The 59,481-nt window shown below is 32.0% G+C and overlaps 2 protein-coding genes across 2 annotated transcripts; one reads left to right on the top strand and one right to left on the bottom strand.

The window, feature by feature from the left end:
• Nucleotides 1-7,325: 7,325 nt before the first annotated feature.
• On the bottom strand, nucleotides 7,326-18,665 carry LOC129222746 (elongation factor 1-beta-like). Its single transcript, XM_054857277.1, has 7 exons — nucleotides 18,503-18,665; nucleotides 18,211-18,333; nucleotides 15,227-15,341; nucleotides 12,875-12,941; nucleotides 11,703-11,828; nucleotides 9,640-9,707; nucleotides 7,326-7,452 (listed from the first exon to the last, which is right to left on the bottom strand). Exons 1-7 carry the CDS (start codon nucleotides 18,580-18,582, stop codon nucleotides 7,366-7,368), a joined length of 666 nt encoding a protein of 221 aa, XP_054713252.1. The 5' UTR covers nucleotides 18,583-18,665; the 3' UTR covers nucleotides 7,326-7,365.
• Nucleotides 18,666-19,612: 947 nt separating this feature from the next.
• LOC129222745 (uncharacterized) lies at nucleotides 19,613-38,395 on the top strand. Its single transcript, XM_054857276.1, has 5 exons — nucleotides 19,613-19,752; nucleotides 24,354-24,574; nucleotides 32,096-32,325; nucleotides 34,384-34,550; nucleotides 37,361-38,395. The coding sequence occupies exons 2-5, from the start codon at nucleotides 24,371-24,373 to the stop codon at nucleotides 38,008-38,010; spliced, it is 1,251 nt and encodes a 416-aa protein (XP_054713251.1). The 5' UTR covers nucleotides 19,613-19,752; nucleotides 24,354-24,370; the 3' UTR covers nucleotides 38,011-38,395.
• Nucleotides 38,396-59,481: the final 21,086 nt, after the last annotated feature.

The raw sequence follows: 59,481 nt of genomic DNA, 5'->3' as shown, positions 1-59,481 counted from the left end.
CACAACTACCGACCAGTGGCGGCGCAGCCGGCGGGAATCTAATAATATGAAAAAACACCTCGCCCAGAAGATAATTTCTGGTTCCTTTAAGAAGAGTAAATTTTCATGAAAGTGAAAGATATAGGAAAAAGTAAGAGCGGAATTCCAATAAAATAGAAGGGGAGGAAAAAACAGAATTTTATATTTAAAAAAAAAAAAAGCACTTTTCACAATGCACTAAAAAGGACAAAACTTTTCTGGGTCAGACATAGGCGGATTTAGGACTGAGTTCCTGGGGGGGGGGGGGGGCAGGATTTTTTTTTAGCAACATTTTTATTGCCCCCCACTCTCATGTTTTTGTCTGTTTCCTGTGATGCATAAGTCCATGCTTTACTTTTTTGTGTGTCGTTTTCATTAATGCGTGTTTTCATGCTGTCCTTTTTGAATTGACCTAAAGAGAGGGAGCTGGTATCAAGAGAGTGACGCAGGGCTCCAATTTTAGGGAGCAGGGGGTTTCTCCCCCGGAGGAAATTTTGTAAAATGGATAGATAATTCTGCATTTTGAAGCCTTATAAAGGTTAATTGTATAGACATAGAAATTGATAACCAGATTATACAGTACTGTTCAAATTTTGTAAGAAACATCTATTTTAAGTTTGAAAGAAAAAATAAACTATAGATTTCTCATTACAGCAACTTTTTTTTTAATTATAAGTAGTGCAGAAAACGAAAAGGAATAGAGGTAGTGTATATTTTTTTTCCTGGCTAAACATATTAACAATATGCAGTAGAAGTAATTGGAGCCCACTTTGCTTAGGATTTTCAAACACTTATCTAATTATTTTCAAGGACTGTAGAATTAATAAAATTATTTAACGCACTTCATTTGTACTTTCCAGTCCGATATTTTAATACTTGAGTGTAAAGTTTTACAGTCCTATTCTAACTTTGTGAGAAATAGCTATTTTAAATTTAAAAGAAAAAAAAACTATAGATTTCTCATTACAACAACTTCTATTCAGTTGCAAGTGGGACAGAAAACAAAGAGGAATAGAAGTAGAGTGTAATTTTATTTTTGGGCTAAACAGACTGACAATATGCAGAAGTAAGATAAAAGCAAGCAACAACAAAAGAATTTCCAAAATTTTGCATTTGGGATTGAATAAATATCAAGATATGAAACATGTGAGTCACAAAAATTTATTTCAGATAATATGTTACAAACGTGAGAACCATGATTTTTACATTTTTGATACAGGATGTGGCAAGGAACTGAATTTGACATATTTTGGCATTCCTCCCCCTCTACCATTTGTTCGAAATTTTAAAATTTAAGGTTTGTAGCCACATTTTTCCAAATACTCAAGGTTTTCAAGCACTTAAAAATGAAATTAGTTTTTCAAGCAATTTCCATTTTTTAAGGAACGAATCATGAATTTTTTTGGGGGAAGTTAGGGACCCACTTCAAAGCAGGGGCCCTAAGCAATAGCTTGTTTACCTTATAGGCAAATTCGGCCCTGTTTGTAATTCACTCTTACCTGCAAATTTTTGCTTGATTTGTTTGTAATTTTTACGAAAATTGGCCAGTTTTTACTGTTAAAGGATTTTACGATTTTACCAATCTTTGTTAGGTTTTTATAGACTTTTATAAAATTTCAGCAAATTTTTCCAAAACTTTTGATGACTCAATTATTTAGATTTCAATAATGACAAGGTCTGACTCAATTAGACTTAGATGATTATGACTTACCTTACTTTTTAAACAGTATTTATAAAGTATGTAAAATTGTACTCTCCCTCTAGGTTAAAAAATTCATTTAATCAGAATACTCAGATAACTGAAATTTATTCAGTTTCCGGTAGTATTTATTTTCTCTTTCTCTCTCTTAAAAAGAGAGAGAGAGAAGGGAAAAACTATGCTTTTTGTTTTTTAGAATTTCTCAAAAGGCCAATTAATCTACTAAGAACATAAATATTATGCATAAATATACTTGACATGTGGACACAAATCATGACGAGTAGATCGTTCTGTTAACGCTAATGGGGGGGGGGAGTTTTTCCCCTTTTGCTTTAGGTTCTAATTTGTTAAAATAATCGTCAATTATTATAAGTGTTGCAGCTTAATGTATAGCTTGTTTAGCCTATATTTTCATTCATATACTTGCCCAAAAGGTGGTTTTTCAGTCCAAAATAGTGAATTTTGACACATTTTCAACACCCCAGTGATGACCCCACCTATTTTTAGTTAATGTTCGTTTCCCTCCCCCCCTTTTCTTTTCTCTCATCAGAAAAGGACATACACCTTTCTCTTTATTTTCATTCAACTATTCAAAAAAGAAAAAGCCATGATTTTTTTGTTTTATGATTTTGGAAGATGTGTTGTTACTATGGAAAAGTCCTCCCAAAACTGGGGGGCATTGCCCCTATGCCCCCCTCTAAATCCACCCATGCCCTTCTGAACTATTTAAAAAGAAAAAATAATAATTTTTTTTTAAATATTTGGAAGATGTGTTGTTACTACACAAAGTCCTCCAAAAACTGGGGGGGGGGGCATTGCCCCTCTCTGCCCCACCATAAATCCGCCCATGGGGTCAGAAAGGACAATTTAAGCACTCCTGTAGTTTTCAATTAATATACCAAGAAAATGCACCTCAAACGAAGAAAAGTACGGCTCAAGTCAAGTACAGAATTCCTCTCTTATCACTATCTAGCTTTCAATCATAAATTTCAGAATTGAAACATGCATATTTTTTTTAATGGGAAAAGTTTGGTTTGAAATGACTTGAGACGCACTTTCCTCCGTTTGTGGTGTCATTTCCTCAGAATAAACGAAAACTACAGGAATACTTAAACTGTCCTTTCTGACCCCGATTTTGTCCCTCTGATTGCATTATAATAAGTACTTAGTATTTTTTTTTTTTATTCTGTTATTTTATTCTTTTTAGTGTAAAAGTATTTCAGGAATAAAATAAGGTTACCATCACGAAACTTCACCTTATTTTTTTTATATAAATGCTCTACTAAAAGGGGAAAAAACCCTGTTTCGTTTTCGTGTGTAAATCATTAAGCAATTGGCACAAAAAATTAACCCTTGTTCCTTCTCTCTAGGATTTTTTTGTGTGCTAATTTAATAAGAACCATCTAAATATTAAAGGCTTGCTAAAATAATTTATGTTTCACAACATACAAGCTGCTCGTGTCGTGATAAAGATTCTAACATGTCTCTTTATTTAGATCCGTTTATGGATTACTGGCATAGATGAGAGCAGTGATAGTTAGCTGCATTTTATGCTTGCTCCAGCGAAGCCTTCATTCAAAATTTTCATTGTGATTATTATTAATATTCCTGTTGTAAGGCAACGAATTTTGGTAACAATGGGTTTTATATTTTATCATTAATGGGAAAAATTACACGAAAAGTAATTTTTTCCATCCTTTCCGGGGTAATAATTTTAAATTAACTTTTTAGCGTTAAGTTGTCCCTTAAGATAAAACAAATCATTCGGTGAAATCCCGAAGAGGGCTCATAAATCCTGTCGAAAGACGAATACCGTTCCCAACGGTTTAAACAATTGGTATTTTTTGTGTACTAATAGGCATTTTATAGGACCAAATAATAGTAATAGTAAATTAAACCTTTTAATTTCGTGCGAAAATAAAAAAATCCAATATTAAATATAACTTGTGCTTTCATTAAGTTATTTCGCTGCTAAATCTAGGTGAACAGAAATAAACATCTCTAAAACCAGGGGTGCACCCCCTCAATTGTTAGCTCACTCAAAAGAGAAAAACACCTCTTAACCCCTCCCCCCCCAAGTGGGCACCCCTGCTAAAACGAATGCAAAAAATAATTTTGCTGGGTAAATTACTTGAAGAAAGCGAACGCTTGTCAAGTGCGGACATGGCCGATTAGAGTGGAGCTGTGGTGCTGCCATCTACATTTTAAGCATGTAACGATGTTTTTCATCTGGAGAAAACAATATTATTACGAGTTCTTCCTCTCCTACACTCAATGTCGAATGGGGACACCAAATACGACTGTAAATAAATAAATGCGTGTAAATAAATTAAAAAAAAAATCGCGCACTCATGACACACGTACTGAGTAAACACCTGAAAAAAAAAAAAAAAATTAAACAAAAGTAGATTAGTAAACTAAGAAATAACAACGTCAGAAAAGCACAAATTCGCAGATTACTGCAGACGCGTGTTTCGGCGTTACAAGGAACGCCTTTTTCAATGCAAAAAGTAATAAGCTTGTGGATGAAAAGACATCCGGCTTTTGTCGGATGTTATTGCGTATCTAGCTTTCAATCATAAATTTGATTGTTGAAACTAGCAAACTTTTTCTGGAAAAGTTTGCTTTGAAATGACTTGAGCCGTATTTTTCTTCATTTGTGTTTTTTTTTCTGGAATAATTGAAAACTACAGGAATATTTAAATTGTCCATTCTGCCCCCAAGAAAGTTATTTTGTCCTCTTGCATTATGAAAAGTGCTTAGTATTTAAAAAAAAAAATTCTGTTATCGTTCTTTGATGTGACCCTGACCAGATTAAGAGTCCGAACAATGTTTCTCTCGGTGGTGTATTTAAGACGCAATTTTTATTTATTTTTCTTTTACTATGTTTGTCTCTTTCCTCTGATACATACAGCAATACTTTACTTGTGTTTGTATTTTAATGTATTTTTCCGCAGTCCTTTTTGGATTGACCTTAAGAGGGGGAATGGTATCAAGAGAGTGACAGAAGACTCCCATTTAAATGGTGTATAGAATACACCCCCAAGGGTTTGAAATAGAGCGCGGGATTGCGCGAAACGCGCACAAAATCGTTAAATCCCGCGCAATCCAAAGGTCCGTGCGGGATCCCCCCCCCCCCCCGTAAATTCGATAAAGAACCCCATACCGGGAATGCGGAGAAGATAAAAATTTTAAAAATCCATTTTCATTCTGGAGAGATGGAAAAAATTTAATAACGCGTCCGTCAATTCAAAGCAATTCAAGTTACATTGACGAATTCCGATTCGCTGGCATCAATGAAATCCGGTCCGCCGACATTAACAGATTCCGATCCACCGACATTAACCGATTCCGATCCACCGACATCAACTGATTCCGATCCGCCGGTCGAAATGCGATCCGAAAGCTGCTGGAAACGACACTCCGTTTTCGAAAGGTATAGGCAATCTTTTACTTTAACTTTTTGATCGTCAGAAAAAAAAAGTCTTTGTGCAGTAGAAATATTATTCTAAACAATGGGAACTGAACCCCATTCGGATAATTAGATCCAGAAAATGGTCTATTTAAAAAATTGAGTGTATGTGTAGTTGTAAAATATTTTATTAAAAATGAAATAATAAAATTGCAAAATTACTGAATAATTATTTGAAAATGGGGTTGATATCACACTAAAAAAATTTATAATTTAAAAATGAATAAATAGAAAAATGAAATAAAAATGAATTATAAAAAAATTCTAAACAAATTTTCAGAACTTATAAAAATCCCCCCCTGGAATATGAAGTAAAGGGGGACATTCCCCCCTAGAAATTGAACCCTATTTCAAACCCTGCCCCCCCCCCGTTGTAGGGAGTCAGGGCGGTTTCTCCCTTGGAGGAAATTTTGAAAAATCTGATATAAAATTCTGCACTTTGAAGCCTTATAAGTTGTAGTTGGAACTACAAAAAAGAACAGGACAGGTAAACGAAACTTTAAAAAAGTTATATACTCTTTTGCAAATTAAGATAATACACAGTAAGAATTGTTTTTGATGCAACAAATCAATGTCAGCAGTTAACAGGGGAAGGAGAAAAGACAATGCATTCCTTGCTCACATTGACTTTCAATACCATCAGTTTTTAATCCACCCCTAGAACCCACCAACAAATAGAACAATGAATTCAATATAAAAAGACGGATGGTAAAAAATGCTTTAAAAGAAATTGTGTATAAATTTGAAAAATAGGTAACAAGAGTGTAACTGCCCAATTCCTAATTTATACACTTTCTAAGAAATAAAATTGGAGCACACTTTCCTTAGGATTTTCAGACATTCAATTATTTTCGAAGAACTCTAGAACAATTAAAATCATTTACGGCACTTCATTTGTACTTAATTGTAAATTTTTAGTTTTGTTCTAACTTTGTTAGAAACAGCTATTTTAAGTTTAAAAGGAAAAAATAAACTACAGATTTCTCATGACAACTTTTTTTCAATTACAAGTGGGGCAGAAAATGAAAACGAATCGTGGTACGATAATATTATTTTCCTACTAAACAGATAGACAATAAGCAGTAGAAGCCAGATAAAAGCAAGGAATAACAAAACAATTTTAAAATTACTGCATTCGGGATTAAATAAATAGCAAGATACGAACACGCAAGTCAGAAAAATTTGTAATATTTTTCAGAAACTTGAGAACCATGATTTTTACATATTTTGGCATTCCTTCCTCCTCCCATTTGTGGTTACTTTTCCAAACACTAGAAAACGAAATTATTTAAGTATTGGGGATGTTCTTCTGCCACGCTGTAGCGATAGGGTCGATACTAGTTCTACACTGCGTTACAGTACAACCATACACATTCAAACATTTGTCGGAACACTAAAAAGGTTAAAACTTTGTAAAGAACATAAAAAGGTAAAACACGGATACGAGGCGCTCACACATCCATCGCCTAAGTTAAAGTGAGGATCTCCACTTTGTCCTTTTCACCTTGTGAAAACTACTCGCTTCACTTGATTTCGCGATCCATGAGTTTGCTTATTTGCTTGGCCTTTTAATCATGCTTTAAACTTTAAAAACTAGACAACCCTTAATAATAAATGCAATTCACTCAAACCTAACCTATTTTTGAGTGGTGGATGGGGACCGCATAAAAAAAATCATTTGCTGAATAAATAATTTCATCAATTGAGTTGGAATCCAATGAAAATTTTCATATTCCATACATAAAATTAAAAAAAAAAAAATTCGCACAAAAACAGGTTTGAGTATTAAAAATATATATATTGGTGATTAAATGCACCCTTAAAAATAAGTCTTGCTTATTTATACATTAGCCGCATGAAAAAATTCAAATCCGTCAAATTGGATATATCAAATATTCAAATTGGCGCAGTATAGCCTATTGAGGCTCTTGCGCCAAAAAACCCAATCAAACCAACCAATGAAATCCATAAACCTAACTAAAAACTATAATTTCTACACAAATGTTGCTAAACAATTCACATTCATGTATTTCAAGTGTAAACTTAATCCAAATTTTTTAACTTTGCAACTTTTGTTTGAGTATAAGTTACATACAATTTATGAAAGTAGAAATGCAGTTGAAAAGATAAACAAAATTCACAAAATTATTAATTTTTATTGAATAATTAAACAAGCTTATATTTTTTGGAAAGCAGCAATATCGACAGATTGAACATAATCTTCAAAATTTTGGATTTCTTCTGTTAGCCAGTCTATGCTAACCTGCAAATACATATACAAAATATTGATAATTAATCTGAATGTTAAACACACTTTCATTGAACTAAATAATACCACAGAAAGCAAAACTACAAAAGTATTTTAATTTATATGAAACATCAATATAGATCAATAATTTTGAATTATAATATTCAAAAAATCTGGACTTAACACAGCGCCTATAACACACCTTTCTCTATATCAGTGTCTCTGAGACACTGTTAAAGAGAAAAGTTTAAGTTATTTACTTTGTAATCAGGGTGGGTATTTTTGCCAGAACAGTGGAAAAAAACAACAAAAATCTAATCACAAACTATGTTGCATTGAAATCTGCTAAGTAATAGAAATGATACAAAAAATATATATATCATTATCTACTGTATTTCATGTAAATTTAGAAATTGGAGAGGAAACACATTTAATTAGAATACAAAATTTTAAATCTGTGCTAAAGCGTTTGAATATTATTTATTAAATATTTTACTGTTTAAATCCTTTATAAAAAAAAGCATCTTTGAGATTTTTGTAAAGTTATTAAAATTTGTAAAATTACTTAATTTTTTTCTAGTTCCACTTGGATTTTTAAGCTACTTAACTTCGACAGAAAGCTGTTGGATAATATTAAGCCTTTTTTCCCCCATTAAGAAACAAATACATTTCTCTTTTGCTAGGGAAAGGGACATTCAATCTGGGGAGAGTAATTGAACAAGACTGAAAAACTACCTTGATATCCTAGTTGAATGTACATATTTTTATATTATTTCCACTTTTAGCAACATTAGCTTATTATATAGAAATTAAAAAAGTCAACTATTAGAAGTCACTCTTGGGGGGTCAATGTTCCTGAACGAACTGTAGGGAGTGAGGGAAGAAGGAAACCCTTTCAAGATTTGTGTGTGAAGAGAGAAACATTTTCAAAATACAGTAAGCCCTTGTTATATCATGCTTTTCAGGGGACAAAGAAAACGTGCAATAATATATCCGAGGACATTCAAAACAGTGTTACTATCCATCCAACATACAAGTAAATTAGCAGTTGTTCTTTTTGACTCGATTTTCAAATGGGTTTGATTAACTCATAAAACTAACACACTTACCAGTTTCATTGTATTTCAAGCTTATTTTCACAATGGTAAATATTATGCACAGATATCAAAACTTCATACTATTGAAACAAAAAAGAAAACCAAAATCTATCCTTTTAAGCAGCAGTTGCAAGAGGATCATGCTTTTCAAAATCTAGGCTGCAGCAAAATAAAAACAGCTAGTCATGAAAATTCAGAATTTTATTTCTTTAATGCTACAATATTGAATGTAGTGATGAAAATGCTTCTCAGATACATTTTTAGGATGTGCATAAACTCATGAAAAAAATTTAAAATGCATTATAAAATGAATTGATGGGAAATATTATGACGTTAAAAATAAAATGAACAGATTAAAAGGTAAAGGTAAAAAAAAATTCTACAAAAATTGAAAATTTAAACTTTTACAAAAAGCTTGAAATCTCAAACATAACATACACTTTTCAGTAACACACATGGATTGATGTCAGCATGCTTACAAAGCAAATTTGTGCTGAATTTATGTGTTAGAAATTATGAAAACTCATTTAAATTACTAGAAATCTGTTTTCCAGAGCATAAACAGCTTTTTTTTTCCCCCATAGAGTATTATATCAGTAGATGGTTAAAAATGTAATTGCAGAAAAATCGAGAAGCTTCAGGTTTAAAAAAAATGGTTTTCTTCAATCTACAGAGTTTAAATTATAACAGTACTCTACCCTCTCCCCATTTTTAGCCATAATTTCTTGATAGATTCAAGAAAAAAAAAGCAGAATGTTGAAAAAAGTGAAAGTTGCTGGCAAACTACTTCGTATTTATACCATTTTCAGAAATAACTGTTACCTCACCCTCCGCTTCCTAGCAAAAAATAACTTACACTATACCTACATTAATTTAATGAAGAAAAAAAAAGCCAGTTTTTCAGAAAAAAAAAAATCATACCCTAAGGTTTTAAAGAGCCTCTAAATCTGTTGCATAATTGAAGATCTTAGGCCTTTTTAAGCCTTTGAGAATCATATTCAACATGCGCACAATTCAGAGTCTGTCACTATGTACTGAAGAGTAAAACCGTTTATTCACGGAAGAAGGGCACATGATAATAAATTAAATTTTTGAAGGATCTTACCTTTTCATCTTCAACAACACACATGATTTGCAATTTCTTAATGCCATAAGCAAGAGGAATGAGTTTAGCTGAAATAGTAAAAGATTCTTAAGTAATCAAGTAACAACCTATTTCATTTAAAACTTGGAATACAGTAAGTATATAAGTTCCTTACTTCTTATATACTTACTGTTTATAGCTACTTCAGTAATTTTTATGCATTATGCTACTGAGGAGCAATTTTAAAGTCAGTTAGTAAAAAATGTCAAACATGATTTATAGTGTTAACTACGGCTAGAATATTGATAAGTACATTTTTTTGCATTTTCAGTTTTTTTTTTTCCTTTTAAAGGGATTTATGAATTTTTAAGTAATTTTATTTTATGTTTTTGGATTTGTTGCACATTTTTAGCTCTCAGATTTTTTTTTCCCCTCTGGGATTTTAAGACTCTTTTCAAAAAAAAAAAAAAAAAAAAAAATTAAAAGCATTTTCCTGGTAAAAAGAATCAAAAAAGCAATTATTTCAAGCAAACTTCAGGCATTGTAGCAGGGGAAATAGTAAAATTTGGAATAGAAGAAGTTGCAGTAAGAGATACTAGTGGTTTTAAATGTGCTCGAAGAACGAATGTTGAACGGAGTTGTTCAGGATGAAAGAAATTGTTTTAGCACAAAAGGTTTTCTTTTGATTTTGAGAAAGCCAAAACAACTTTGGAAAATACAATTTTATTCTGATGCTCTGGAAGATAGAAACTAAAAATTTATAAATTGTCATTTATTTCATCAATTGTCATTACTTCTTTAAAATTTAAGAGATTATATAGGTGTACCTATTTTTACATTTACGAAACACAAGTTACAATTTATAAAAAAAATTTTGTGACCTTATATGGCATTCTTCGTTTTGAGGTTATTTTTGGTTAATTATTAGCGTTTTGCTTCGACTTTTTTTTTTTGAAGACTTTCTTTAGGTCTTCGACATCCTATTCTTGGTGATAACTTTTATCATGTAAATAAATTCAAGTAATTTACTGGATTTTATTCCCTTACTTTAAAGTTAGCAGCAATTTGCCAATAGCATCATAAATACTACAAACCTTGGACTGACGTATCACTGTAACTACACACTAAATACTTTTTTTTTGGTACAGAAATAAATGAATGAATGAATGCATTCTTTTACAATACACTCTTGATAACCTTGACATGATGAAAAATTATTTTCCTCCTTTAATTTTGCGTATTTATCTAACTTGCATTTTCATTCTTATGTCAAAGAGTTTTTAATCAAAACCTTGTTATGTTGAATATTTTTCGAAGTCAAATATAATTTTTCCAGAAAAACTGCACTTTATTGTCACAAAGCAACTCAAGGAATGTTTCCAAAAATTTCTCTTGGGGTTAGGAATGATTCGGAGAAGCTTATCTACTGCCACTTTCATTCTATACACCTGGGGTGTCAGAAAATGTGAGAACTGAGAAAGCCAAAAAACCTACCTAACACTTTTCGGCCCTGTCTCACGCCATTTCGTTGGACCTTTTGACTATTTCCACCTCTGTAAAAAGGGGAGATGAACGGGCATCCCCTTTTTATTTTTCAACTTTGGGTCTTGAGTCATGATTAAAGTTTAAATTTCCTCTGAAACAGAATGGAGAAGACCTGTGTTAAGAGACACAGGGAATGGTGTAATTTGCCCAACTTCTTTTGTTCCGGGGTGCTCGAAACTCATTTGAAACAATTCTGCAACTTGATAGTTTAAATTTTTGATAAGTTTAGTCATGGTAAATCACTACATTTTGCTATTTCACTGGAGCATTCTTTTTTCTCTATTATTTTTGGCTCATTTTAACAATTAAAATTTTTGTTATTTTATTAAGGCTTATTTTTCAACTTTCATTTCATGTTTATACTTATTTTTAACTGTTGTGACTAATTTTTAGAATATCTTTTTATTATAATTACGACCTTATTATCGCAAAAACTCAATATCTCAAAAAAATTTTACCGTCCCTTCGACTTTGTAATATCGAGAGTGTACTGCATTTTGAAAATTTCACGAGTAATGCAATTCAGGTAAGATACTTACATGCACCCCATTTTAAACCATCACATTCAACTGTTCGAACTTTCTTTTCCATTTCTGCCATATCAGTTTCATCATCCCATGGTTTGACATCTAATACCACACTTGATTTTGCAACAACTGCAGCCTCTAAAAAAAATTAAAATAAAATTGAGAGAAATGAAGCTTTAATTCTTCATTAATAATTCTAAAAAGTAAGCTGAATATAATATTATTTAACTGCTCAAATGAAAATAAAAAGTGAATTTTCTAGTAAATGATTAGTAAATGCATATGCTGTTGCATGTTTATAAGTTATATATATCACTCAATCTGAGAGTTCAGTTAATAGACAAAATAGTAAACAAAAACAATTTTTAAAGACTTTTTCTATGCATGTTGTTTAAAAAACTTAAGCAATCAAGATATTTCTTTATGAACTCAAGCATTAAAAAATATACAAAATATATACTAACAGAACAGACAATAAACTTTTATTGGTTTTACTAAAGTAACACACAAAACCCGAGTAAAACAATTATTCCAAGCATACCAGATTATAAATTTACGATAAGTTCATTCAATAGCTTCCCTAAACACACATTTGCATTCCAGAAGCAGACTACTTTTTTTTTACTTAGAACAAACAAGTTAATATGGTCCACGCCTGAAGAAATATCTTTGAGAAAAAAAGAGCAACTTTTTTTTAACAATAGTCTGTAAAATAGAACAAGAAACCTTATTTCACAGCAGCTTATGAAATTTTACAATCAAAGGGGGGAAAAGCACTTGTAAGCTCAAAGTGTAATAATAGAATAAAGCATTAATATTTCTGTAACTTAAAGATACATTAGAACCTGTAAAGTTTTATGAAAGGAGGGGATTTTTTTTTCTATTAAGTTCTACATTCCAGTTTTGTAATACAAGTTTCAGAACTTAAAAGCAGGAAATAAAAGCTTTTTCTTTGTTTTTAAAATCTCGCTCCATAATTAAACAAGTGCAAACAACATCAAAAAGTACATAATTACAAAAAATCAAACAATGGGTATGTTCTCCACATAGAAAGATTTACCCTAAACTCAAGATCAAAAAATATAAAATTCTCGACATAAAGAAACAAAACACTTACATAAACAAATGAATAAATAACTATTTAGTTATAAATTACATCATTAATAAGTAATAAATCAACATACTTTTAGATTTTTTTGCTTGATACTGTTTTACTCTTTCTTCTTTAAGCTTTTCCGCTTCTGCATCAGGCTAAACAAAAAACATGTTAAAATAATGAATATAAATGGTAAAAACAAGCACGGTACTATAAGGATGTTTAAGCTTTTGTTTTTCAAGTTTTATGCTTAGAAATATACTTTAAGCAAAATGTTTTTCATGTTAATTGAATAAAATTATTGCCATAAGAAAACTCAAAACAGGAAAAAGTGAATTCAGCCTAACACGTATTAACACTACAATATAAAACCCTACTTTTACTTCTTTTTGGGGAGGAAAATTTATGGAAAAAGACGCTGATAGAGTCAGTATCTTGCTTCTGCTCTCTTCTCTCTGGACCTAGATAAAATTCTCTGTGAACTCAAATATTTTTATAAAAATTTTCCCTAAAAAGCCACTGCACTTCTCTAAGTCTTATATTGTGGCCAACAGCAAAAATGCCAAGTTGAAAGAGTAATGAACCACAATAAAGACAGTTTGATTTTTCAATTGCATTTGCTCCTTATTTAATACTAACAATTAGAGATGGCACGAAGCATCGAGGGCCTGGCCGAATCATGAGCCGAGATTTTGCCCCTTTGACCTGAAACAATTTAGGTTGCGAATTTTCTTTTACAATTATTAAATAAGATATTGTCTTTTAAATTCAAAATTTTACTTTATGATAAATAATAACTGAAATGTATATTTAATTTAAAAATTCGTGTATTGAACACTTGGAGCTAGAATTCATTCAACAATTAATAAAATGTTTATTAACAATATATACTGATCAAAGTTACTTTAGGCTATATTTAGTTTATAATTTTATTAAAAGACTTAGTTTTTGAAATGATGTTATATAAATATGCTGCCTTAAAATTTTTCAAATATTTCTAGCTCTGAAATTTATGTTAGTTTATTACTGCAAACAATTTCTAGATTAATATTTGAAATAATAGATTTATATTTGATCATATCAATTTGTTATTATAAATACTGATTTAGTTGTAGCATGCCTTTAATATTGCAAATAATACTTTATATTACTTACTAGTGCTACCCACACAGCTTTGCCTGTGGTAGAAAATGGGACCTAATCCACCCATAAGGATAAGACCTAAACCGTCCACTGCCGACTTTTTCTACCCAAGTCAGAAAACTCTATACAAGTCAAGCTCCCCCTTCCCCCCAATTAATTCAACATGTTTTCGTTATCCCTTGGGGTGATGAGTTATCAAGGTTTTACTGTAGTTAACATTTAGAGTTACTTAATTAAATCAAAATTATGCAAATAAATAATTATTAGCTTTACATGACAAAAGACATTGGAGTGAGGTCTTAAGCGGGGTTCCTCAAGGATCAGTGTTAGGGCCTGTTTTGTTCATTGTCTTTATAAACGATATTCACAAAAATATTTCTGGGAACATGAATTGTTTTGCTGATGATGTCAAAGTTATGGGGACTGTAGAAAATGAAGAACAAGCAAATCAGCTGCAAGAGGATCTAGATCATATTACGGAGTGGGCTGATAAATGGGGTATGGCTGTTAATGTTGGGAAATGTCAAGTGCTACATTTAGGGCATGGAAATAAGTGTACAAGTTATTATTTGCAAGGTTCAGTCATTAGTCAGGCAGACAAAGTTACTGATCTGAGGGTCCTAATAAGTCAGGATTTAAAGTTTAGCCAACAGTGCAGCATTGCTAGCAACAAAGCCAATAAGATGCTTGGGTTTATCAATAGATCTATTTCAAATAAATCTAAAGAAGTTCTTCTGCCCTTATATAGAAGTTTGGTAAGACCCCATTTGGAGTATGCAGTTCAGTTTTGGTCTCCTTATCTTAAGAAAGACATTAATGTATTGGAAAGGGTTCAAAGGCGGGCTACAAGGCTAATAAGTGGACTTTCCCACTTAGATTATGATTCCAGGCTTAGAAGGCTAAAAATGTACAGTCTTGAGCAAAGAAGAGACCGAGGGGACATGATTCAGCTGTTTAAATTTATTAAAACGAAAGATGTTACGGGGCTAAAGTTTAGCACTGAAAACAGGACAAGGAATCATTGTTTTAAGTTATTTAAATCTCAGGCTAACATGGATATTAGGAAAAATTATTATTTTAGCAGGGTAGTGGAACCTTGGAACAGCTTACCGGAAGAGGTGGTAATGAGCAAAGGAGTAGACAGTTTTAAGAGGGCCATTGATCTTCACTGGGAATTGTAAATTGACTAGGACCAGTCTAGCTGGGCCCAGAGCCTGTTGCTGGTCGTCACTTTTGTATTTGTATTTGTATTTAAAAAACACTATGAAGTAGTTCAAATCATAAAAAAAGAACTCACCTCATCATCTGATCCAAAGAGGTCCAAATCGTCATCATCACCTCCAGACTTGCCTTTAGAAGGAGCAGAACCAGCTGCAGCAAAAGCGCTGATGTCTTTTTTCACACCAGGGAAACTAAAACATATCACATCATGAAATATGATAACAGGGGTCTGTCCAGGATTTTTCACAGGGTCCGTTTTTTGTGAAAAATCAAATAATTTTGTGAAAAATGAATTAATTTTGTGAAAAATCAAAAATTTTCGCAAAAAAATTTTTTTTTTGTTAAAACAAAATTTTGGAACTTAGAGATGGCACAAACTGTATCAATTAAACTTAAAGTTGAGTGTTTTCCTCTTCTATTTCGAGAAAATCATTCTGGAGTGTTTTTCTGATATTTGGTGTGTGTGGAGGGGGGCATTGCTCTCTCAAGTATCAATATTTATATACCATTTTTTTGTTACAATTACTTTAAATACTGTACAGAAATATATTATACTAGAAATATTTCTGTACAATATTTAAAATAATTGTAACAAAAAAATAAATAAAATAAAATTTAGAATAGGGGGTTCAGCATTTAACTTTTTGACCCAAGACACTCTTAAAAAGCACAGAATTTCGTTTGAAACTTATAAATTCCGTGATTTTAACAAAAATAAAAAGGTGTTTTAATTGTTTACCTCTTAACAAAGTGTAAATATCATCAAAAATTCGAAAAATCATATTCCCATAGCGGATGCAAAGAGATCGCAATTCTCAAAGTGAAGACATCAAAAGTATAAAAACGGCTTGTAAAAGAAATAGTTTTGATAAAATTATTTTAAAATTGCATTTTAGAGTCCTATGATAAACATATCATTAATATCTGTGGACACAGTTGACCCAAAAAATAAAATAAAATAAACCATCTATTTAGCATTTTAATTTTTGACTCATAACAGAAAATGGAATTTTGCTTTAAAAACTTGAAATGATAGTTCTAACAGAAATAAAGACACTTTTCATTTATTTGAATCCTAATAAAGCGAAATTAGCTTGAAAAAAGAACAAAATATGATTCTCATATCGGATGTTAAAAGATTGCATTTTTCAAAATGTAGACATCTAAAGAAAAAAAAAACGCTAATTAAAAGAGTTAATTTAAAGTAATCATCCTTGTTAGTATCGAAAAATCAAAACCCATATAATTTTCTCCCAAAATAACAATTAAACATCGCACCGCACCACACCGCTCCGTAAAAACAATGACCATCTGGTAAAATGAGAATATTTTCTAATCAAGTCATTATAAAGGTTCAATGCCAGATGCTAAGTGGTGATAATTTTAAAGTTGGTAACCCTATCTGAAGCGATCATATTTTTCCCCCACCCTTACTATCACTTTGTAGTTCTAAGTTCATTTCGAAAATATATATTATTATTGTTTATTAAATCATGAGTGGAGAAAAGTGCTTACCAATGCCTTTTCAGAAAAGTTTACAGCAACACCGCTGCTAATTAGGTGTGATAAAACAAACAACCATTATATTTATTTGGCAGTAGCAATTTTTTATCGCTTGCAGGAACATCACTTGCAGGAACATCGCAAGAGTGCCAATTTTTTTTTTTTTTTTTTTCAAAATTAGCCGATTTTGTATAAGCTGATCCCTCTAATTTGACTTTTAAAAAAATCCAAAAATTATCGGTTTATATCCAGAAATATGCGTTATTTTGCTTTTAGATTTGTTCTTTCAATAAACAATTTGTGAAAGATCCGATCTTGTTTATCAGAATTTTGTGAAGGGTCCGTTTTGTTTGATCGGGATTTTGTGAAAGGTCCGTTTTGTTTGATCGGGATTTTGTGAAAGGTCCGTTTTGGTTGATCGGATTTTTGTGAAGGGTCCGTTAACGGACCCAAATATCCTCTGGCCAGATCCCTGGATAATGATATATTTTAAACATTTATTAAAAATAAGAGTAATTTGATCCACTCCCACTCAATCATTCAATTTATTATAATTTCTGCAGTTTTCATAATTTACTAGTTACTAAATTAATGTTAAGATTTAAAAAATATTACATAAGCAATCAATGTATATATATTATATATATATCCACCTTATCGTGCCTTATTAAAAAAAAACGAGAAACTTGAAAATAAGGATAAATTTACTAGATTTTTCCATCTTTAAAAATACTCCCCTCCTCCCATAAAATAATATACCGCATAAAAAAGCGGAACATTTTTCTGAAAATTCTAAAATTATATACCTTTTGGTAAAAAAACTAAAAGTTTAACGTAAATATGACGCAAATTTAAAAAAAAAAAAAATCCAGAATGAAAGTTGTACCACCACAATCTAAAGCGCAGTCTGTAATTAATACCTCATTTTGGTTCAATAATTTGACCCCCTCCCTCCCCCAGGGTCACACTTTGTCTTACCCCCCCCCTGTCACTCTAATTATTGATATTAAATTGCCAAAATTTTTGTCAAGAGCAAATCAAAATTGTAACAAATAATAATGTAATTTTTTATGTATTTAAATAAAGAGACCCACTTGCTCAGATTTATCCGAGCATTTAAAACCGATAAACCGAGCAATTGGTAGAGTAGAATTGGTAGGTGCGGGTGGTCTCTGAAGGTGTCAAGTGTCACTCTATGTCAGTGATGTCACAAAGACTAATGTGCTTTCCATAGTTGATTCTGTACCAACTTAGGCTTTAATGACTAAAACAATAAATTCTTTCAACAGCAATATGACTGATAAATATGTTGATATACACAAAATATTTGTTGTGATTCTGCTATCTACATTGACACCACAAGTTATTTTTCAACTGAATATGTTAAGGGGAAAGAGATCAGATTCCAAGGTAAGAGGTATAGAGCTTGAAAAAACATTAAATAAAAAACGGCAAGACTCGAGTAAAATAGAAGATAAGATAATTAGCTACAGATTAAATTCATTTGGGAAAAGATTTGATAAAAGCTTTGGATGTCCAATTTAAACGAAATATTACCTGGAAATCCCTTTCCCGTAAGATTTGATGTGATTGTACCACCTAAGAGCGTGAGGAAACTTGGAATTTGGTGGGCTTGATAACGCCTGGAAAACTGTAGTATCTGCTTGAGAAGGCTGGAATCTGAAATAATGCAGTGAATTGGTTTTAGAACACAAATACCGATTACATTGCAACAAAAACAAAGTACGCTAACAAACATTATTAAGTAAATCAAAATGCTTGATCGGTTCGACGCTACCGGTATTTAAATTTCTATCTTAAATCATCTATTTGACAAATGATTATTTACCCTTCTATATAGCTGTTGTCAGCTAAATATTCATCAAGGGACTTCAGTCCAGCATCAGTTTTTAAATCTCCAAATCCCATTATGATATTTTTATTTTATATTGCTTGAATAATTAAATGGATTTTTAGATAGCAGACAACACCGCTGGACGAGGAAAGAAAAGTAACGTAAAGAAAGTGGAGTGTTGCCCATTACACAAAATATATGAAGTGGTAGCCTGATCGGTAGGGCATTGGACTCGGGGCCGGAGGGGCTCGGGTTCGATCCCCGCAGGTCGAAGACCCACCGTCGTCATTAAAGGGGACTGGGCGACGTTAAATATGCTCGTGGTCTCAATGTCCTCCAAGTGAAACGATACCTCTGGGGGTGCTAGTACCAGGTAGCTATTAGCTCTTGGACTAGTTCTAAATTCTCATTAACCTGTCCGATCCGGTGATGGTGCTGCCATCTATCGGTATATAAAAATAATAGGAGGCAAGGCACATAGTATGCAGATCCCCTCGACATAATACAGTTGTAGTCAGTTGTGACTCTTGAATAGAAATAGAAAAATAAAAAAATATATGAAAAATCTTGATTTTTGAGAATTTTACATATAACAAGGAAAATATAAATAACTCATGTTGCTCTTGATTTATAGAAAATATTTTGTTTTCTAAAATGTATAAACCCTCAAATTTTTTTTTCAAAAAAGCACATTAATATCCAAAATTACTCTTTTTACTGTTGCACTTCTAAATTTCGTTACTTTAAACGTCCGTTAGTGCTTAAAACACTATCATTTTTCTGTGGCCTAATGAATTAGGCTTTATTTAATAATATATTGCCTGAATACCAAAATGAATTTAAGGAAGAAACCGAAACTAATATATTTTACATCATCAAAGCATTGTTTCGAACCTATTCTCTAGTGATATGAACTTTTTGAATGAAATACCGCAAAGAAATGCTAGAAAAAACATTTAATTAAAGTGTTTTCTTCAACTAAATTAATAATAGCTAAAGGGAGCGTTTTTTGTTCCTTCAAAAAATATTTTATTGATTGCTTACATCTCGCATCATGAACGGCAATAATCTTTTGGCAACATTAGCGATTTGGAGGTCGTCCGGTGTATTTCCGTATTTCTTCGTACTTCGTATTATCTTTAATTATTAAAGCTGAGCTTTTTATCATTTGCTAGACCTCCAGATTCAATGTAAACCCAGATCGGAGCATGAATTTCAACAAATACTGTGATAACATATTACTCGTAAGTTCATTATGATTTTTTATTTATAGAATTTAATTGAACTAGGATTCTCCGCGGGAGAGGAAAGCTGTTGTCTACACAATATTATTTTACTAGTTTCTGTCCCAAATTGACGGCTGCGCTTGTATTACTTCGTGGTTTAGAGCAATTTTAATTTTAATTTCTATTTTTTTCCCTTGCATTTGCTTACACCCAACGCTTGGAAATTGATCGATTTTTTTTTCTGCTGTTATGAATGGGTATTTAATTAGTTTAAACTTCTGTGCAGAGCTGTCAATTTACTTTTAAAGTACTGCGTTCGATTGCACACGTATTAGATTTCATATTACTTTGTTATTTTTATGATAATCGAGGTGTAAAAGACTGAAAAATCTTTTCTTACCCTATTTGTGATGTGTTTCTAATATTTCAGCTAAGATTTCAGATTTATCATAAAGTACAATAAAATAATATTTATTATTTTGAAAGCATTGAGCTTTTCGCTGATCGTATCTTTTGTATTTTGTTGTGTATTATCGTATATATTTGGATGTATCGTGTAAATTTTATCTGCAATTTAATTCCTTTTCTTGCTTGAATTTAATGACATCTTCACATTAATTCTAAAGTTGAATAGAATTCTTTCAAATCTTAGAGTAATACAGATAATATTTTGTAGCTATTAAACTTATAAATGTAAACATTTTACTGGTAGGCTCTAGATCCATATCTGACCTAAATGTTTTGCAGCTTATCTGTTACCACTTTGATGAATATTATCTTATTTTTTTAGTTAAACTGGACGGAGCTTTAGTATCTTTGAAACTAGCTACTAGGTTACAGTTTTAAATAAATGGTGTGTGTAATGTGTTTATTTATTCACTTTTTGTGATCAATAAGCCTCCAAAATTAATTTAGAGCTTTGCTTTTTGTGCCAAAAATTTAGCGACAGACATCGACTAATGGTGCAAGTACTGTTGAAAGGGAAAAAACGTTAAAGCTAGAAAAGTTATGGCACTCGTATTATGCACACTCAAGAGTTTTAACTTTTTTCTGCCATTACTTTGATAAAAACTTTTCAAATCCATAGTACCCTTTAACTTTTAGACCTGATTCTTGATAGCCTAATCCATCTTGGATGTCATTAAGAGGTTGAAAAATATTGAAGTTGCAGCTTATTGCTTAACAATTCTATCAAATCTTTACAGGGCCGGATCCAGACGGAATTCTCGAAGGGGACCATTTGAAAAATTTACAATGCTTTGGAAAATTTTTGAATTTTTACAAATGTCAATTTAGCCCACCTTTAACTAGAGCATTTTTAAGGAATTTTCACTAGGCGATGCAAGTTTAACAAAAAAGCTGTTTCCAATAATATTCCTCTTTTCTTAACAAACGTGTGCATATATCGTGGCCTCAAAGTGGTATTTCTGTAATCACTACTGTGTTCTGAGGCGACTGTATAGGACTTCTGATTTAAGAGGGAGCCGATATGAACCAACCGTAATTGTTATTTTAACTCCGAAGTAAAGGGGGTTTCTCCCCTGGAAAATTTTTGAATTAGATGTCTTAAAAACATATTTTAGACAATCTTTTTTAATATTAGGGGAGAGGAGGTCCAGTGACGCTCCCTTCTATTTTTCAAAATAGTAGCTCTGAGAATGCAGTTTCAGACGATCTTTGATGATGTTAGCCAAAGAAGAGATTTGAGGCCCCATCTAAGGAAATTTTTTTTAATTTGTAATCTTAGAAATACATTTTAACTGTCTTTTGTAACATTAAGGGCTCAAGTGCACCCCCCCCCCCCCCCCGCCGATTTTTGAAATTGAAATCTTTAAAATGCAAACATTATCTCCAATAATGTTAGGAGAAAGAGGGGTTAAATAAAAGAGGTTCGGGGTTTCTTCGGCAGATTTTTTTTTTTTTTTTGCCATTGTAGAGCCAAAAACGCAGTTTAATACGATCTTTTCATAATGATACGTGGAGGAGAAATTCGAGGGCCCACACTAAGAAATTTTTTCTAATTTGCAGTCTTAAAGATGCATTCTACTTATCTTTGGGAATGGCAGGGAAGAACAGGTTTGGAGTACTCTCTTTGAAATTGTAGCTCTAAAAAGGCTGCTTTAGACAATTTTTGATGATGTTGAGGAGGAGAGAATAAAAGGACCATCCCAGGAAATTTTACTAATTTATAGACTTAAACACATTCTAGGCTATCTTTGGTTTGGTTATGGGTTGAAGAGATTCTGAGGTTCACTCCCAAAATTTTTCAAAATTGAATTTTTTAAATTGCAAATGTAGGCAATCCGTTATTCATGAGTAACTTTTAGAGGACCAGCAATTTTTCGAAATTGTAGCTCCAGAAACGTAATTTTTGAAGATATTCAATGATGTTAGGAAGGGAAGAGTTCTCCCCTGGAAACATTTAGAAACTCAAGTGCTTAAAACACAATTTTATGTCGATCTTGAACAATGTTTCAAAAAATGAGAGGTGGAGGACACTCCCCTGAAAACTTTTACAAGTTATTTTTTAAAATGTGGTTTGTAAACGATCTTTGGTAATATTAACAAAAGTAAGAGGAGTGGTTTGGAGGGTCTCATATTAAAAAAGGAATGAAGAATAATTACGTAGCGTTGCATAAAACCAGGTTAAAACTTAAATCTAACTTAACGTGCAATCATTAAATGTATAACTTTTTATCGGACTCTTACTAACACTTATCCCTTTTCTTTCCCCCATGGGAGAAGTAAACACATCTAACAAGACGAGCCCATTATGCTAAACGAACCAAAATATTTGGTTCATTCACATGATATTTTTGAAATTTTCGTGGGGTGGCCGTGCCCTCCTGGCATTGTTTACATTCTCCAGACTTCATACGAATTACAATGAAGTTTTTTTTTTTTCAATTTAAGCTACGAAAGAGGGTTCAAAAAACTATACTTGAAACTTCTTCAGTGTGGTTTTATGGCTCCCCGGCTTTGTTTTTATATTCTTGTTAGACCCCATGGCCCCCTCCCTGGATCCACCCATGAATCTTTATTAATATTGGTAGATTTATCAAACTGCTGATTAATTAATTGCCATTTTAAAAGTCTTTAATGTGCATGCTTTTCTCTGAACTAACTTGTCTTGTATAAACAGTTTGTAAGGAGAAAAATCAAATAGTCTGCATCTTTATCGATACTTTTCCATTATACTGCAATTGACCCAGTTTTAGTCTTGGCAATTATTTTTCATTTTACTTATTACCGCCATGTTTGGTTAAAGTTATATAGAAACTGCTTGTTTATAGCTATACTGTTTTTTAATGAACTTAAAAAAAAAAGCCATTGTACACAAGATGAAAAGTTCTAGTAAAATAAAAAATAATCAGTCAAATAATTTAATTAAGCCATTAAAAATAAAATTATTTGCCAAATAAAACAAAAAAAGTCATAACTGACATGAAGGGTTCTATTAAAATAATCTGTTGCCTAAATAAAAAAAAGGTAAGCATTTTATTAAAATAATAATCAGCCTGATAATATATCATTTCATTGATACAGAATTAACGTTCCATTAAAATATAAAACTAAAACAGGAGAGACAAGTGTGACATATACAATATTTTTGTTTTTGCCAGTTTAGAAAGGAAAATGGTCGTCAAAAACCATAACTGAAAAATGCCTCTATGTTACTAGTCAAGATTTCTGTAATCCCAACTATAGTTTATTTTTTTAGAGAAATATGCTTTTTACTTGAACATTTTCTACTCTGTACTATGCCCAAAATACTTTTTGTTAATCTGCCCTGATTCTATTAGACCTCCATTAATGAAGCTATTGTCTTTATTTGAAACTACCTGTATTTTTATTTTCATATGTCTTTTTTTTAAAGGTAAAAGCTTAACTTAAGTAACAGAGTAGAGTTTTAAGATGGGGAGAATGTGTGTTTAGCCAGCCTGTTCGTCTAGCTATCTGACCCCCCCCACCCCCTTTGCCATTATATACTGTGTTAATGGAAAAGATAGACTAGGGTTATATTTTAATAGAGTTAGCAGTTAACCCCGGCGGTTGATTTCATGATGTTTGATAAGTTAAGGCAGTGAGTGTCCATAGAATGTTTTCACATAGGATTAGCCAACAGTTAATGCTATAGAATGTTTCTGATTTGTCTCCATTGAGTTCAACTTAACTCGGGGTGCCCATCCTCCTTCCAAATTCAATGGCCCAAATCCTCCCTCCTCTACCTTTTTTTTTCTACCCTCTTTCGCTTTTTAATTTTGTAGCTCTCTTTTTTATATAATTAAAAAGAAATAAAAGTCTCCCCTCCCCCCCCCCCAAAAAAATTAGATGGCACCAACTTGTGCCAATTATCCCCCCCCCCCCCCCGTGGACATCTCTGACTTAACTGATGCATCTTTGATCTTGGAGTAAACTAGGAAACACACTGTTGGACCCCGTCAACCATGTTGTGTAGTCAATAACTAATCGATGCCAAACTACAGGGGGATATTAGTTTACTTTTTTCTTATTGTTGAAAAAGTCCCCAAAAGTAGCGAACCTTTCTGGCAACTCATATATTTGCTTTTTGTCTATCTTTTTGCGGAATTGTTTTTTATTGTTTTTGTATTTTTTAGATCTTGCATAATCCATCATGATGACTTCAGAGCAAGATACTAATCAGAAAGAATCTCGTCCCGAATCTGTAACACTAAAGAAAGGTACATTATGGCAACAGAGAGACAAGTTTTTCAGTCGATGGAAAGAAAGGTTTTTCATTCTAACTAGTGATTACCTGGCTTGCTTCAAGAAAGCTTCCAAGATCGGTATATCTGAAATGGGAGGCTTCCTGTATAAGGTATTTGTTGCATCATTTAATTTCATTTACACAATATATATATCTTATCTCTGCTAAAGTGAAATCCAAGGAACTGATCAAAATGTTTGCTATGTTCCTTTTGACTAGGAAACTATGAAAAAAATTTGTTCCTACTGAAAGTTGCAGTATTGCATTTGAAAATTAGCTCTTACTTTTCAAAAAATAAATTGAAAGAATGCTTAAGTTGATAAAATTCTGTTTTGTGACCTTTCATATTAAAGTTTTTTTAAAACTGCAGTCTGTTCAGTTTATTTTTCATGGTCCGTTCTATTGAGGTTTTTTGGTGTAAGGGACCTTATTTATTTATTTTTCTTGGCTCATCTTCAGCTGGCCGATTTTTACGTATAAATTTATAGCTATTGTCGGCGTAATCGGGTAACGGATAAACGAATACCCCGCTTGTACGAATAAACCTTCCAGAACAGAATATTTTTCGATACACGCAATATTCAAGATCCCCTCTTACTCGAATAATTTCCTCGGTTAATCGAATAGTATTTGTCAGCTTTCACCAGGGTTCGCCAATATATATCATGATATATATCACGATATATGTCCGATATTCATTTTGAAAATATCATGATATGTATTTTGATATTTTCGATACAGTAGGAGACCGTTATAACGCACACTTTGGGACCAGAGCTTTTGTGTTATACAGGTTTCGGCATAATATAGGTCATTTCAAATTTTGAAACTAATATTCAGAATCTATCTATATATTAGCACTTCAGAATTAGTTCTATCTGCTATGAGTACTAAAGCACTAATTATACACAATTAGTCAATCACATATAAATATGTTTCACATTCAAAAGTAAGTGAATCATCCTGCACTTCTGCTAGCTTCTTGATTTGCATAACAGTTGCATTTCCAAGAGTCATCTGGTATTTTCTTTTTACTGTGAAACTAATTTTCATTTAAAAGCTTTAAATTAAGATGGAAAGATGAAAAACAGTTTCAAAATTAAATTTACCCATCATTTTTTATGTTTACAAGGCAAAACAGATTTTTCAAACTTAAAAACGTATTGTTTAATGTTGAAAAGTTGTGTAGTTTATAGAGAATTGCGTTATATAGGTCGGCGTCATAAAGGTATTCTACTTTATGACTCCGTATTATTTTCAATACAAAAAATATATTAATCATTGTAATATTGTTCTTTTATTATTGAAAATAACCAAAAAGTTATGAACTATATTTTTTATGATGTATTTAAACATTATTGATGTAACAAAGTAATATATTATTCCTTTTTTATTTTATATATGTTACCATTAAAGTATGAAATCAGTTATTTTATAGAATACCTAGAGCCAGGTGGGGTGAAATGGGTCATGGGGTGAAATGGGTCATGCTGTGTATTTTTATTAATAAAAATTTTCGGTCTGGCTGAATTTCTCTCAAACTTTACACAAGTTATGAGGGGCTTTTTGGCTACAATTCTAATTTCTAAAAAGTTTATGTGTAAATTGCCGGGAGCACTACACAGACATTTTGTTTCTCAAGTCTCATGTGAATTTTTAGGAAGCCTGACAAACTTCTTAAAATCTCTACAAAGTGTGGTTTCCATTTGATAGAAAGATACAATCATTGTTGCTAAGGATTTCATAAAGACCAATTCTGAAAAATGCATTTGTGGCACTCTTGGCATAGGGTGGGCCAGGGATTTTGAAAAAAGGTCGGCATACCACTTATGTAAGAGGAAGCCAGAATCGCTCACGAAAGCAAGAGCCAGGACATCTTCTAAGAAGCAGAAACCGAATGAAACCCAACTCTTGGATGAAGAAATGTCTGAGTTACTTCTGCAAGAACAAACACCTGGGAAGTGGGCTCTTGTCTAATACAAGGGCAAGAAATCATCAAAAGAATTTGTTGATCACTTGACAGAAATCAATGACCAGGATTACAACACCGTAAATTTTCTATGAAAAGCCAACTCAGGTAAATACTACATCTTTCCTGAGTAGGAAGATACAGACATTGTTTCTAGATGTCAAATTCTGAAGATATTGAACGAGCAGAATTCGATTGTTGTGGACATTATATTTTTGAGTTTTAGTTCAAAACATTTTGGTTTAGAATAAGTTAAATAAATGGTTCATTGGAAACAATTTCTTTCAGCTATTGTATGTGTTTTGGTAATAATTTTTTAGTTATTGTATGTTTCTATTGCTATGACCCATTTCATCCCATTAAAACCCATTTCACCCCACCATGGGGTGAAATGGGTCAGGTACTTTAATTGCGATTTTTAGATTGTCAATGACAACAAATTTCAATGAGAAGCAGCTTAAATTAAATGGGAAGAATCAGATGTAAAGAAGAAATTTTAAAAAAAGTACAAAAAAAAAAAAAAAAAATATGGGTTTGCAAATGGCATCATTTTAAAAAATAGACAAAATCCGCCCTGTTTCACCCCACCTGACCCTAGTTATTTCATGGAATAACTGATCATGTCCATTAAAGTGTAAAACTTTCTTGTATTTCATGGTTTAACTAGTTATTTCATCGAATAACAATCTGCAGCTCGTTAAGGTGTAAAATAATCTATATCGTATATCTTGCCTGACAAATACATTTACCTTCCACCCCTACTGTATTTATGAACTATTCCAGGTCATAGGGAGAGAACTTGTTTAGCGTGTTGGTTTAGAAATAATGTTCTTTGTAATTCCAAGTGTCATTTGGTAATCCTTGTTGTAACAAATGATTTTATGGTACGTTTCCATAAATAGCATTTATACGCTGCATAAATTAGATAAATCGCTTCTTTTTCATTTTAGTTGTCTGTCATTAGTTTATTTATAGAATACCTAGTTATTTCATTTTAGATAAATTGTTTATTTTACACTTTAACTGTCGCTTATTAGTTAATTTATAGAATACCTAGTTATTTCATAGAATGACTAGTTAAAGTGTCAAATTAATAATATATTACACACTTTAACAGACACAGTCAGTTATTTCATGGAATAACTAGGTATTCTATAAAATAACTGCATTATATACTTTAACGGTAACATATACATAAAATGATTAGTTATGTAACTATTTTAATTCGTATTATAAGTGCCTCATTAAATATTAAATGATGGTCAGAAAAAAAAAAGAAAATGTCTTATGACTGTGCACCAACTAAAGCATATTTTTTATTTCTGAATCATATAACTGTGTAAATGCGGCTAACAGAAGAAAAATGAGTACAACAGATAATACTAAATGAACTCCATTAAAATTGATAAAAAATTTAAATGAAATATTAGACATAAATAATGAAAGAAATGTTAATTTTAAGTCTACAATAACAATTTAAGAAAATAAAGAATGATTTGAAGATTCATTTACTATTTTGAAGATTTTAGTTTGTGCTGACCGTAAATATCGGATAGATATCAAAATATGCTATATATATCAAAATATCGATATTTTTGATATTTTCAAAAATATCATGATATTTTCAAACCCTGGCTTTCACAAATATTTTTACTGAGAATATTTTTGAATAAAATAAACACAAATTAAATAAGAACAGTTTCTGACATTAAAATATAAAATAATATTTTCCGCCAACGAAGGGCGAGAAAAACAACACTCACACTGCATCAAAGCATTTCCACTACTATGGCCAAAAAAAAAAAAAAAAAAAGCAATAAATGGTGCCGAGGATAATAAAATTAAATAACAAAGAATTATAAACACTGCAGATGATAACAAATTGATAAATATTAAATATAAAACACAAAAGACTAAGAGGGAAAAAAGAGGTTAGAAAAGTTTTCAAAAGACCATCAGCAATCAATCCACTATTATAGACCTTTTCAAAAAAAAAAAAAACATAATGAAAAAAGGTACCAAATATACAAAGATTTTCTAACTCAAATTGTAGGTTACTTTTTTACAATTTTCATATGTATTTATAAGATGTATATTTAATGAATATACTATTGTATATTGTTGTGTACTGAACTTATTTCAAAATTTTTTACCAATAACATTAATTATTTCCTTCATATAACTATTGATTTATTGCGTTTTCAGACTAATGCTGTCAATTAGAAAAGCTAAAGAAAATATCCCTGCTTAATCGAATAATATTTCTTAGACCAACAATATTCTTTTAAATGGGGCCGACATTACTTTCAAAACCAGAATTTTTTTATTTTCTGTTGTTGTTTTGTAACTCAGAGGTCTGGCCAGAGGATATTTGGGTCCGTTAACGGATCCTTCACAAAAATCCGATCAACCAAAACGGACCTTTCACAAAATCCAGATCAACCAAAACGGACCCTTCACAAAATTCTGATAAACATGACCGGATCTTTCACAAATTGTTTGTTGAAAGAACAAATCTGAAAGCAAAATAACGCATATTTCCATGTTTAAAAAACCGATAATTTTTGGAACCTATTTTGAAGTCAAATTAGAGGGATCAGCTTATACAAAATCTGCTAATTTTGCAAAAAAAAAAAAAAAAATCGGCACTCTTGCAATGCTCCTGCAAGGGATAAATAATTGCTACTGCCAAATAAATATAATGTTTGTTGTTTGTTTCTTGGAAAGAAATTAACAGCTGAAAATAAATTTGGTTTTAAATAAGTTTCTTTGTTTGTAGCTAATTAGCAGCGGCGTTGTCGTAAACTTTTCTGAAAAGGCATTAGTAAGCACTTTTTCTCACCCCCCCCCCTGCTCATGATTTAATAAGCAATAATAATAATATATATCAGCGAAATGAACTTCGAACTGCAAAGGGATAGTAAAGGTGGGGAAAAAATATGATAATTTCAGATAAGGTTACCAACTTCAAAATTAACACCACTTAGCATCTGGCGTTGAACCTTTATGATGACTTGATTAGAAAATATTCTCATCATTTTACCAGCTTGACAATATTTGCGTTTTTACGTGAGGTGCGATGTTTAACTGTTATTTTGGGAGAAAATTATATGGGTTTGATTTTTCGATGCTAACAAGGATGATTAACTTTGAATAAACTCTTTTAATTACCTTTTTTTTCCTTTAGATGTCTACATTTTGAAAAATGCAATTTTTTTATATCGGATATGGAATCATATTTTGTTCTTTTTTCAAGCTAACTTTGCTTTATTAGGATGCAAATAAATGAAAAGTCTTTATTTTCGTTAGAATTCTCATTTCAAGTTTTTAAAGCAAAATTCCATTTTCTTTTATGAGTCAAAAATTAAAATGCTGAATCGGTGGTTTATTTTTATTTTATTTTATTTTTTTGCTTCAACTGTGTCCACAGATATTAATGATATGTTTATCATAAGATCTAAAATGCAATTTTAAAATAATTTTATCAAAAATATTTCTTGTTACAAGCCGTTTTTATACTTTTGATGCCTTCACTTTGAGAATTGATCTCTTTGCATCCGCTATGGGAATCCGATTTTTCAAATTTTTGATGTTTAGTACGCTTTGTTAAGAGGTAAACAAATAAAATTTCTTATTTTTGTTAAAATCACGGAATTTATAAGCTTTAAACAAAATTCTATGCTTTTTAAGAGTGTCTTGGGTCAAAAAGTTAAATGCTGAACCCTTGTCTGAATTTTATTTTATTTTATTTTTTGTTACAATTATTTTAAATACTGTACAGAAATATTTGTAGTATAATTTAACATAATGTAGAATGGTAGATAAATATTGATATTTATCTACCATTCTACGCCCCCCCCCCCCCCCCCCGCCAAATACTAAAATACTAGAAAAACGCTCCAGAATGATATTCTCGACATAGAAGAGGAAAATACTCAACTCTAAGTTTAAATGATGCAGTTTGTGCCATCTCTAAATTCTAAAATTTCGTTTTAACAATTTTTTTTATACAAAATTATTTGATTTTTCACAAAAAACGGACGCTGTGAAAAATCTTGGACAGATCCCGGTAACTTGTTAAGGGGACTGCTCGAAATTGGTTTGGGACAGGATAGGTGGTTTTTACCGTCCAAAAGTATCCTAAACTGTTCAAAAGTATGATAAAGCTAAGGGGATGTAATCTAATCAATTTGAACATTCTGCAATATTTATAATGCATAATTATAAATATTAATAAGTTTTAATTAATGGGTATTTGATAATATTTTTCTCCGAAATGTTCATTTAGAAAATATTTTACTTAAAAAAAGTCAATAACTCTATAACATAAAAACTTCCTTATGTAACAGTTGGTAGAGTTATGAAAGGAAATTCACAACACTACCAAGCAGTGCTCTCTGATACATATCAGTTGATAAAAATGTCAAATGGCAGCTACTGAAATTTTCAGATTTTGAAGTGACCACTGCTTGATCAAATTTGAGGTTTGAGAAAAAATTGAACAAATTGAAATTCTGGCATTTTTAGAACTTGAGAAGATTTAGAAAGCATTGGGCTATAAAATGCTCTTTCAATTTCAAGAGGTGTAATTAATATTGTAGACCTACAGTTTAAAAATGTACTTCACTGGCCACTACCAATGCGCTAGTGCAGCGGTTCCCAACCAATGGGCCGCGGCCCACAAGTGGGCCGCGAACAGTGTGTGACTGGGCCGTGGACACTGGTCGAGAATCAGAACCAAAATAAATCTTGGGGTCTCAATTTCCGTCCTTTGCGAAAATTTCACTTTTTAAATGTATCGTCACTCAAAAGCCAATAACTAATAGCCAATAAGGAACTTGAAGATTAAGATTTTTCATATTTCTTAGGAACTTTCCCCTACAATAGAAGATGAAATCTAATGAATCAGAGACTCCTTCAAAGAAAATTGCCCAAAGAAACTAGTATTAGCTTCAAACTTCAAGTTAGAAATGGTCTTCCTTTGTTGAACTATGGCATGACTAACCAGTGTATTGAGACACTTGAGGGGCTTTTCGACAACATACCTATTTGATTGAGACTTTTGATTGCAGTTTAAAACTAAAAAAATCATATAGAAATGCATTGAATGTTACGAGTTATTTGAGACTAAAAACTATCCATGTTCAAACCAGATATCAACTCTCTGGTGGAGAAAAAGCAGCGTCTTCGATGGAGCTTTAACTTAGATGACTTGTTTTCGAGTTTTCTTACAGCTATGCCAACTAAGTGAATGTTAAAAAGTTATTTTCTTTCTTAAAAAATATTTTGAAAAATTGTTCTTTACAGTATATTTACATCAGTGGTGCAACATGAGGGGAAAAGGACTCTTCAGAACTCCTTCTTTTTAACTCACTTTTAATCCTAATACGGTATATTATTTACACTTCAGGACAGTTATGAGCAGATGCCCCCCCCCCCCCTCAGAAGGTAAATTATGGCTGCGCAAATAATATATAGTACTTAGTGGGCCTCAATGGCGTTTTCTACGAAATTGGTGGGCCGCACAACTAAAAAGGTTGGGAACCGCTGCGCTAGTGCGTTTTAAAACTTGAAGTGGCCACTACTGTTATTTTACCATAATTAGTTATGAGTTATTTTTTCAATTAGGTATTTTTAAAATATCTGTTCCTTCTGTCTTACAGGTTAATCTTGCTGATGTAGATGACCTTCAGTGGATCGACAAAAAGCAAGACGGAGTGATAGCGGTTCGAGTCGGCCAGGAAGATCAGTTGCTGCTTTGGTCGTCGAAAGGTTTGGATAACTGGATGTTTGCACTCAGGGATGCTGTGAATCTCAGTAAGGGTCGCCGAGAAGCTCTGCGAAGATCTCAGACACTGATGCCACAACTGTCGGATGGAGGACTCATAGGGCGGTAAGCAATTGAAATGAATGTTAAGTATTTTACATTTTTATTCGGCCATATTTTTTTTTATATTCAAAAGCGTAAGAATTTGTTTTTCGGGTGTGTTTGGTTCACAAATAGTTCTCTCTTTTTATATGTACAGGGTGTTCAGGTTTAACCTGCTTGACCTCTATTTTTGCAACCGTTAGTCATAGATGCATACTTCCAATTGCAAAAATGTTCAAAATCAGATACAGAGTAAAGACATTGAAAATTTGATGCAAAATAAAAATGAGTCAAAAAATATAACATTGAACTTTTTATACGGGCCTTAGGTCCCCTAACTTATATTTAGGGAAATTATCTCCCAATGAAAGATAATTCCAATACGAAAAGTTCGACAATAATAATACAGTAGAGTCTCGAAAATCCGAGGTAATTGGGGCTCACGCCACCTCAGATTACTGAAAACTCGGATTATCCGAAAACTTCTATGGACTGCATAAGGACATGCGCTGTTTACTTCTTCCGCTATGAAAAGGAAATATTTTCTCCTCGAAAAAATTATAACTCAAATTTCAAGATAAATTTATGTTTTAATTGACCCTAAACAAGTCTCGATTGTTTTTTCTTTCTTAAGTGCTTATGTGTAAATTCGCAGGAAACCAAAAAATGCCTGTTGATTGTTCTTAAATAACATTTGATGAGTTTTGTCGTGACATTTGTGTCTATGTGTGAGCGTGCGTAGGTATCTCACATAACATAGAAACGTTAGTTATAGAATGAGAAAATTTCGTATATACGAATCGTACAGCCCCAAGTTTTGCACTTCCCTTTTTAATTGCAATCGGATATTCTGAAAAAGATGTTTGTCTGTTCTTTGAGGCAAAACAATGTTTCGATTTCAAGTTATTTTTTGAATCAGCCAACTTCTTACTTTCTCCAAGGCATCTCTTTATCCATCTCTAACAATCAATGAATATTTCTTGGCGACTGTTATTGACATAAACCTTTCAATATCATGTTCTTACCTTATTGTATGTTGTTAAGAAAGTTCTACATCGCAAAATATTTCGATTTTCAGATTAAAGTATTTTTTGTCTGTAAAAAGTATACCCTAAAAAATTGTTAACCAAACGCCTCAAATTAAGCGAAACCTCGGACTTTTACGACTCGAATTTTCGAGACTCTACTGTACAACCAATATTCACTGAGATATGAAACACAGCGTTTTGTGACTTACACCACTTTACATTCTCCGTAAATTACACCTCTTGCAGGAAAATATAGCTGTCAACAAGGGTTTAAAATTATATGTGGGCATAGAATGTGGTTTTTCAAATTGTTTGAGGTTTTGTAGTGTGTTTTTGTGTATCATGGCATAACATTTGCATTTATTTTTGAAAAGCTATGAAAAATACAAATGCTTTTTTTATTTTAACAACCTGTCATTCTTCTGAAAGAGCGATAAGTTCCAATCTCATCTTCTGTATGGTCCCTTAAAATTTGAACTCCAATATCTCCTTGAGTTTTGGTCGCACAAATGTCAAGCTTTTTGTGTTAGTAATATTTATATACTCCTTATAAGCGAGTTTGACTATATTAGGGTTCTTAATGATATTAATTATTAAATTATTGTAGCATAAAAAAATGTGTTTTTTTCTGCTGAAAAAATTATTTGCCCCTTTTCCTTCTGTTTTATTGGAATTCTATTCTTCATATTTCTTTTACCTTTTATAATAATTTCTTAAAAATCTTTCTTGAAACACTTTCTTGAAAGCTATCCTTTGCTCCTAGCTGAACTATCTTTCGGCAAAGTGGTGAAGACAATAGTTTGTGCAAACCTAATCTGATAGCATCGTAATGCTGTGATCAGGATCTAAATGGCCTTCACAGTGCTGCCTGGTTAGGATTGCCCTACTTATATATACACGTGTAGGTGATCTCCGTATCAAAACCCACAGCAACGTCATCACTCTCCATGTCAGATTGATCTCTCAAACTGTAACAACCTCTTTTCTTTGGTAATGCACATTCAAGTATGTACAATATTTATACAATATTTATTCATTGATCTTTTCGTTTTAGGCATCGTGTCAATTCTCATCATTCATTATCAGCTAGTCCTGGCCCACCTTCTCTGGTTCATTCGGGATCTAATTTAGAGCTCTGCAGCAATGCGGGACCATTTATGCGATCTCTAGTAGATAAACATTTCATGCCTTCAATTAATGAATATTCTAGAAGAATGTCTGGTAAGTTAATAAAACTAGTTGCTGTTTTGGAGTTCACTTTTTTTTTTTTTGGCAAGTTTACTTTCTGCTGTTGTCAGGTTTGGCTTTTGGATGTGACAAGAGAATCGATTATTTCAGAAAGGACGCACGTCCAATGGATATCTGTAGGACTTATGCCCTTTCTGAAGTAATCGATTAAAGTGTCAATCATTGGTTTAAAAAACTTCAAAAAAACCTGATGCTGAAAAGCTCATAAAAAGCAAATTTTACATGTAAAATAATTTTCAGTATATTTTAAAATTCACATTAGTTTATCCTTTTTTTTTTTAAAAATTAAAACTTAAATAGTGCTTTGACTCGTGTATTTTTAATTGATTTCATTATTATTAATTAGCTTCATGCTTTACAAATTGCTATTGTATAATTTCAATTAAGCTAATTCAATTATGTAAAAAACATTTGAATTTTTTATGCTTGCTTGATAAAACCTAATTTTGATGCTTAAAATTTAAAATCTTATTGAACTATTTCTTTTCCATCTTGATTGCAATTCACAATTGCCGATAGAAGAAATAGAAAGAAATGTTTCTTCAAGCTTTTGCATTTTATAAACAGTTTTATGGTGTGTCCCCTAAATGTGTATTATTTCTATTTAATGAATTTCTTTATAATCTCATACATGTACATATTTATATGATTTGCTAAAAATGACTCCTTAAGTTTCAATTTTGATATCTGGAAATCTTATCTGAGCCACCATCGCAAGTTATGACTAGTGATGTGCAGGAAATCTGCCGAGGGATAATAAATATCTGTATTCGTATCCGTATCACATTTGGTGGATCTTAAACGGACCTATTAGACTTGAAATTTTTTGTTCATTTGAAATTCTAATATGAGTAACTATAAAACCATTAAGTTCAAATTATAAGTTATCGTCTCAGCAGTTCAACAGTCTATTTTTATGGATTTGGGGATTGTATTATTTCTCATTTTGGCTTTTCTAGGCATTCTTTAGGAAAAAAAAAAGAGTAAATTCTCTATTTGCTGCTTGAAAAAATATTCCCAGCTGTGACATATCGTCAGTAGGAATCGGTCAATGCTGCATTTATGCCGAAATAAAATGAAAAATTTCTTCTAGCTTGACCAGTAGATGTTGCAGCTTTAGACTCTTGCTTGAATCTAATCTGCTATATCTAGTGGACAAGCTACAAATAATTTTTCGCATTTTATTTCGGCATATGTGCAGTTCTGTTCCCATTCTTACTGACACTCTCCTATTCTTTGTAGAATTTCGTTTATGAATAAATCATATTCTTGATGATTTTTCCTTGTATATGAATTTTTTAAAATAGATAATGCTTTACCCCTACACAGTGGCGCACACAGGAATTTTGCAAGGGGAGGGTTCAAGATCGAAAGCCTCCATTCTCATATCATAACCCCAATACGCCGTCAAACATATTGACTCTTTATCATCGAGAACAAAATACAGTAAAAAATAACCTTTTGAACAAATAATTAGCATTATTGAATGAAATATACTTAAATAAATTACCAAAAGGCGAAATAATATACGCATTAACTTTTCTCATGATTAAAAAATGGATTCAAGATATTAAATTCATTGTTGCAGAAGCACCATATGATAATAGAAGTTCATCGAATCTCATTTGATGTAATCTGTAATTACAAAACTAAAAACATGTTTTTTTAGTACATTCAATTTATAATCACCATTCTGCTTGTTATAGGCAATTCGTTATAGGAAAAGTGCACAATATTTTAAAAAATCTTTTATCATGAGGATTTTTTTTTCCACTTATTGGAACTGAGACTTCGACTATGACCTTTGGGAGGGGTCTGGACCCCCTGGACCCCCCCCCCCCCTTGTGTGCGCCACTGCCCCTACAGGAGTACCTTCAGTCACAAATTTTACACTTATATTGGGTGAAAAAGTTGAGATCTGTGTCTGCTCTCGCAGTTCTGGACAGGAATGATCTGGATCTGCATTATTAACGATCCGGCACATCACTGGTCATGTTCACCTGTGTTTAAATTCTCACTTTAAACCATAGACTAATAATAAGAGTAGACCGAGCTATGGCAACCCTTTTGCTGCTCATAAACCAAACCATGTGACTGGTGGATTTCCTAGCAACAGCGGGCGCTGATCGTAGCAGACGATCAACAATAAATAAAATAAATTGAATTGATGGAACACGGAAGAATGATCTTTAATTGAGTCCGATTTGTCAATTTGTTATTCTAAGTTGTAAAAATTTTGTCAATATAGTGAGTTTTTCGTTTAGATAGTACTGTGCATTTTCTTTATTCAATTTCAATAACTCTCTAAGTAATTAAAGATACAAGCGCCCAAAAAGAATCGGCAAACGATGAGATTTTTACCTACAATTTCAATTTAAGATACCGATTAGTACATTTTTACCTTGACGCAAAACGTTTACGCCAACGCTGACGTAGCAGTTCCAAATGAAATAAAAGTTACCGAAAACTGATCAAAAACTATTACTAATGTCAAAATAATGCATAACTAAAAGCAAAACAGTTCAATCTCTGCACCTGGAAGTTTTTTTTAATGAAAACACATTGTCTTAAAATACATGTCGAGTGCCAAACTGTAGATAATGCTGCCATCTAGCAACCATGCTGCCAAAGTCTTCGCCAAGCCCTTCCACTAGTCACATGATACATCTATGAACCAATTTTCTTCATCAGCAAGAATGAGAAAGCTCGGTCTACTCTTATTATTAGTCTATGCTTTAAACACAAGCTTTTACCCAAATTAAAGTGTTGAATCTCGATTCCAGTCTTGACGGAAGGTGATTCCAACGGCGATACCGACTGTGATGCTGCTTCATCCTGTGATTATTACCCCGTGACACGCCACACCTTCGGTCCCCGCCTGGCGCCCCAGTGCTCTTCCGGCTCACACAGTTCCTTGGTGTCTCTGGGTCGACGGTCCGAGAACGGGCACCTGTACAAGCCCTCTCCCCGCTCCCTGCAGGTGTCTCCGGCCCTCACCCAGAGGTCCCTCTACGCGCAGCATATCCTGTCTTCTCCCGAGATATCCCAGCCTCCCGACACCAGACGCACAAAGTCTTCAGCTACCTCCGCGACTTCGGAATTCTCCTTCGTGCACCCGGACTCGCCCGTCGCCGTGTCCTCTCTGCGTCTCAAACACAACCGTCCAGGTGAGAGCAAAAAGACTCAACCGCCGCCACCGCAGGGGCTTCCCGGGAACGGTTATCGGCCTTCCAGCGTCTACGGGCAACCGTCGCTCCCGGGGAACAACAAGATGCCTCCCCCGGACGTGGTCCCCTTCGGCCCCGACGAAGCCCGTTCGTCGATGCCCGAGAGGTCCGCCAAGTGTTACGGTCACTCCAAGTCGGATTCTAACTACGTCGACGAGCGGCTGGAGCGTTTGCAGTCTAGTACGCAAAAGTCTGTCTTGTCCTAGAGTTTGTGTTCGGTGTCGTCCGTTCGAGGGCGGTTCCGTTTCGGCGGACGTATCGGTTGTTGCCAGAAACGTGCTACAAAAATACGTTAGGTTCTCGTTTCGTCGCATGTCGGCCGGGTGGTGGGTGGCAAGTTGCGTATGCCTTCGGACCCGGGTTCTGAACACGTGGTCCAAGTGTTTGGTCGGTGGTTTTTCGAGACGCAGAAAATCGTCTGTTTCCATGTCGCATGATCATGCGACATGTAAAAGATCCCTTCGGGGTATTTGTTTGGCTTTGAGTGTTCTAGGCAAAATTAAATCCCTGATGCAGTTTTGCATTAAAAAGTGCCCATGTGCCTCCTTTTGGTGGGAAACTGGGTATTAAAATGCCGTAAGCAGGTAAACAGCAGTAATTACAAATATTTTATTTTTCATTTTTTTTGCATTTTTGTCATCTATTGTACGTTAGCTTTATTGTACAAGCTGGCTCTTTTGGTTTCTGCTAAAAAAAGGATAAAAAAAAAGTCTAATTCCGACATTTCCCTATCTTTATTGAGTATTGAATCCAGCGCACATTTCTTCAAATATCTCAAAAACTCATTTCTGCTGATACTGTAGTTTACCCAGCCCACGGCATCAAAATTCTCTCTGCCATTTACATCTATTCCTTAATGTTGGCACATGAAACCTTGGATGCCATTTTGGGGATTGCACTAGGTCTGCAAAAAGAGACTTGCTAAAACAGCCCCATTAGAAAGAAAAAAAAAAAAATTCACTGCTTGAACCTAATGAAGAACTTGGGCTCTACTTCTATGTAATGCAATTAAATATTGAAGATTTCTAGAAGGTATTTTAATGTCTTTCTCAGACGTATCTCATGAGATATGCCAAAAAAAATTATTTGAACATTTTTTCTGGAAATCTGCAAAATTTAATTGCACTACATGTTGTGGTTAAAATGAGAGTAGCATAAGTCATCCTAACATAGTTTGAAGTATTTGAAGTTTTTTCAGAAACATTCAGTATTAGTTTCAGCTAGCTAACACATTTTTCATGTGCTTTTAGAGACCAATATGTTTTTTTTTTTCGCTATTGGTATACTAAGTAGAAAATCTAAAGAGCAACCCACAAATCCATGCTTAGCTCAGCTTATAAAATTTTTAACTTTGCCACTGGTTTTTTTTATCAGTTCATGTGCAAGTAAACTCCATGTTCTTCATAAAGTTAATGCCACAAAACAAGGATCTAACACATTCAGTGTCTTTGTAAGGCGTTTTTGAAGCAACTGATACGTCTGTTGCAGTGGAATTGCCTTTATGTTGTTTAGAATGCTTATTCTAAAACGTTTTAATGTGTTTTGTTATTCTGTGACATTACAGGTTCCCCTTTTTTAAACTCAGCCCTTTAATTTCTTTTAAAAATTGTTGATATGAATCCTAAGAATTTTATCATATCCATTTTCCGGTAAATTTATTATCTTTTAAACTTTTTCTATTTGTTATTGGTAGCTTTAAGCATTGATTCTTCATCCACTAAAATCATGAATCTACAGTAACCTAATTCTACATGTTGTCTTTCAAACATGTTATAAACATGTTGCGATTATATCAGACATTGTTGCTAAGCTGGATAGGATAGATCACATTTTCTAGTTACCCACTCATGTTTTGCTGTTATGTTTTTCTTTCTTTCAAAATTACCTTAGTTTTCATATTAACCACAGCTTGCAATAACTTCTCCGGAATGTTTTTTCCCCTCAACAAAAATTGTTAACTCTTGCAAATTGAAAGAAGTGCATCAAACTTGTCAAAATGAATAAGTATTGTAAAAGTTATATTTATTTTGCAATGTTAGCAATATTTGTTTTAAATTTACATCACATCTTTTGCTATCAACGTCATGAAAATCATCTTTAAAAAAACAATTTCAATTCAATCGTAACATTTTTCTGTTCATCCGAATAGGTCAAAAATATTTGTAGGTGAACTGTTGTATCTTCTGACAAAGTGTGTTTAAACTAATAATTTTATCTAAAATCATATTAAATAAAATTGCTCAAAATACAGTAGCTAATGACCTAAATGTCTACTTATGAAAAATTTTCTCTCTAAAAAAAATCATAGTTTTTTTTTAAACTTTTGTTTGTTAATTGCACATATGGTCAATTCAAATTTAATGAAAAAGTATCTATAAGTGCATTACATTTCTATTGAAAATTAGTTTAAGGTTATGTTTGTTTCCAAGAAATTTTCAAATGGGCAAGACATGATTGCATTTTTTCCTGAAATAAGTATCTACAAATATGTGTGCTACAAATGCATGATTTAAATTCTCAATACAAAAAAATTAAAAAATCGACGTTTTTCTGCAGACTAATCGAAACAAAAAAAAAAAGAGGTGTTATATTGTGTGGCTAGACAAATTTTAGTTTAAAATCTCAAAACCATTTTTTTAAATTGTTATTTTTAAAGAAGAGTTGAAAGTTAAAATCTTTGTCTTGTAAGAAATTGGTTTAAGATTTTGCTTCATAAAAAGATCCCTTCCCCCCTCCTCCACCTATTGAATGGAGAAATTGAATTTCCCCTCATTCAAGTGCAATATGTTGTAAATATTTCATGTATCTATACGAAGTAGAAAAAAATATTTATAAATGTTTCTTTTGAAGCATAAAATAATAATGTAAAAACCATAAGTGGACTATTTAAATCTTAATGACAATTTTTAAAATTATTTTTTAAAAATGTGATTTAGTAAATGGATAAATTAAGTTTGTTGAGTCCTATAATTTGTGCATTTACAGTAGATGGTTAATGAAGGTTTAATCAGATAATTTCTGCTTTATTACTTTTTTTTTCGCGATCTCATAGTTTTAGTATTTTTTTTAAATCAAACAAGTTTTGAAGTGTTGAGCATTAAGCATTAACATATCAATGTTGTTAAATTATGTTTATAAATGTCTCCAAAATTTAATGAATCTCATTTAATCTAAGTTTTTATGCTTACAAATTGTTTTTATTTTTTATTTTTTTAAAGTTTTCTTTTTTTTGTACAGCATTTTACAAGAAATTACTCTCAAATTTTATTTTTTTAAAAAATTGTCTTTGTTAATTTGATTGCATTTATTTTAACTTTGAAATATTGCTGTTATGATGTACTTACAACACACTGTGTACTTACTTGAAACACTATATTTACCTTTGATAAGTATAATTAGAAGGCTGTAAGAAAAAAAAAAAGAAAAAAAAACTGCATGAACAGTAATTATCAAGACATGTGCATTTTAAATTTGAGCAAATTTGTTTTTGCAACCATGTTGTTGTATGGTCAATTTTCATTGTGTGGATTCTTATATATACAGAATGGTCCGAAAGTGGGCATACCCCCCCCCCCCCAACTTAATTTTAACATTATGTCAGTTACGGTTGAATGTTTGTTTTTCACATGCTCTCGCCAATGTTTTGTGGCAAAACATCTCTGAATCCCCCAAAAGTCCGCGAAGCATCTGCCAGAACATAGTGCAGAACTCACCTGTGTTATGACATGGATGGTGTTCTTGTGATGTTTATGACTCTTCCGACTTCAAGGTAACTGTGTATAGTGAACATTCAACCGTAACTGAACTAATGTTGTAAAAAAAAAAAAGAATCTAAAATTAAATAAATGCTTTGAAACAGTTTACTGTAAAAAGTAAAATAAGTCTTGTAAAAACACAAAAAAATTCAAAATTGCTGCAATGCATACGCATGTTTTTTACCGATGAACGACAATGCAGAAAAACTCTTGAACTTATGATGCTAAGCAAGTCGCCAAAGGAGCTTGCTTGTTTTGGGACATTAAAAAAAGTTTATTTCATTACTTACCCAGCAAAAAAAGTGACTACAAATAAATTGAATCCAACTTTTTTTACACGTTAGTATTCTAAGGAAGAACTTAAGTACTTTTGCATTCCCATACAACCCATAAGGGAGCTAGTTCGAACCTTGAAATGAAATGTGAGAATGCCCCCTGCAAGTTTAAACCAACATTTATGCAACAACTTGTGTGTATATATATCTTACCCTTAAAGTGAAATTCGTTATTTCATAGAACAAGTTATTTTAGGAATTTACTAGCCAGGTAGGTTAAAGTACATAATAAATAAAAAATTTTATACTTTACCTAGTTATTTTGTAAAATAACTAAAGATAGACTGTTAAAAGGAATAATAAACAATTTCAAAGTAATTTTATAAATCGATCATCATATTGAAAAATTACTTAAATTCCTGCATAAGTCATTGCTTGAAAACAAGTTACAAAAATATTTGTAAATAATAAAAAATGTAAAATGCTAACATACATTCCGTCTAAGTTCTACATCTAAAAGCAACACATAAAGGTCATTACAAAGCAGCTATAAGCAGTTCAAAACTGACTAAAAGCAGCTAGAACCGGTTCAAAAAACTTTAAGAGTGCCATATTTTATAAGTCAACAACCAAGCAATCGTTATTCTATAGACACTTATACTCGACTGCAAGCTTACTTGACAGTGGAGAAATGAGCTGCAGCCAAGCTAAGGAAATACAGTCGGACCTCCATATATCGAACTTCCACGTATCGAAATTTTCTATATATCGAAACTCCAGCATGTTTCCATGTTCATTACACAGAAAAATTGTTTCTATATATCGAAAAGATCTCTATATATCGAATTTTTTCTCGAGACATTCGTAGATTTTTTTTTTCCACTTTAGACTGTTTGTCTCATGAAAAATGAAAATTAGGGGACAATATTATGTTCACTAAAGGTTGCTATGAAACTCATATGGAATCTGGGGCTGAGATGTGTGTAGATATGTCGTTGTTCCGTTCTGGAGTTCTTAAATTCCGTCAAGTTCATTTCAAATCTTATTACTAGTAACACTGTAAAATCAGTTTCAAGTTATCCCTTTTGTCTGTTGATTATCATTTTTAGTCTTTTAACTTCAGTAAAAATCATTCAGGTCAAGTAGATTGTGTTTTTTTTTCTTTTTCTCTCGATCACATTGTCAAAACGAAAATACCCTAATATTGCGGATCAAGTTGAATTGACAAAAAATGAAGATGTGTGAAGACGCAAAAGTGTAATTTCTGTTAATTTTTAAATTCTTAACTTTTAATCTGATGCTCGTATAAATTAGAAATTGGGTTTCATGCACGACAATGAGCTTTAATTTTAATATTTTAGGAGATTTTTATGATAAAATAAGATTGTTTCTCTATATCGAAATTTCTATATATCGAATTTTTTTCCGGCAATTTGCTACTTCGATATATGGAGGTCCGACTGTAGTTCCTAGCGCCTTGTCCGATATTTGGGTGAAAATTACGCTCTTTGTTTTTGAAATCGGATTAGTTAGTTAAATCCATGCATAGGTAACATTTTTCTGTCATAATTTCTGTCAATCACTAGATATTTTCAATTTTACCAGCGAAGCAGCGCAGAGTATTTTATCCACTTGAATCAAACGGGCCAGCCAATAGCAGCTGACAGACAGGTGGCGACCTCCTCTTATTCGCTACTAAAAGTGTGACGTTTTTTCTGTTAACTTGTTTTTTCTTCCTCGCCTCTTGACGTCATAGTCAACTTAAGTTGCTAGCGAGTATAGTTCAATCATGAAATTCACTTTAACTAAGTTGTCTGTTTATTTCTTGAGAATTGCCTAGTTATTCTATAAAATAAAGAATTTCACATTTTAACAGTAACATATACTATACATAAATACACACACACAGTAAGTACATGCATACAAATATTGGTGTATGAAAATTTTTTTCCAGATCTGATTTTGGATGTATCGGTTTTGTCTTTCATGACTAAATAAGTTATAGCTCTAAAATTGTCATATAATAATAAAAAATGCCACTGTTAAGAGTTTCTAAATTTGTTAACGCTGAATGGATAATTATGTCATTGTCTTGAATAATTAGTGTATGAGTGTTTATAATTAAAGTTGTAAATATTTGAGGTTTTGAATTGTGTTACTAGTAATTAATTTCTGGAAAAAAAAAACTTTATGTGTGTGTGATGTGTAGCTTTGGATGTGTAGTCAGTCGATAATTTTTCTTACTGAAATTGATGCAAAGTATGAAAACGTAAATGTGTGTATGTACAGTTTTTTGATGGGAGAAGGCTATTAATGCTGTGTGTTTTGTTTTCCATTTCTTGAGCAAATTTATTGTAAAATAAGTTTTAAAAGTCATTCTAAAGTGTGATTGTTATAAAAGAGCATTTTATTTCTTAAGTTTATTTTTATAATAATTGCATTCAATGGCATTTACCATTGTAATGTGAAATTACAAAACATTGTATTTATTTTATTTTATATTATTTTTTGACATCTATCATTCTTTTTTTTTTTTTTTAAGTCAAAACACTTTTAGTCCTGACTATTTTCAAACAGTATAATTTTTTTTTTTAATTTACAAGCTTGTTTCATGTTAGATTGAGAAATACTTTCCCCCATATTATATATACGTAAAGCTTTTATTTTCTTGTCAAGAAATACTTCTTTAATTACTTCCAGTATAGAACTCAACCAATTTTTCATGTGTGTGATGAATAACAAAGTGTTATTGTTGTAATTATTTGCATTTTGTGTTTTGAATGCATGTGAGTATGAGTGCTGAAGAGCTGTATTTTGAATAACATTTCTGTGATTTTTAAGTTATGCTTGCTTTGAAATCAAAATACAATTTTTAGCACAATTCCCTGACTGATTATTTACAAGCATGAAACCTATATTTTTCATAGGTCAAAATCCCGCCTTGGACTATGTATGCATGTTTTTTTTTTATTGGCCATTTTTTTGTTTTTGAAATTCTATTTATTAATTCATCTTGTTTGCAGAATGTTGACCGCAGTCTATTTTCAGTACACTTTCGATTACAGTTTGCTGTGCTGATATAAATTATGAGAAAATTATTTATTACTTTGCTTTGTGGTTTCCATCTTTATGTTAAATTGATTCTGAAGACTGATATTTTTAGTTAAGGCAGATATATATATTATATACAGAGTTGTCTGAAAGTGGCATACCTCCTTTTATTTTCAACATCATGTCAGTCATGGTTGAATGTTTTCGCTATTATATATATGTAGATACAGTGAAACCTGTGTAAGTTGACCACTTGCGGTGCAGTACTTTGGTGGTCAACTTAGACAGGTGATCAACTTATAGAGGGTAGTAATGAAAACTTTTTTTTTTGTCATTTCTTGCCCCATGCATTCATTTTTCAACTAATTGGAATATTTTAAACTCACTTTCATTGTTTAATATTACTTTAAAACAATAAGAAAAAATGGTGTTTAAATATTTTTAGAGTTTATTTACCAGAATGACGTGTAAGGTATCATACAAATTTAAAATTTCTGTAAATCAACCATAAAAAAAATCTCATTGCTTATGAAAAACTACTTGCTTGAAATTAATAATTCCTAAAAATTCATAACAAGTCAAAAGAGACTCAAATTCTTCATTTGACTTTTTCTTGAACGTTTGTAACTGTGGTAATCTACTTATCAACAAAATAACTCCTTATTAAAGTTAGGCGCATTTTCTGGGACTTAACATTAGCCTAATGTTTTTTGATGGAAACATAAATATTCATAGATTTTTTCTTAAATGTCTGGTTGCTTATTTGAGGCATAACTGATTAAACTTTTAGTACAATCTAATGCTTTTGCCAAGTGGTCAACTTACAAAGGGTTTTTACAATACTCCAAACCAAAGCTGGTGTATATTAGTGGTCAAGATAGACAGGTGGTCAAGATAGAGAGGTGATCAAGTTACAGAGGTTTTCCTTCATTATATAATATAGGACTAATTCCGTTCCTGACAAAAGCGGTCAATTTAGACAGGTGGTCAACTTACAAAGGTGGTCAACTTTACAGGTTTTACTGTATATATATATATACACACACACACACCATGAAGTCTTAAAGAGCCATAAGCATTGATAGACACCATTTATATCATGAAACAGGTGAATTCTGCTCTATATTCCCACAGATGTTTTGTGGAGTTTCGTAGAGTCAGAGACGTTTTGCCACAAAACTTATGCGAAAATATTTTGCAGAATTCAGCTCTGTTATTTGGATGATCTTATCGATGTTTATCATTCTTACAACTTCAAAATAGCTGTGTATAATAAACATTCAATATTAACCAACTTAATATTGAAAATAAAGGGGCTATGCCCTTTTTCAGACCACTCTAAAAAATTACCGAGTAGCAGAATTTTCTGCAGCTGTCTGCAACACAGATTAAAAATAAAGTAGTCTGCAAGCTAAATCAACATTTGATTAACCATAAAATCTAATTTCGCATCAAGAAATGCTTAATAAAATATTCTAATGCCAGTAAATACTACCTGTGGATTATATCCCAGGGACACAGTACTTTTCTTCATTAGCTGAAACTTGTTTTTTTTTTCCTTTTAAAAATTCCACCTCCACCCCCCCCCCTCCTCGCCCCCACTAAGATATAATCTGCAAACTTTGTCAAGAATGTGTGACTTCCATTGCAGCGTTGCACTGTTTCTGCTACCGGGTGTATATATTATACATATATATAATATATACACACAGTTGGCTCTCTGTTTAACGATGCTCTATTTAACGACGGCTTTTCATGGTCCCTGATGGTCTACTATAGTGTGAAAGGCATTCTATTTAAGGACGCTTTCTACGTAAGGACAATTTTTGTGGTCCCTTGAAAGTTGTTAAACAGAGAGCCAACTGTGTGTGTATGTATGTATATATATATATATATATATATATATATATAAAATAATAATAAAAGTGAAAAATATTGAAAAGACCACACCAAGAGCCCATAGATGCGCAACGCAGCAAAAAATTTTGGTCTTTTGACCATAATTAATGAATCCTCCACGGCTGATGAGCTCTGGATTCACTCTTTTTCTATTCCTACTTAATTGCTGTTTGCATTTTTCCTTTTTATCATCATTTGTTATTTATAATTTGTTTAATATTTGTAATTCTGTTTGCTTAATTTTATATTTACTTGGCTTTTTAGTTTTGCTGCGTTGCGCATCTATGGGCTCTTGGTGTGGTCTTTTCAATATTTTTCACTTTTATTATTATTTTATATATATATATATATATATATATATATATATATGTATGCCATATGATTTAGTTTTCTTCCTCCTATGTGAAAGTAGCAATGTGTATAAAGTGTATATAAACAGAATTTTTGGAACTATTTAAAAACTATTTTGGACTCATTCTTTTAATCGCAGTTCATATCCCCCCTTCCTCCCCCATTAATTCAGAATTTTGCTTTTTTTCATTAAGTTTTTATTTATTTATTGAACCTTTTTTTTTGTCAATTTGTGTTGTATGAAAATATTTGTAAAATATTGCTATAATATTTATAGTTACACATGTAGATTTTGTATTACGATTTATAATGTAACCTGTGATTTTTTGCTGTTTTTTTTTTAGTTCTAGAGTCTTTGTATGTAAAATCTTTTTATGAGGTTTGTCTTAGTTACCACTAATTTACTCTTCCAGTGATTTGATGTGTATACAATATATTTTAACTTGCACATAATGATCAAGTGTGCTCATTTTTTCTAGCAATAATCCTATTTAAATAGAGCTTTTAAAATAATTTATTTTAAAGAATCAATAAATATATATATATTTGTTTTGTTTGATGTGCTAGGTAGTAAGTAATGCATTTATGTGATATTCTGTTTCGAAAAAAGAAGTATTCTGTAAGCAAACAGAGAGGATTTTTTTAAATACTTTAGTCATGAAAAAATCTCTACTATCAAAGTTTTAATTCAATCTCGTTTTATATTGGTGTGCATTTGTTATTGTCATTTAAGTGTTTTGTTTTAATGATCTGTTCCTCATTAATGTTTCAAAATTTAATCATTTTTTATTAAAAGAAAAAGAAAAATATGCCTTTATGCTACTGTTTTGAGTTGTTTCATTTTTTCAAGTAGGAGAAAATAACCTGTGAATATTTACTGCATTCTTCTTCTGAAGAAAAAAGATCCGCATTTATTATCTTTTACACTAAGATATGTTTCCTGTTATATCCAATATGCATTTAATTTTTTCAGTTCCTTATTAATACACTGTTAGTGCTAGTCATTATGCCTATTGATCCTTCATGTTCATTTTGAAAACTGAAAAATTTGCTCGTAAAATGATTCTAAAAATCTAAAAAATATGTAAATAAAAATTTACATTTAAAACAACCTGTAAGACTATGTTTTTTACCCTTATGCTCAAAAAATGAAAAAAATATTCAAATCCATGTGCTGTAATCTCTTTTAATGGAAAAGCATTTTTCACCAAATTTCCTACTTGTGAATGGTGACATTGACAGAAAAACCGTTTAAAATGTTGATGTGACATTTATATTTTGCTGCTACCTTATGTTTCATTCATTTATACTCCATATCACTGAAGTCTTTTTTTTTTTTCTAATATAAGCGTAAAATTTTATTAAAAATGAGCTGCATACATATACATTTTTGTTCTAAAACAGCTATAAATGGGTAGGAGAATGCAGTCTTTACAATGGTTGGAGGTCTGGTAACTAAATACTGGTTTGATAGAGAGGAATCAAAATTGATTCTATCAGATATGCAAGTTTATAAAAATATGCATGCATTTTTATTCTATGCAAGAATTTTTTCCTCTTATTTGGAATTAATTCTTTTTAATTAAAAAAGAAACTAGAATTAAAGAGATGTGAGTTTTAAAGATGCAATATTTTATTTATATTGCAATGTAAAACAAAAATTTTTTTAAAGGCTTAACCTTCAAAAAATTAGAATAAAAAATAATAAATAAATAAATAAATAAAAATAATAATTTAAATTTAGTTCCTCTATATAAAAAATACAGACTTCAGATTGTGCATCTGAAATTTGATTTTATTTTTAATAAAATTAGAAAATAGGAGAAAATCTTGATGAATATCATTTTTAAACTAAAAATAATTTTTTTACTAATGTTTTCATAAATTTATCTCAGTAGTCTATTAACTTGTATTCCTAAAACCAGTGTTGATCACATTTTACATAAATCATTCTTGCAGTTTTTTTTTTTTTGCCAACTTTTTAGTTTTTTATCATGATCTACTTTAATAAATCTTGAATTACAGCTGTAGTAAATGCAGTTATTCAGTTTATGTGTAGGTTTACAAAACTAACTACAGATCTCTAAACCAATTTAATGCTTGGTATTTTTTAACAGACTGTTAATAGAAGCTATGAAAGGTAATTTTGAGTTATTGATCATATTTTGCTACTGAATAATTTTAGTTAAAAAAGAAATGATAACAGAATTTGATTCAATGTGTAATTAAATGTTTATTTCTATTAACTATGTATTAATTTTGCTATTTACGCATGATAAGTAAAGGAGATATACTGGATATATTGGAGTGCTAGGTTAATTTAATTTTAAAGGAACATTTTAAATGAAATTGCTACAGTATATTAAAATACAAATAATTTTGATTGATTGAAGGATTTATCTGCTCTAGTTAATTACTAACACATCTTTAAAACTGATTTTGAAAATTCAATATAGATTTATAAACTAATTTATATTTTATCTACTTCTATACTAAAATTTAAATAATTTCAATTTGTTTTCTCACTAATTTCATGTTTATTGGCACAATTCCGGAATAAGTGAGGAATAAGTTCTCAAATGCATTTTTCTCAAAATTTGAAACATGTTTGAGTATGAAACTAGAGCAGCAATTTGTGGTTCAATAATTCAGTTTTATGTAAAACATCTTTTCAGTGTAGAAAGAATGAAAGTACAATGTTTAGATTTTTAAAACTTAATGTGTGATTCAAATTTTGATTATTTATTTTATTAGTATTATTATTTGCTATGAATTCAGTAACAATTAGTACTTTTGTAAAATTAATAAGATCTGAGTTGGATTTAACTTGTACTTACAAAGGTATGTTTACGTTTTGTTCATTTTTTATTTGTTTATATCTTTTCTTGAAACTATTAAGATGACATGTTGTTGCATTTAACTATGATAGAAATGTAAAATCTGTGCCTGATAACTCTATCAGTTTATTCAGGGGAAAGTGAAGTCTCAGAAATCAATTTTCCAGTTAAATCAAATACACAAATATGACGACCAACAACAGGCTCTGGGCCCAGCTGAACTCGTCCTAGTCAGTTTATTAGTCCCCAATGAAGATCAATGGCCCTCTTTAGGCTATCTACCGCATTACTCATTACAGCCTCTTCCGGTATACTCATAGACTAATAATAAGAGTAGACCGAGCTTTCTCATTCTCGCTGATGAAGAAAATTGGTTCATAGATGTATCATGTGACTAGCGGAAGGGCTTGGCGAAGACTTTGGCAGCATGGTTGCTAGATGGCAGCATTATCTATAGTTTGGCACTCGACATGTATTTTAAGACAATGTGTTTTCATTAAAAAAAACTTCCAGGTGCAGAGATTGAACTATTTTTCTTTTACTTATGCATTATTTTGACAGTAGTAATAGTTTTTGATCAGTTTTCAGTAACTTTTATTTCATTTGGAGCCGTCAGCGTTGGCGTGAACGAAATGGCGTAAACGTTTTGTGTTAACGCAAAAATGTACTAATCGGTATCTTAAGTCAAAATGGTAGGTAAAAATCTTACCGTTTGCTGATTCTTCTTGGTCGCTTGCATCTTTTATTGCTTAGAGAGTTATTGAAATTGACTAAAGAAAATGCACAATACTATCTAAACAAAAAACTCACTATATTAACAAAATATTTACAACTTAGAATAACAAATTTACAAATCGGACTCCATAAAAGATCATTCTTCCGTGTTCCATCAATTCTATTTATTTTATTTCGCGCTGGCGTTGATCGTCTGCTACGATTAACGCCCGCTGTTGCTAGGATATCCACCAGTCACATGGTTTGGTTTATGAGCAGCAAAAGGGTTGCCATAGCTCGGTCTACTCTTATTATTAGTCTATGGGTATACTATGTCCCCTTGTCCTGCTTTCCGTGCAAAAATTTAACCCATTAACATCTTTCATTTTAACAAATTTAAGCAACTGAATCATGTCCCCTCTGACTCTGCTTTGCTCAAGGCTGTACATATTAAGCATTTTAAGTCTTGCATCATAATCTAAATCCGAAAGTCCCCTTACTAGCCTAGTAGTACTAAATCATTAGTGAATGGAGTTTTTTGGAAGCTTGAATTAAATTTTGCTTTTTCTTTCTTTTCTATTTTTCTAATATTTTTTCCTGAAATACTGGTTCTACTGTTTTTTCGTGACTGGAGCTATTTTCTTTCCTTCTTAATTTTCTCTTCCCCTTTCTCTAGAGATCCAGCTTCCGGCCCCAGGCATTGATTTGAATTTTTGACGTCTTCAATTCAAACTATGTTTTTCACAATTATAATTGTTATAGGAGCCATTTGTAGAATCAAGAAACCCAATGAAGTACAGGCTCCCTCGTATAACACGGTACTTTTACAAAACGGTTTCGAATTTACACGGTACCAAATTTGTGATTATTATAACACGGTTTCGATATTACACGGTACGAAACTTGAATTGAATACTTCATGGTTTTGATACAACACGAATGTTATCTTTAAAAAAGATGGAATTTCATTTCTGTTTTAATACATTCTGTTAATGTTTGATAACTCTAATAAGTTTTTACTTTGTTTTTATGAAACTTGGTTTAGATATAGCACGGTACATATCCCTTGATTTTCATTATTTCCAAGTCTCGTATAAACCGGTTTCGATATAACACGAAACAGGGTTTCGATACAAGACAATACATATTGACATGATTTTTACAATGAGCATGATTAATTAGTGTGAAAAATAAGTTAGAAAGTTGTTTTTAAAAAATTCTCGTATAACGCAGTTTCGATATTACATGGAACGAATTAACTGGGTTATACGAGCGACGCCTGTAGGGTCCTATCGCAGTTCATGATTGTGAAAAACATGATTTGAGTTCAAAACTCGCAAAACTCAAATGAATGCTGGATGATGTTCTTTTATTTTTTAATTCTATTTATTTCTTTTAAATTCGTTATTGTACACTGTGACTTGGTAAATTCATTGCTGTTGACTTCACTGAAGAGCTATAAACTGCATAAGTATGGCAGACAAAAAGATGGACGCACACTTTTTGGACACTTAGTGAAATGTTCTTGGAAAACATCTAAAATATGTAAAGCTATTAAAGATCCAAAATCTATTTTTACATCGTCATAGTACTTCTTGGAAGTTTGAGCCAAGAAGGAAGTAATATCACTTTTATAGGTTTTTACTTTGAAATTTAAATGGTGTGTGTCTTCTGTTAGTTGTAATAGAGCTTAAAAAAATAAATAGGCATAGATCAGTGTGTGTATGTACAATGTGTAATCTTAGATGTTGTTATTCCATTGTATGTTGTTTTACATTTGAAATCAAATAATGAAGTACAAACAATTTTAAAGTTAGCATACGTTTGCTGAAAGTTCTAGACTTCTTGAATTTTTTACGAGAATAGATTACAAAAGGAAAATGGTAAAACTTTCTACCCTAGAATTTCTAAATCTTTCAGGCTTAGAATCGAAATGTGGCATATCAAATTTTTTTTGCCATTTAGCATTGAATAGAAGACTAGTAATATATTTCGAAATATTTGTTCCCAGCTCGTTTTCTAAAACTATTATTAAATTAAGAAACATTGGAAAACAAGTGTCCAATTAAAATATAAACTCAATTTTATATTTTAATTGGATTAAAAATGTATGATTATCTCTAAATATGCTTAACATACTTTAAAGTGCTTGTTATTTATGTATGCTCGATAGAGATCAAATTAAAAACATTTGAAAAGATGTGTGTTAAATAATGGAATATACTAAATTTATATGTATTTAGTTTAATGTTGATAATTTTGTTATTCTTAACTTTTAATTTTCCATTACATGCTTTGTATTTCATTGGAAATTTGAATAAGCAAAATATTTTAAGTTTCACTCCCTAATAGTACCGAAGCATTAGATATAACTTGTTTTTCTATTATACTAGGATTGATCCAAAAGTAAGGTTCCCATCAATTTTCCAAATATACAGCACTGTTTATCCTCATTGAAATTTACATCGTTGGAAAGGAAAAAATGTTTCTCTATTTTTATACATAATTGCCATCTTTTTCTGTGCATTATTGTCGATGGTGCCCTAACCGGAAATGGTGGCCATTAAAGAGTTCCTTAAACTTGGTAAACATGTGGTAATCACTAGACTCAAGCTCCGGACTGCAATCAAGAATGGAGTGGTTTGTTGACTCATGTCCCACTCTGACGGTGGAATCCTGTGACACTCAAATACAAATACAAAAGTGACGACCAGCTACAGGCTCTGGACCCAGCTAGACTGGTCCTAGTCGGTTTACAATCCCCAGTGAAGATCAATGGCCCTCTTAAAACTATCTACTCCCTTGCTCATTACCACCTCTTCCGGTAAGCTGTTCCAAGGTTCCACTACCCTGCTAAAATAATATTTTTTCCTAATATCCATGTTAGCCTGAGATTTAAATAGCTTAAAACAATGACCCCTTGTCCTGTTTTCAGTGCTAAACTTCAGCCCCGTAACATCTTTCGTTTTAATGAATTTAAACAGCTGAATCATGTCCCCTCGGTCTCTTCTTTTTGTTCTTCATATTCTACAGTTCCCATAACTTTGACATCATCAGCAAAAGAATTCATGTTCCCAGAAATATTTTTGTGAATATCGTTAGTTTAGGCACTGTCAACAATAATGCACAGAAAAAGATGGCAATTATGTATAAAAATAGCAAAATGGTTTTTCTTTCCAACAATTTAAATTTCAATGAGAATATACAGTGATGTATATTTGTAAAATTAATGGGAACCTTATTTTTGGATCGACCCTCGTATTTAATTTAGATACTTGAAAACAAGTTCTTTTTTCGTGTTCTATTGTTGTTGAACATGATGTCTGTAGCAGAACATATGGAAAAGCAATAAGTTTCCATTATAAGCAATATGTTCAAATTGTAGTGGTTGAAACTTTGTGTCGTAAAATTTTTGTGTCATTAAGATTTTTTTTAAAAAAATCTTTTTTGAGATAATATGTGATTGAATAGTGATTTGATAATTGGACATTTTTTCTCAAAAATATTTTATGCTAATCTTTATGTTTAAAATCATAGAAAACAATGGCATAGTCTATGTGTGATTTGCTCATATTTTTTCTCCCTACTCAATCAAAAGCAAAAAAATCAAAAATATTTTTTTTTCTTCCCTTTCAAAAACAGTTAAATCTTCAGTGAATCATTGCTCGGGAAACTAAACAAATCTTTGGTCCATGATTTTGCAAACTGTATGTTAAGGAATAAATCCTATTTTAAGTTTCTCAAGAGATATTTTTTTTCCCAATCATTTTTTTTGTGTTTCTCTTCTGTTCAATTGTCATTATTTTCTTTCAAAGGTAAAATTATAAGATTTTTAAATTATAATCTTTACTAATAATAAAGCTGAAAGTCTGTGTCTTTGGATGTCTGGATGTCTGTTACGCGCCTAGCATCTAGACCGTTCGACAGATTTTCATGAAATTTGGCACAGAATTAGTTCGTGTGGCATAGGTGTGAGCATCTCAAAGTGATTTTTCGAAAATTCGATTTTCTTCTTTTTCTATTCTAATTTTAAGAACATTTTACTGGGCAAATTATCATAACGTGGATGACTAAATTACCAAATTATCATAACGTGGAACTGTAACATGGGCGGCTCATTTAACATAGCTATATTGGTGAGAAATTCATCATCCATTATTTGTAAATATACAAGCAAACCAAATGACCTTTTAATTTTCTACTACGGGCAAAGCCGTGCGGGTATAGCTAATGCTAAATATTTTGGATGTTTTAAAAATTAGATCATGCATATCTAAATTGATTTGTTTTGCTACATAGTGATTCACTGAAGCATTTCTTATACTTTTGAATGACAACTGATAAAGTGTAGATATGTGGTTTTTTTCCCTCTATATTGAAGATTACTCTAGCCAGGTATCGTTTTCCTATTAATTTAATCTTATTTTGCTTTGCTCTAAATCGTTAAGCTTCTTTGCATAAGAAATAATTTTTACTGAAGACTAATTTCGAACTTTAAACACCATAATGTGTTCATTAAAAGTAAAAGTTCATAAATTGGAGCGGAGATATATATTGTTCATATATGTAGGTATGGATAATTTTCTGAGTTGTTGTGTAAACAGAGAACATTAACTCGAGTTCAACTTGTTTCACAAGTTTAGAACATTTTAACCCTTTAAACGTGTTTCTTTCATAAGAGAAATGTCCGTTATATTGCAACAGAACTGGTACTGAGCTTTTTCATGCTAGCTGTTCACAATAGTTTTTTTTTTTTTTTTTTTGAGGAGAAAGGATGGGGGGGGGGGATCATATGTGATTTGCAGAATGTGGAATATAATTATTGATGATCTAAAGTAAAGGTTACCCCCATTTTTTCAATCGTTTGTTTTGAAGCAACTACCACTCATTATAGATTCCATTTTAAAAAGGGTGATAGGTTGAGGATGAGCACTTTCCGCTCGCACTTGCTATCTCTGCTTTTTTCGATGCTGCTTTAGAAGAACTGCTGAACACTTTATTTTGCACCTTTTACTTCTGGGTTTCCCTCCCTAATTTGATAAAACAAGATGCATGCGCGCAAATTGGCGTTAGGGCTCAGCTAAGGAAAACAGACAGTATATGTTCTTCTGTTGTATTGATCTTTATTACTTGTGGATGACCAGCAGTTTTCTTTATCAGTAGTATGTAAGTTAAGACAAGTCGGTTTATTCTCTTAATTTCGGGTCCTCCCATTGCAAATGAGTTCATTTAACACAACTCAACAGCTTAGAAAAATTTTCCATAACTAACCCGTACTGATCGTAAAACTGTTGAATTACACATTGTATTCAAGAAACAGATTCTTATTCTTCCTTCACCCTTACAAATGTTAGAGGTTGAAATGAATATCTTGTTGAACTGTCACAAATTTTATACAGAAGTACAACAAAAAAGAATTCATCTACTTACCGTCCTACAAACAAACAAATCTCGACACTTTTTTTTTTAATTTATTTATTTGCCGACACTGTGCCAAAGTTTTTATAATTGTTCTCTGCATGATGCTGTTAGCGAGTACCGAGTGTAGTTATTCGTTTGTAAAATTTTTGATGCGTTGATAAACACTGCTTGATTGTGGACACCGTGTTTTGTTTTGCTGTTAATAGATCGCTTTTGCATATTTATATGTGTATATACATTTTTATTCCAAATAAATGTTTTGATGAAATTGCCTTGTGTATTTATTGCAACAGAGAAGTGACCTTTACTTTAAGCTTAGAGAGTGCCTCGAGTCTGTCCTGTAGTGGTAGAGGGGGAGAGGCTGAAATAATTGTTTTTTTTTATTGTTAAAATAATACAAATTTAATATGAACTGGCTTCAAACTACCTTTTACAGAAAAAAAATTAAGGTCTGCCGATTGAATTAATGCTGGGATTAATAAATCTGAACTGACCTCTTTTGGCCCAGCAAAAAAATCATCAGCCATGAAATCTACAATCTACCAAAAAAGGGTGTGTTCTTCTAAATATTTTTTCCAACGGCACTCCCCGGGTTAATTCATGATCAAGAGATGCAAACAGCCATTTTGTAAAAACATTGGTTATAGGCAAAACCTTACTTTTTGTTGAAAACTTGATGACTTACGAAATAAGTCCTCTGAAACCTTCGTTTCCTTGAAAATTATGAATTTAAAGTTATATTAAACTTTCAGTGATCGATCATGAATTACCCTCTGAATAGGGGTAATTCCTAATCCCTTCTGAAGTAGTTAATGATCACCTAGGATTTTTTTTTTTCAACCAAGATAAAAGATGCATTTTCGAAATGAGGTTGTACAATTAATTTTCAAATTCATCAGATGTCAAACCAACTTTTGGCTACATTTAGCTAAACCATTGCTTGCCTTTTTTTTTTTTTTTTTTTGTCCTTTTTTGCACTTTAAATAGCTTTACAAAAATTTTAAGTTTCGCATCTGCATTTTATTTTGAAAAAAATCATGTCTTCATACTGTAAGTAAGAATGTTTAAATTACAGTCGCAATTTTTGGCTGCCTTGCCAAAAAGTTTTCTGTAAATAAACACGAAACGTTATGTTCTTGTTCTTTGCTTTCATTCATTTTTATTTTTTAATTCTAACGATGGTTGCAATTTCAAAATTTCCGAAGGGGAAAGCAGTTTTCGAACTAGTTGGCTATTTTTGGCTAATTTCATAAATTTTCACTTAGCAACCCTGATCCGGTGATTATTTTGTAAAATGTAGCAAACAATTCGAATCGACTGTAAGAAAGTTGAGAAAATGTCCTAAAACCATCTTTTTACCGGTCTCTTCGGCGCTTGATTGTTTCTGCGAAAAGCCTCATAATTCATGTGGATATCGCGTGCTTTTGTATCTGACCGGAATGCGGCGAATAGAAAGGATTCACGGTCTGCTGCGGTTTCCCGGCCGTTCCCACACGGCTTGACAGCTGAAGTGAAATGTGGAACCAATGTCATGGCAGCCCAGCTTGTCATTTCAAATTTTCGTGTGGAAAGGGTTCAAAAAATGACAAACACATAAACTGTATATTATATTATATTATATATATATATATATATATATATATATATATATATATATATATATATATATATATATATATATATATATATATAGCAGTGTCACTACGGGGGAGGGGGGGATGGTCTGCCCTGGGTGTCCCTTGCCTGGGGGCTGGCACCTAAAATAAACTTGCGATTTATGAAACAATTCTTAAATATTTTAACGCAGGGTTCCCACCTGGGGGAGGGGAGAGGGGTGTTTTGAGGGGTATTTTCCTTATTTTTTTGGGGGGGGGGGCTTGCTCTTAGGGGGAGATGAGCAGCTCTGTTTAATAAATGTAATTAAACGCAGCAGCAACCATTGGGAGGAAAATTGAGTTTCGCCAGATGACACCCTTCATAGGGGGGGGGGGTAGTGACACCCAAAACGGGTTTATCAGAATGAAAAATTTTCACACTTTTCCTCTGATTTTTTTTCTCATAATTTCAAGTTATACTTAATCCATGAAATGCAGTAGCATCACCTACTGTGTTTGTGCTGGGCGTCAAGAGCGCCCATATAGGGGGGCAAGGGGGGGCCCAAGCCCCCCTTTAAAATTAGAACTTCCTTGCTTTTAGTACTTTTTTCTTTGCAAATATGAAAAAACATTTCTTCTCCAGCCTATAGTGAATAAGTTATTAAAAAATATTGAGTTTTAGTAACTCTAATCTGTATTGAAATCGGTTTCTATGGGGAAAATATCTGAGCCCTCCTTAAGATTTTGCATATGAGCGCCCATGCTGGGCGTCGCCTTTCTGAAGAGGGAGGGGGGGGGGAACAGAAATCTATTTTATTTTTTCTGAAAAATATAAATACAATCTAAAATGTCCCCCTAATATTTGAATTAATAATTAATCTATGAAGTGCAGTAGCATCACGCTAAGGCCCGGTGACACCCTTCTGAAATGTGACACCAAAATGAGTTTAATTGTTTACGAAAATTATAAATGCAGAAATCCCCCGTTGTATCACATTTCTTAGGGCGCCCGAGAGAATAGAGGGGGGGGGGGGGGAGCGCCAACACTTTTTGAGGGGTCCCCCATAGTTAAATCATCTGTCGCATACAAAAACCATCAGCGATCTCGATAATTAAATATTTCAGCAATTTGTTCTAATAACTAGAGATGAAGCGAAAGCAGGGATGCCGATGAGAAAGGGAGGAGTCGACTATGCCACTGAAATTTTTACAGGGGTTGCAATAAAGAAAAGCTATCGGTCCTCTCGATAAACCAGCTACTTATTCTAATAGTTATTTCGGCTGTTTTGTAGAGTTCCATTTCCTAAGTTTTTCCTCATTTTTGGAAGCTTTGAAATGCGAAACGTTTTCTTTGCATGATCTGTCCTGTACTCACCTTCACCTTTGCCCCCCAAAACGAAACAAAATGAAGCATTTCTTCTCTTTGTTCTGGACTTAGATGTTTCCATTAAAATCTTCTAAAGCTATTTCATAAAATTTTCACGAAATGCGGTGGAACAACATTACGCGGAGCACGCAAAAAAAAAAAAAAAAAAAAAAAGTCACACATCCACTAATATAAACTCCTAAAAAGTAACAAGTTTCCATAGCTTTGGCTTTTTGGCTGTTAGTATACTAGGACTGGCAACAGGTTTCTAAACTAATATTCTGGTGTGCAAATTGACCATAAGCGTCCCAATCAGTTGCTCATCTGGTAATCCACATTCCGAAAATTGTGTGGAATGAAAATAGAAAAGAAACTTTTTGCTGTTAGCAAATTAGCGTTGTTGACACAAGTCA

Source organism: Uloborus diversus, chromosome 5 (assembly GCF_026930045.1).
Source record: "Uloborus diversus isolate 005 chromosome 5, Udiv.v.3.1, whole genome shotgun sequence".
Taxonomy (NCBI): Eukaryota; Metazoa; Arthropoda; class Arachnida; order Araneae; family Uloboridae; genus Uloborus; species Uloborus diversus.
Note: the sequence above shows the minus strand (reverse complement) of the source record. Positions and strands in the feature narration are given on the sequence as shown.

What these genes read in the sequence shown, in the direction of transcription:
- LOC129222745 (XM_054857276.1), top strand. Translation starts at nt 24,371, where the DNA reads ATGATGACTTCAGAGCAAGATACTAATCAGAAAGAATCTCGTCCCGAA. An exon ending in TGGGAGGCTTCCTGTATAAG is followed by an intron (nt 24,575 to 32,095) that starts GTATTTGTTGCA and finishes TCTGTCTTACAG; the next exon opens with GTTAATCTTGCTGATGTAGA. An exon ending in ATATTCTAGAAGAATGTCTG is followed by an intron (nt 34,551 to 37,360) that starts GTAAGTTAATAA and finishes TCTCGATTCCAG; the next exon opens with TCTTGACGGAAGGTGATTCC.
- LOC129222746 (XM_054857277.1), bottom strand. Translation starts at nt 18,582, where the DNA reads ATGGGATTTGGAGATTTAAAAACTGATGCTGGACTGAAGTCCCTTGAT. An exon ending in TACGGGAAAGGGATTTCCAG is followed by an intron (nt 15,342 to 18,210) that starts GTAATATTTCGT and finishes GATATGTTTTAG; the next exon opens with TTTCCCTGGTGTGAAAAAAG. An exon ending in GTGTTGTTGAAGATGAAAAG is followed by an intron (nt 7,453 to 9,639) that starts GTAAGATCCTTC and finishes ATGTATTTGCAG; the next exon opens with GTTAGCATAGACTGGCTAAC.